The 71794-nt window shown below is 41.4% G+C and overlaps 4 protein-coding genes across 6 annotated transcripts; 2 read left to right on the forward strand and 2 right to left on the reverse strand.

Annotated features, from left to right (window-relative positions):
• Nucleotides 1-11755: 11755 nt before the first annotated feature.
• Nucleotides 11756-23650, forward strand: agbl5 (ATP/GTP binding protein-like 5). Of its 3 annotated transcripts, none has more exons than XM_026341544.1 (17): nt 11756-11885; nt 12896-13179; nt 13336-13507; nt 13634-13800; nt 13951-14128; nt 14285-14463; nt 15699-16230; nt 16415-16584; nt 16846-16981; nt 17272-17489; nt 17587-17789; nt 18393-18569; nt 21246-21376; nt 21503-21555; nt 21785-21978; nt 22159-22292; nt 22413-23650. In XM_026341544.1, exons 2-17 carry the CDS (start codon nt 12965-12967, stop codon nt 22488-22490), a joined length of 2937 nt encoding a protein of 978 aa, XP_026197329.1. In that variant the 5' UTR covers nt 11756-11885; nt 12896-12964; the 3' UTR covers nt 22491-23650. The 3 variants fall into 3 exon arrangements, with proteins under 3 accessions (XP_026197329.1, XP_026197330.1, XP_026197327.1); XM_026341542.1 differs by having other exon boundaries at nt 11760-11885; nt 17584-17789; nt 22413-23648; XM_026341545.1 differs by lacking the exon at nt 18393-18569 and having other exon boundaries at nt 11759-11885; nt 17584-17789; nt 22413-23649.
• Nucleotides 23651-24237: 587 nt separating this feature from the next.
• On the reverse strand, nt 24238-26051 carry ost4 (oligosaccharyltransferase complex subunit 4 (non-catalytic)). The gene is made up of 3 exons (XM_026340823.1): nt 26047-26051; nt 25136-25273; nt 24238-24366 (listed from the first exon to the last, which is right to left on the reverse strand). Exon 2 carries the CDS (start codon nt 25270-25272, stop codon nt 25159-25161), a length of 114 nt encoding a protein of 37 aa, XP_026196608.1. The 5' UTR covers nt 25273; nt 26047-26051; the 3' UTR covers nt 24238-24366; nt 25136-25158.
• A 352-nt stretch (nt 26052-26403) lies between these two features.
• Nucleotides 26404-35536, forward strand: selenoi (selenoprotein I). Its single transcript, XM_026341539.1, has 10 exons — nt 26404-26619; nt 28965-29033; nt 29581-29689; nt 30340-30414; nt 31164-31426; nt 32155-32263; nt 32345-32393; nt 32479-32659; nt 32759-32938; nt 33156-35536. Exons 1-10 carry the CDS (start codon nt 26563-26565, stop codon nt 33261-33263), a joined length of 1200 nt encoding a protein of 399 aa, XP_026197324.1. The 5' UTR covers nt 26404-26562; the 3' UTR covers nt 33264-35536.
• A 6505-nt stretch (nt 35537-42041) lies between these two features.
• Nucleotides 42042-50722, reverse strand: LOC113149021 (hormonally up-regulated neu tumor-associated kinase). Its single transcript, XM_026340832.1, has 11 exons — nt 50097-50722; nt 48581-48703; nt 48240-48409; nt 46567-46622; nt 46297-46435; nt 46029-46156; nt 44551-44686; nt 44060-44237; nt 43837-43920; nt 43278-43572; nt 42042-43183 (listed from the first exon to the last, which is right to left on the reverse strand). The coding sequence occupies exons 1-11, from the start codon at nt 50355-50357 to the stop codon at nt 42414-42416; spliced, it is 2340 nt and encodes a 779-aa protein (XP_026196617.1). The 5' UTR covers nt 50358-50722; the 3' UTR covers nt 42042-42413.
• Between the last annotated feature and the right edge of the window lie 21072 nt (nt 50723-71794).

Raw genomic sequence — 71794 nt, forward strand, 5'->3', positions numbered from 1 at the left:
GCCCATGAAAGGTAGATGGGTAATTGACTGTGCAGTCGGAGTCACTGGTGTGTCAATGACTCACACGGCTAGTGAGCCTTGGGGTAACTCTCACAGTACAACGTATTATGGTCCCAGAACTTAAGTGTAAAAGATAGGAGTTATAGCCGTGTTCATGATATCTGTCAGATTCCCATATGTCTTGACCTCTCAAGCAGTGAAGCCCGAATTGTGGTTTAATGCACTTGACACATTTGAGGGCCCCCGTGAAACAGACATTCATCACACAGTGATCAGACACAGTCTGCTGAAGTTACTGGACATGTGGTCCATGTGAATCAGAGACAGAGGCACTGAAATACTGTGCTGTCATGTCCAAATAGTGAGGTCTAAAGTCCCAGTTTTAAAGCTATATATGCAGACCTAACTGGTGATAGCAGCTCCTATAACCTAAGCTCTGACCCAAACACCAATGCTGTATTTGTGCTCTCTGCAGTTCAACGTTGTATATACTGATATATTTTGGCCACCACAGGCAGAGGAATAAGATGTAAACACCACACAGGCACGTTATCAACCTATTAATATGATATGTTTAATGCAAACAGTTGACTTATTTCCACATTCAGCAGACATGGAACAGTATTAGCATTCAGATGGAGTCAGCTGAAGATGTTCGTGGTAACCTGACAACACTCAGTAGAGCAGAGGAGGACTGCAGAGTTGGGTGATTGTTCTCTGTGGGTTCATCAGCACAAACGACCTCTTTCACATTACAAATAGTAATTTGAACCACTGTTAATATGAAAATATTGATTAGTGACTCTTCAAATGGAGCGAGCCCACTAGCAGAGTAGAGTTAAAGGGGAAACGCACTGAAAAATACTGTTTACACTGTTGTTTCAATATAATCTAGTTAAGTTTTGATTGGTAAATATAATCAGGGCTCTTCTTAAGATGAAGCAAGAGAATCAAAATTAAAGCCTTGCTGATGATGATCCTGGAGATGCTCTATAGGCAGTGAATAACTGAACAAACTGCAAGGCCAATGTGTGGTCCCCATGGTGATTTCACTGAGATATGTAGACATTTCATGATTCATAGCTATAAGGCCTACGGTCAAATACAACTTATTTGTGTGTAAAATTTCAAAAGTTTCGAGTCTTGAGACATTAGAGTCTCTAGCGCCAAAACCTGTTACCACAAACCCCAGGCCTCAGTGTCCTTCTGTTGAACCTCTGGAGTCGGTGCTGCCAGCCTTTCCAGCTGTAGAGACAACTGCAAAAACTTCATTTGCAACTTCATTTGAAGCCTTTAATTAGGTACCACAAGCACTACAGGAAAGTGTGACCAGTGAGCACCAGACAGATGGCACCAGGGAAACAGCAATACGTTCTCCACATGACCGAAGTGAGGCATGTCACATCTGTGTCTGCCGCACACAGTTCAAATTAATAAACTGAAAACATGACTTTTTTAACACAAAGTAGGGACGGCAACGAGTTCTTGTCTATCAATCCGATGAACTGTGTCTCAAGCAGGCTTTACTTGGACTGTCTCAAGTGACTCTCATTGTGGCCTCAGCGTGTCTGATTTTTAAAGAAGTGCAGGTTAAGGATGTGCATGTGACCTGCATTTCAAGAAGGGAGAGAGTGTAAGCGAGGTGAACCTGAAGGCCCAGGGTCACACACTGAAAAGTTCAACGCATTGCAAAGCCAGAAGACATCAAACCAGTGCAGAATCTCATTTTTTTTGTCTTTTCAGTGCTCCTTCATTTCCATTTTGGCCATTGTTAGTAATACCAATTGATGCATCATGCAGGATTTTCTGCATACAAAGGTTGTCCACAGATAGAAGTATGGCTGTTTAATGGGACACAAATAAGAAACATGCCAAATTAAGATGCATGTTGGCACTTTCAATTAGCATTTGATCATTGTGCCTGAACAGAGCCACTAGCACTGTAACTACATTTGTGTTCATTCTGAGTTGTTTCCAGGTCTTCAGGTATTTAATGAAGGAACACTTACTTTTGAAAACAGCTGTCTGTAGCCTACTGCTTATTTTGCAAAACCAGCTCACACGGTTTGTGCTTCCTTAAAAATTAGTCAATATGGTAATAAGAAAACTGCCACTAAATGTAATTTGAACTTTGCATATCTTTATTTGTATTGAAGAGGATGATCTCAAACATGACAATTGATGAAAGAAAGGTTTAAAGAGAACATTTGACTGGGAGATGTAAATGAATAAATAGTGAGAAGAGAAAGTTAGATTTTTTTCCCCATGAGTCCGTAAATTAGGACACAAATGTAGTCTGGAGTTTGTTACGACTGTGCCATCCTGCTATTTGTGTTGCTTAATGACTTTCTAATTTCTCATCAGTGGGTAGCTAGCCTCCACAGCAGGCAGACAGGGAGCAGTGGCAGGGTGCCATCCAAGAACAGGTGCTCTTCCATGTTGTGCTTATGGTGTCCGTAGGCCTCAATTACTTTCTTTAGGTGGCTCTTAAATTGGGAGCATTTGAGTGGGTTTAGTATTTCGCTTTTAGCTTAACTTTTTCTACTTACACACTTGAATGCTTTACTTTAATACCGGCTCATTTGCAGCTGCTGCTAACTGACCAGGCTTGTTTTTAACATGTTCCATATAACGGAGTGAGCTGTTTGCAGAGAGCAAGAGAGAGCAGGAAAGGAATAGGCTACTTTTATCTGACAATGAATTTCATACTTTGACACTTGACTTTGAACCAGTATCAGACCTGATCTTCATTCTACTGGGAGGCATTATATATATTTGTTGCTTTCACAAGGTACAATTACTTTGCTGGGCTTGTGATTAAAAATGGTAATCTGAGCTAGTTACAGGTGACAACATCACCTCATGTTGGTGGGTGTTTTACTGTACGAGCTGCGAAAGAGTATAGCTCTGAATTTTAAGTAGGTTGTTATTATTACATGGTGGTGTTAAGTTTAAATGGGGAAAAAAAAAATCTACATGTGTGTTTGTGTTTTGTGCCAGGATTTCTCACCACGTAATTGGACATAACTAGTCACAAGTGACAGTGATTGACACTTGTCAGACAAAACGAAGTGAGTTTGTCCTTTAGAAGAAGACAGTTAAGGTATTATAATTAGTACGTATTGTGTCAATTGTAATGTAAATCTGGACATGAGGCCAAAGTGTTACCTTAAAAAGTATTTTGTAACGTTTAAAAGATATTTCTTAATGCAGTAGTGAATGAATGCACTATAGTATCTTATGTAATATGTATAGAATGTGGTTTTCTGGCTTTTTCTAATTGTACTGTGCTGTAGATAATTAGGAGTATTTTTAAAGCTTTATTTACAAAGGGGGTGATAGTTAGTTTTTTTTCCCATTAGGTGACGACACCCCCCACCATCTCTGCTCCAATCAGTCCCTGACCAGCTCAAATATTGCAACACATTAACAGAACACTCAAAATGCTTACATTTAAATTTGCTCACAAAACATGACGATGGCTTGTAACTTTGCACATTTTCAAACTTTATGTTTCAGAAGAATAGATAATAAGCATGAGAAAGCAAGTAAAAAAATACAAACAGGTTAATGGAACAGCATGTAACACAAACCTACTGGTCCCTTTACAAAGTTATAAAGGATTAACATTTGACACTTTCAGGCTTGTACTTATTACTGCATTACTGTTAGTTTATTTACTTATACAAGTAAATAAACATTTATATGCCCCATATGAGATCTTCATTGTTTGTATTAACTTTCAGAATTTTCTTAATGCTTTTCTTCAGGAATCAAAAGTAATTTACAGCATCCCAATTAGATTTTCAGGAAAGTCACATGCAGACAAAAAATCCTGACAGTTGGAAGTTTTTTTTTTTTGTTTTTTTTGTTATGGATGGTGCCTACAAGAAAGAACTGACACAGAAACCCATCCCAGTAACCACGCTGGTCAGATCACTCAGAGCAACATAACAGTACACATCTCCAAGGCCTCCTCTGATCTCACCCGGGAAGGAGACAACACTTTCAAATCAATACCCTGTCATCCTACAATGTGGCATCTTCCCCTTTGAAGGTACTGTAGCATTGTTGCAGTTGCTCAGATGTGAAACTCTAGCTTTTATCATCCGGTTTTGGGCAAGTAGGAGAGGAGTGGGAGATGAAGGAAGTGATTTCTTTTTAACTTGGACCCACCAAAGTGGAAAGAAACAGCGTGTTGACAGGTGTGTGAAAGGAGCACTGCTGGGTCAACTGGGGAACTTCAGAGACCAGTTTAAAAGGCTTCATAAAGTCTCTCAGAAGGGAAGAAGTAATGGACTTGCAGGCAGCACAACAGCTATCAACACTTATGTACAAATCAGAAGCTAGTTTCTGTGGATGCCTGCACATGCTTTTACCATTGATTACTGTTCATTCAGATTCAGCCACATACTGTAAAATTTACTAGCGTGCACTGGTGCGAGTCTTCACCAAATAGTCTTAAGACAGAAGCCAGAGAGATTTGTTCCTTGTCCTGAATTACCAGCCAGCTGGAAACTACACGTCCCATTCCACAGCAGGAGGATCACTCCTCCCATTAGCTTTGGCACAGTGCCGACTACGAATCTGAGATCCATGGTCGTCAGGAGGCCCAGTTGGGACGAGACCCTCTGTCACTCATGGCGACACATGTCATAAACTCATTGTCTTGCCATCAATCCGGGGACCTAACCACCTCCACAGCAGATGGAGACCCAGCAGGAAAACAAGGGGCCATGCCCGGAGCCCCTGCCCCACACAGAGAGCATGCAGGGGGAGTAAGAGGGGCCACAACTTGAAGAGAACCCCATATTCTACACCAGACCTCCTGTGAATACACCTCTGGATGAAGTCCTAATGTTATCTATGATTAATAGAGACAAATGTACAGGTGAGCATGGGATTACTGCTGTGTAATAAAGTAAGTTTCCATTTGATGCAGACATGTAGTCCACGCCACAACAATGTAAAAGTTTCACATCACAGACAGTCTCTCCTTCATGTCAGTAACTACTTTGCATCACACCTGCAACTATCAGTAAATATGTAACAGTCAAAGACTCCAGTGATCATAAACATCTCTCTAAAATTTTGGAGTGGAATTAGTGATCAGCATGGTCTACAAGGGATAAAGATGTCTTGCCTCGCCTGAATGGGGATATGTAATAATATTCATACAGAGACCACCTACTGGGGTCGCAGGAAAAACTGTTCCTTAGCAACAACATACACGCTTGTACAAGCTACATCTTGGGAAATTTTGACTGGATTGGGATGCAAACAACAGAAAAGCTTTAACTAGGCCATGTAATGAGTCTGCTCCCTATGGCTGAGTATCTGGGTGTGTCATCCCCCCACCCCCCCACCCCCCACCCAACATACTGCAGATGAACAAAACACAATGAATTTCAGCAAAGTGTTACCTTACCTCAAAGCTTGCATGCTAAGCATGCTCAACTTTTTTGTTTAAATACATGTAGTTAAAATTTAAGTTATTATTACTTTTAATTCTTCAAAGGTCACCAATTGGTCAGCCCTACTATCTAATTCCTGTTCTCCCTCCAGCACTCAGAAACCAGTTCACATTTTCAGCTGATGAGAAAGCTCTAATAGCTCAGGTGCATTAAAGAAGTCTTAGGCCCATTTAATGTAATTGATTGCTAAGTCTTGATCATGACTGTGTGCGGCAAACCTTACGTTTGGTAGAGAAAAAACTAATCACATAGTCAATTCAAAACTCAATTCAAAACCAAACTGTCTTTAAGGAAAGTGTAACAGAATGCTACACTTTCCTGCAATGGTGCAGTGTATTATGCAAAACTATAGTACAGACACTTTGATGTATGAGGTCCGTCTTGGAGCCAGTGCTATAGTCTGTGCATTAAATGTTGCTAGATTACGCAGATCTTAAGCATATTTCTTACCCCCCCCACACACACACACACACACACACACACACACCCTACACCCAAAAAAGCCTAAAAACAAATGCTGTTCATAAATGAGTAATGTTTGTTTCTCCCTGTCATTAATTACGCTTACTCAAAGACAGCAGATGACTTGAAAGCCTCTCTCTACAAGGAGCTCACAGAAGTCAACTGACAAAACATTATCTCCTCGGTACAGATTTCAGGAAAATTACCACAATAAAATAAATAAATAGACTGTATACACATGTTTTTAAGCACAATGTGATCGATCATCCTCACCAATGCATCATAAGATTATTAATCACCACCTCACTGCTGTTATCTCGTCACCAAATCAACATGTTATAATAAAAATTGTAAGAATGTTCTTTCTTTAAAGATCCAGCTATCCATACAGACAAAATAAAGATGCTCCTTTTACTCTAATCCACATCAGGGTCTAGTCAGGCGACTAGTCTTTGAATAGTGTGTCTGTAGTGTCTACCCTTTGCCACGGTAGAGAGAAAAGGCCAGCAGAAAGGCTTCATTGCCCTCTTGTGGTGAAAAATTATTCAAATAATTTCACTGTATCATTCCCCCCTTGAAATAAGTCTCCTGTCTTTATCTGTGTGAGGATGTCTGTCTTAATGGATGGAACAGGGTAAGAAAGAGCAAGTGTGTGAAGATAGAGGGAATTTAGGAGAGGTTGCTATGATCTGTGCTGCACGGGATAAGTTGAAGTTTGGTGAGTTTTACAGTAGTAGCAGGCCAGTGCAGAGGCAGGTCAGACAGCTGAACATTGGACTGATCCTGACGGTGAAGGAAGACGCCATGAGATATAGCCACAACATATATTTAGAATTTGTAATAGTAGTTAGTAACACAAAGTACTGGTTCTCAATATGACTGTGTTTAACTGTAACAACACAGAAAGGCAGCAGCATAATATTTATACAATCTATTGATTGAATCTATTGAATATTTCTCAAGTGGATTGGAGAATTATTCTTATCCACTTACTTGATCATAATTAAATATGAAGCTACAGCCAACAGCTGGTTTGCTTTGCTTAGCTTAGCATGAGACTGACAACAGGAGAAAAAGCTAGTCAGACTCTGTCCAAAAAATATTTTTTAAAAACATACAAAAAGTATAAAAATGTTACACTGGTGGGTTGTGGGGTTATGTGATGGAGATTTTCTTGGCTGGAACAGTAACCTCCTGGAGCCTTGTTGTCATTGTGAAGATGCCAGGCTTCCTGCGGAGACTCCAGGCCAAAATAGCTCAGTACATAACCCACATATTATGTGTGATTATGTGCTTTTTTGTACAGATTAAACAAATTAGATCTAATAAGATAGCTGCTTGCTGGTTGTTGCTTTAGATCACATAAAGAAGTGAGTAGTATCAATGTTCTCATCTCACTCTGGGCAAGAAAGCAAATATTTCCCAAAACAGCGAACTAGTCCTTTAAAATGACAACGCTAATTTAAGACATTTTGACATAGGACAATAGTAGATTTTGTTACCAGCAAAGCATGTAATGATTTGGCAAACCTCATCAGCTTTCAACTTCTTGGCTGGTATCTCAGATGGAGGCCAGCCGTTTCTCTTTGTGCCTGGTCGGCCAGCTCTGACAGGTGGTGTGTGACAAGGTGGTACTGTGGCAGAGATTTGGCGGCTCACTGCAGGCTTCAGTTTTGGACTGAAAACGCTTCTGCATTCACCAAAGCCTCTCTCTAAGGTTTTCCCTCTTCCCATATGTAGCAGATATGGTCATCCCCTCTTCATATATCTTACAGCTCTGGCTCTGTCTGTAGACTACAATAGAAAAGAAATGAAATAGGAGTTATGATTTGAATAAAAAATTACACAAAACATAGTAGAATCAGTGAAGGAAACAAGGTAAGAGGTCAGTTCTATTTTTTGTTATGGCCTTTCTGCGTCCAGGAAAAAGCTGCACATTAACATGGGCCAGAAAAACGTGCACATTTCTCTGCAGAATTCCCACCAGGAGTGTGATTTTAAACTGCACCAGGCTGACCCTGATAGACTGATCGAAAGCAGAAAGCACTACAGTAGCTGAAAATAAAATATTAATTTGTTGTTCCTTCCAGTCTTACTTAAACTCGGCCTCTCGTTTACTCTGTTCTGTGTGCTCACCATTTCAGATGCCGTTTTTCTGTAGCTTGCTTGCAGCACAATTGAAACAGAACAATATAACAACAGACATCACGGCATTGTACAGACTGGGCTCTCTACATGAATAATAGTTTCATACCAACAAAGACAAGTGGGAAAACATTTTTATGGCAGGTAAAGATACTTTACATTACATCACCATTTGGATGGACACTTGTATTTTCATCATATCTAAAGTACAAAACCGGCATTAGTATAAAATTGAAACAGGTCTGTTATGTATTTAATGCAAAAAGTTAACAATTATAAAAAAATGAGGTGCCCAAAACTGGCCACTGTGTTGATCACATTTTCACAAGCTGATAACTGTATCATTAGGTCATATTAAGCACACCTAATGTACTGATCTTCAAATTGCCAAATAACTAATAATGAATTTCAGTCAAAATCTGTCAGAATAAAAAAAAGACAGATAAGAACAACAGAGAGCACTCGATAAGAGAGTTCAGATGCAACAATGAAGTAAAAGTTATTTAAAACATACAAGAGTCTATGAAACAGTAAAGATCAAAACAGCAGGTTTATGAAACAGCATATTTGAAATTTTGAAATTTCATTACAATTGCCATAAATCTAAGCCAAAACAAGCATATGATCTACTTTGAATAGCAGCATTTGAACAGAGAAATATGAGCGCCAGTCACAGATGATCCGCTTATTAAACAATCTGAACAGGCTTCAGGCTACATTTTCAATTAATAATGTTGTGGACACACATTATACAACTGCCATTCAAAAATTCATGTCAGGTGGAAAACAGCCAATTTAAAACCAGAAGGCCATTCCATTATGCAACACATAATAAAGCTGACTTAAGTAGCTTAATTATTTAAGAAAATGATTTCAAAATATAAATAAACGTAAAGTCACACAATGTAAAACACATTTAACTTTCTTTGTCTTTGTATTTATTTCAACATTTAGTTTAGTTTAAAACCTATAGCGAAGAGTAAAGAAATTCAAGAAATTTCACAGGGTTTTATTTTATCCATTAAGAAAATAATGCAATTCAACAAAAGCAACTCTTCGCTCCTTTTTCACAAAAGAATCACAGCGCAGATATTAAGATATAAGAAGAAAATGTTACAGTTTTATCGAGAAAACTGAGCTAAACTGTACTAATTTAATCCACGATTACAGCACAGTAGCTGAATCTTAATTGTCAACACCTGACCTGAATGATTATGCTTAAACTGTGAGTATTTCATGGCTTAGTGACTTTGTACCCTAGTCAATCTCCTCTTTTATGATGGCTAAAGTGGATGGAGATGCGTTAAATTAGGTGTTTTGCCGCTTGTACAGTTGTTCACAACCTGTGTTAGAGGAAGCTTCAAGAATGCAGCAACCGTTTTCAAAGCCCTACATCAAACAATACAAAAGAGTATTCACTTTCAGAGAACTGCTGTTTCCTAACTAGTTAGACAAAACTTACATTAACTTAAGTTGCTTTCCACAATAACAACACGTAGACCTGGAGAAAATGGTCACTGCAGGAAGTGCCTAGTGTTTATGTAGTCTTAAATCTTTGGTCAAACATCATCTAAAATTGGGGAAAGTATAGAGAAACAAGTCAAGTGTACTTGTATGTATGTTTTAGAAGGATTAAACAAACAAAATGTCTATTGAAACACAGAACATTTAAACTCATGTTATGTTAGATTTATTGAGAATAAGAAAATGGGACATGTTTTGAGTGTAATGACACATGTTAAACACAGGCCTGAGGATCAGTCCTGCAATAAAAAGTAAAATAAGGGGGGACAAATTGATACACTGATACAAAAAACACAAATTGACACACTGTCAATTGAGACTCCTGACGCAGCATTTATCTATGTCCTTCGACACTTTGATGTCAAGAAGATGCAGATTTTCAGGAATGCACTTCGATGCCATTTCTCTAGACCAGGATGTATCCAATCCTGGTCCACAAAGGCCAAATAGTCCTGCTTATTTTCCTACTATCCTTTCTTCAACCCACTGCTGATTACATGAGTTAAGTGTGTTCAGCCAATCAGATGCTGTAAGTGCAGGGATGGGTGGTTGAAAAAACAAGCAGAATCCCTTGTGGACATGGGTTGACAGATCACCTTAATTCCATTAAATCACTTTAGATGACAGGGACGAATACTTCTTTGATGGCCTCGGGACAGCAGCACTCCTTCTGGAGTGACTCCAAACTCCGAAAACTCTGCAAAAAAAACATAAAGGACATTTCCAAATATGGATTTATGTCTCCAAAGTAAAGCTATGATCCTTTCACATATTGTCTACCACTTACCTACCACAATATTACCACTAGTGATAGTCGCTGGTCTCAGCTGCTCTAAACAACAGAGGCAGTCAAATGATTATGCACGGCAAAATTTGAAACATGCAAACACAAAGAAAATTACAATCTAACTTTTCCCATCTTACCCACTTTTAGCTCATTGTTATGGTTTTAAAAGCACGCCACAGTACTGTTTTGGTTACCATCGCTCTCGTCAGTGTTGATTTTGGCCACAGCAGGCAGCTGTTTTCAAAAAGTCTCTGTGTAATACCTGTACGTGCCCGATGCCAACTTGTGACTGGCTGGGATACACAGTGGAGCATTCAACGGCTTTCTTTCAGGACATGTGGCGAGAAAGACACAGCATAAACAGCATGACTTCAATATAGTGTCGGTGTTTCACTATTTCTGTTGGATAATATGTAACTATTGACAGATCAGTGTATTAGGATTGTGTGGCTTGTTTCTGTTGCCCCCAAGTGGCCAGAATTTCATCATTGCAGATTTAAGTGAGGTCTGTGGCCGTAGAGTTAATGGTATACAGCAAATACCTACTGTTTGGATTAATTAATGAATTACACTTATGTTATTTCTATTAATAGTGTATGCAACATATCCCAACATGTATTATTTTGTAAGCAACTCAATCTCCCCTGTTGTTTCTTTTAGCCAAAGAGAGGTTATTATTATCTTTAGGTTGCTGATTATCTGACAAACTGGAGCATATATGTTATACCAATCCAATATTAACTAAAGCATAGCCACAAGTATACCAGTATACCATAACCAGGTTAAACATGCAGTCCATTCCATCTGAGCAATTAACTTCCACTGACTTTATCTGAAAAAGATCCTGTTGAAATGTTGAAATGGTTATAAGATAATGAAGACCTTATGGACACTTCTAGCTTTGGTCTGTAGCAGAATCACAGATATCCAAATGTGTTACAGGTTTAGGTTTAGAAAAGACCTGAGGTGGTGATGGAAGGATTAGAGGCAGGGACCTTTGACCTTTGATCTTTGGGAAGTTTGTGAAGGAATGTTCTGTATATTGGTCTTGTCAGGCTTGTCTACCTTCTAAAGAATGCATAATGCTGTAGCTTAAACGATGGAGAAAGAGGAGTAGTAAACGTCTTGATTTCCAAATCAGAAATACTTTTTTTCACTGCAGGGCCACCATGCAGAAACCGTGTAACACTGGTTAACTGATTGGAGTAAGATTATGTGTATGAATGAATGAATGAATGTGAATGTGTGTGGGTGAATATAAGAATGCATGTTTTTTATAATATTTCACTAATTTAATACCACAATTCGTGCAAGATCAGAGTCCATCCTGTCATTTGATACTGCAGTAACAAGAAAGGACGAGGGACCAATCTCAAGCCAGCGTGCATTTTTACGTAGAAACCTGAATGCATCAGCAGCAGCAGCAGCAGCAGCAATGAACGGAGGCTTGAGGACGGTGAAAACGAAAATGGACATCGATCGAAAATAGCCTAGTAAGCCTAATAATTCGTCTTTTCGTGTGAATGCTCTGACACAGATCAAATGTAATGCAAACGTAGAGACCAAAAACACCGTATTCGCTAAAAAAAAAAAGACGTTGTCGTTTACAGCATCGACTGCTTGATCGGTAGCTAGCGTTAAGTTAGCATCCGTCGCTTAGAAACGTACGCTAGTGTTATTAGCTAGCTAGTTAGCTGTGTAAACTGACACAAACGTTATGACAGTGACCACCAAGCTAGGCTAGTATTAAATCCTGATTAGCATTTGCTCATTTAAATAGCTTTAAACGAAAGCATTTTGTGAATTGACTGTAACGTTACTCCACTCCCCCTTTCTGTGCTAGATTTTTCGGTCAGCTGTTGTTGTCATTGCTCGGCTGCTGAAATGAAACAGCAGCCATTATGTTTTCAGGGGTGCAGTCGTGTTTTAATAAATGATATATGCAACCGTTTATCTGCTGTAGAGATATGATGAGTATAGAAATCGAGCTAATGTTCGTATGTTACTGTAGAGATAAGTGTAACCTCTAGATTATGTAGTTTGGCTGTAGTTGTATTATCTTTAACGGCCTGAGGATGTCGCTGTTATCTGTTGACTTACATCTAAGACAGTATTTATAAGACACTTACATCTTGACGTGAAGAATATCGATCAAAGACAGGATCAGTTCAGTTTAGATTAAGCCTGACACGAGTGTGTAAGTGAGCCATTTTGAGTAAAGATCGATTTTAATTTTCCTGATTTCCTTTCCACATGAAGTGATACCACAATGCTGTTTTTACATTATGATTTGTCACAACTAGGGTGGAGTTGTTTTGAATTGAGGTCGTTATAAAGTCCTGCTCTGAAAGCGACTGACATAGAACCTGTTTAGAAATTGCAAGAACAAAGCTTCTGCCTATTTAAGACCAACACCCCCACCCCACCCCCCAACTCTATTTCATCTTTCTTATTTTTTGTCTCTTTGTCTAAATATAATTTCTTTTGGTCTGTTCTATAACAGGTTGTCTGTGTCAGACGTCTGACTGAAGCTTCGCAAAGAACCTAAGGGGAGAAATTTGAGTTGAGAATCATGGAGGCTCGCTTTGGCAACATTGTATTCAGCTCCAAGTTTGACTCAGGGAACTTGGCCCGTGTGGAGAAAGTGGAGAAAGGCAACACCAGCCCTTCCTCTGATACAGCGTCCAGCGGGAGTGCCCCCGTAGCGTCAAACCTCGCCCCTGACTATGAATTCAACGTGTGGACACAGCCAGACTGTGCTGGCACAGAGCATGAGAATGGGAATCGGTAACAAACCCCTTGCTTGTGTACCAAGTATTTTGTTATTCAGAAGACTGCAAAATATAGCACTTGCAGATAGATGTGTTTACTTTCTTTACACAACCTTAACACTGAGCTGCGTTATTTATAGGGTCCCAAATAATGTTTTTGTATGTTTTTTAGATCGTGGTTTTACTTCAGTGTGCGGGGTGCAGCACCTGGAAAAATACTGAAGATTAATGTGATGAATATGAACAACCAGAGGAAGCTCTACAGCCAGGGCATGGCTCCTCTTGTCCGCACTTTACCTGGTAAAAACCGGTGGGAAAGGATCCGGGACAGACCCACAACTGAAGTACGTACACACTCTGAATCTGTCAGGCAGAGGCTGGGGCAACAGGAGACAATGAATCCCTGTCAGCGTGTCTTCATTATCTTTCTATTAATATGTGTCTTCTTCCTTTCTTCTGTTGCTTTCCAGATTGTAGATAATCAATTCATTCTCTCATTCACTCACCGGCTGTTGGAGGTGCGAGGGGCAACCACCTACTTCTCCTTCTGCTACCCATTCTCCTACAGTGAGTGCCAGGAGATGCTACAGCAGTTGGATGAGGCCTACCCCAGTGCTGCTCAACTCAGCCCTAGCAGGTAGAGTGCAACACAAACCTGCTACCTCACGCACACATAAGAGATGCTGTTTGAACCTGCTGTGAGTAAAATGACAAATTCATTATTTTCCTGTTTATTGTGGCCATTTCTTTTCTACCAACTTTCTCTTCTCGACTGTTACTGTACCAGTGCACCAGGCAATGTGTATTACCATAGGGAGCTGCTGTGCCAATCTCTAGATGGTAACAGGGTGGACCTGCTCACTGTGACCAACTGCAGCGGGATGCAAGAGGAGAGGGAACCCCGTCTGCCTAAGCTGTTTCCCGATACCAACACTCCAAGACCGCACCGCTTCTCTGGCAAAAGGGTATGTACTATGCATTCAGTCATACATAAGCACAATCAGTCTTTTCTTTCATAATGGCTCTCAGTGCCAGCTCTCAAGGTAAAGGTTGATGTGGAATAACTTGTCCAAAGTGCTGAAGCTGATGCTTGGCCCCTGTGCTTCTTTGTGTGTTTGCAGGTGTTTTTCCTCAGCAGTCGGGTGCACCCTGGAGAAACCCCCTCATCGTTTGTGTTTAACGGTTTTCTAAACTTTATTCTTAGAAGTGATGACCCACGTGCTCACGCACTTCGTAACATGTTTGTGTTCAAACTCATTCCTATGCTCAACCCAGATGGAGTAGTCCGCGGACACTACAGGTCAGAATTTTACTTTAACATACAGAACATGCACTATCCTTATAACAACAATCTAAGCATCATTTGACTCATATGTATCATTTCTAATCCAGTATGTAATTTATAACTCTTTGACATGCAATTTGTGCTTAAGTGCTGGTCTTTTTCAAAACTACGAACATCAGGTTGTGGTCGTGTACTGTCATGCTGCTCTGATCCATCATTGTTGTTGCAAAGCTACACTCTCCTCCAAGAGCATTGGACCAGTGAGGCCAGTTTCTTTATTTTTGCTGTAGACTGAAAATATTTGGATTTCACATCCAAAGATGAATATGAGACAACAGATCAACATTTCAGCTTTTACCTCTTGATCTAATACACAACTTAGAAGATAGCACCTTTTGTTTGAATCCACCCATTTTTCATTTAAGCAAGTGTTTTGGCAGATATTCACATTGTCGCATATTCATCTGTTGATGTCAAACCCAAATGTTTTTTAGTCTACAGCAAAATAAAGGAACTGGTCTCACTGTTTCAATGCTTTGACATTGTAACCGTTACGTAGCAGCAAATCTCTTGTCTGATGCTACAGCTATCTGTATTCCCTAAAGTTTAATATCACTTTTGTTTGTTCATGTGTTGAAGAGCCATAAGAGAACACAGTTTTCTCTGTACAAAGGAATGTGTCTATATTTTACAACTATTCATTAGCTTTAGTGGGACTTTTTAGTATGAGCATGCATGGCTATGTGCAATAATATTTCCTTTCATTCTGCTGCTTTGCTGTCACAGCTATACTTTGGCTGTCTACATCCATCATATTCAAAAGCAGATTAGAAACCGGATGTGCATATTGGAAGCTGCATTTGTCAGGACAAATTGCTCCATTTCTTCAGTTCTCCTACTCTGATTATGGAAACTATTTCTCATATACATGACAAGTAAGAGGTGAACGTAGGGTTACAACAGAAAGCCAACCATAACCCATGTGTGTATGCGCATATAAACGCAGTGTGGAGGTTAAACTTGTATCACTGCCACTTCCTCTTTTGATCATCAAAAATCTGTGACGTTTACCTAAAAATAGGCTCTTAAAATAACCACTAACATAGAGTAAGTATGCCAGAATAGCTTAAATATAAATTAAACTTGATTGCAATGTGACATTAGTATCCAAGTGGTGCTTCTGCTGTGTATTGCCATCAGTGCTAAAGGCTGTTTTGTCAATAACAGGGTTTTCTGTTTCTGTTTTTCAGGACTGATTCCAGGGGAGTGAACCTGAACAGACAATACCTGAACCCCAGTCCTGAGCTGCACCCATCAATCTATGCAGCCAAAACACTGTTACTCTACCACCACACACACAACCGCTTGCACAACACACAGTCCAGCACTCACTGTAACAGCCCGACACACACACAGGCCGCGCCCCTCATCATCAAACCCACCAATCAGCACCAAGCACCTCCCCTCACTGCTCTTGAAGTGAGTTTGAACCAGCGCAACGCAGAGAAGGACGCAAACCCTGCACAGCCTGATGTTCCCATGGTGATGGAAGAAAACGTCTGGGTCACCACGGAGACGGGAAAGGGAAACCAAAACAGTTCTTCAAGTTCCTCAGAGACTGTAGCTTCTGTTACTGTAGAAGTAACAGCCCCACAAGAAGAAGAACAGGAATCCATTCCCCCCCAGGAGGGGGGTGTGGCGTATTATGTGGACCTGCATGGCCATGCCTCCAAACGTGGGTGCTTCATGTATGGAAATAGCCTTCCTGATGAGGGCCAGCAGGTAATAAATGGCCACATTTATTTAGCCTCCTTAAGTATTTTAGGAAAATTACATTTAACTATACTTGTTTAATTTCTAGTTTTGTGCACGTTAATTCCCCACATGGCAGCAAAGGCAGATGGGGTACTACGACGTTTGTTACCAGCGTCTTAGCTCTTGTACACTCTGTTTCCTCTGTCTGCAGGTAGAGAACATGCTGTATCCAAGGCTGATAGCTGTGAACTCTGCCCACTTTGATTTCCAGGGCTGTAACTTCTCAGAGAAAAACATGTACGCACGAGACAAAAGAGATGGCCAGTCTAAAGAAGGCAGCGGACGGGTGGCAATTTACAAGTCCATAGGGCTGCTTCACAGGTTGGATTTCAGTGGATACACGCACTTCAGCAGTTGATGTTCAGTGCATAGTCCATCTATTTTCACTAATGTTTTGATTCTTAGGGAGTCAAAAGTAAGAGATGAGTAATCACCTTACTGTTAATTATGCATCTTTAGTGCTTTTAGTGAAATTTAATTTAATTATAACACAGTCAACATGGGTTAAATCTATATAAATACTTCAGAAAACAACAGCTGTAGCAACAGTTAGTCATATTTCTGTTAACGGTTCCCTAATAGCTACACCTTGGAGTGCAACTACAACACTGGGAAAAGCATGAACACCATCCCACCTGCCTGCCATGACAGCGGACGAGCAACCCCTCCTCCACCTCCATCTTTCCCTCCAAAATATACTCCAGAAATATTTGAACAGGTAGGAAGACTGTTTTGTTTGTTTGTTTCTTTGTTTGTTTTTTTGCATCTTATTAAGACAGAGATTTAGTTCATCTTGTCAGGATTGCAGGTTGTGGGGGTGCATGAATGAACAGCGTGTTGCATTTGAAGGTACTGACTCCCATTAATTTTCAAGCTACTGTTTGCTGCTTGATTTTTTTTTTTTTCTGCCTTGTGGTTTTAATGTTTTTCATATTTGGATGCCGTGTCTCTTAACCAAATGTACTCGAGATAAGGTAGTTCTGAATAAACGGACTTCATATGCTTCAGGTGGGACGCGCTGTGGCTATCTCCGCCCTGGATATGGCAGAGTGTAACCCATGGCCACGACTGGTGCTGTCGGAGCACAGCTGCCTGATGAATCTCCGAGCCTGGATCCTCAAGCATGTCCGCAACACCAAAGGCCTGAACACGCACATAAACACACACCATCCACCAAAAACACACCACAATGGCAGCAAGGCATCACCGCCAAACAGTTTCAACAAGTGAGTTCACACACATCCCTTTTCAATCCAAAAAGTCAACAAGCTTTATACCCTTGGTCATGGGCTTCTATGTATTTCTTGAATTTCTGAGCAGCAGCTGTCTGTCTGGCTCAGCGTCGGAGAACACCCTCAGCCGCGTTCGCTGCAACAGCCACAGTAGCAGCAGCCAGACGCCCTCCCCGAAGATGCACAGCTCCCCAAGCTTTACTTTTGGTTGTCCCCCAGCCCGAGCTCACATGCAGCACAACAGCAATCACATCAGCGGACGTGGAGGCAACAAAACACTTGGCCCAGTCAGGGGTAAGCAGATCTCTCAGTCATCTGCTTGTGCTGCTGTTTTCTCTCAGCATCACATATTGTGTCTCGCTCAGTGTCATCCTCTCTGTTTGGCGTTTGGAGTTGTAAGGTAAGGCTAATGGGCAGATGCTGTCTGTTAGTGTCTGAGTGATTTAAAAAAAAAAAAATCTTTCAACTTGTGTTTAGCTTGATTTTTAGATTGGATTCATGTTCTGGATGCCTATCCTCCTTTAACATCTGCATGACCCTTGTATGACCCCTGCATGAGCTCAACGTGACCCACCCACAGCACCACCTGCTGCTGCCATTTTTGTCACTTCCACTGTTAGCCCTAGTCTGACTTAGGATGGATGCACACAAACCCTGTTCCAAGTCGCTGAGATCAAATTGATTATTTGGGAAAAAGATTCAGAACTAAAATGAAAAATGAAACCACACAAAAAAACCCACTTGGCTTACTAAGAGCATTTTAACATGTGGTATGTCTCAGTGTGTGGCTTACAAAGTGTAGGGCACTTTCAACACATAGACACTTGTGTTTGTGTGTGTACACAAGCCCCGCATGTCTCTGAGCAAGTGTGCGTGTGTGTGTCTCCCTCTCTGTAGACGCAAAGCCTCAGGAGAAGAGACGCCCCCCTCACCACCGCTCTATCCTACGGTCTCCCAGCAACAGCCACACACCCTCCCGCCCCCCACTCTCACCCCCTTCCTCGTCCTCCTCCTCGTCTTCCTCAGTGTGTGCAGCAGGCTCCTGTCCCCTCCCGGCCTCCGTCAGTATGACAGGTCTGTACTCCCTCCAGCCCCCCAGCCTCTCCACCTTCCTCCCCTCCCTGCAGGCTCTGCCCCGCCCTGGGCTTCTCTCCAAACTGAGCCCCCTGCTCCTTCAGAGCCTACCACCAGCCACCAACTCTCCAACTGGGCCCACCCAGGACTGAATCTATCTTTATCTGTGATTGTGGCTGTCTGTTTGTGTGTGTGTGTGTGTACGGGTGAGTGGACTAAGAAAGCGTGAGGTCTAAAAATTGCTTTGAATGTCAGACAAGTGATTATATCAAGAGACAGTGTACTGCCTACTGGTACTCGGTGAAGGTTGAAACAGTTGTACCTCACCATGTGTGTTTGTGTGATTAAGTGAAAAATCCTTGGTGCTAGCTCTTCTAACATTTCAAATATTATCATTCTTCACATATGTAACCACACATATCTATAATGTTAGCACCCTAGAATAAATTATACACGTGAGAGTACAAGTGTTCCTCAAAGCTCAATTATGACTGAAATGTGTGGAAAATGTTTTTCTTTTCATTACAACCATAAATCAAAGTAGCAGTTAGTGTGTGAATGTGTTTAGCAAAGAGAGACAGTTGCTTGGCTACATAATCTCCATTGTCCCCTAGGACTTATATTATATGGTAGATATTAGCAGTCCACATTACTATTAGATATATAATACTGATGGATTACATTGCATTGAATATGTCTCTTTTCAGTCTGTATAAGTGATCTAAGAAGAGCTACGATGTTACTGTGCTGATATCTAAGAAATAGCCGGGGATGTCCTTATGTAGATTTTCTTCTTTTTACATAATTACTGTTAAAGTTAATGAACTACAGTGTGATTTTTATTCTTACCACGTTGCACTTTTCTTAAATTATTTATTTGTATTTATTTCGAGTAATGACCTTTGACCTTTGCAGAATGGTACTAAACATAGTGTGGCTTCTGTTTCTGTAACATTTTTCAAAGCATCTTCTAATCTTTAGTTTCTTTTCTTGTTTAGCGTGCACATGTTTTAATGTTTAAAACGGTGCAAGTCAAAGACTGATGAAACCATCCCATGATAATCCTCTTTGGAGTTAGTTCAGAGTAGGACTGTGCATGATCTGTTGTTTCATTTTTGTGTATAAGTCAGTGACTTATTTCTGTGGTAGAAACCTGTATCATTCCAGTGTCAGATCTCAGTTCTGACATTATGACTTTCACAGAGTAGCCTACTGCCAGAAGCCTCATGTAGACCATCACTGGCTTAAATCCTCATTGGATGATGTAATAAGAATTGTTTCATGGAGCTGTTTGCCAGCAAGCAATATCATATAAAACTGTGTGTTCTAACTGTGTGACTAAGTCAGGGTTGGTGTTGAATGTCAAATTTTCTATAAGATTTCAATATTAGTTTTGTAAATAATGATTATTTTATTACATTTCATTGAACTGGTGAAGAAAACACTGATCATTTATTTATTCAAGTACATTCGTGTATTTCCTTGTGTACATTTAATTTGACAAGATTGTAGTAGGATGATTAGAGAAGTGAGAAATGATCTCGACATCTTGGTCTATACATAAGCTTCATACGTCAGTTGTGGAGTTGTAGTAATGCGTCCGTTATTCATTTCTCTGCTGTTATCCAGGTACTTGATGATGGTCAGTGTTTTTGGACCAGCTATTTTAGATTAATTAAAGATACGTTGGAGGTAGAATGTCTGTGATGTGAAGAGTCGCAGATAAAACTAGAACACTGACTGATTGGACCAAAATAGCTTTCAGAATATCTGGCCTTGCCTCGCTGTAGCTGTTGTCTATTCCAGTGCTGCGCAACATTGTAGTTACAGTGTGCCTTGCTCTGTTGTAAACAGTAGGTCTAGGAGTCCCTGCTCATCCTTGCAAGTTGCAAGGAGGATGGAGTAATAGGAAATGTATCAGTTACAGTATTTAGTGGCTTTATGAGTAAACACTGTACCATTTAACAGAGAAGAAAACTCCAACTAAAACTACAGAAGTGAACATACAGTATTATGGATTTGAGGCTATGGAGACATACAGGTCTCACTCTTTTAGTATCACAGTGATGGCGACTTTTATGTAGCCTGTTCCCTCTGCATTCAGCACAGTGGGAAGGATGTATGAGGAGCTTTCAGTTTAGATCAGAGCCCTAAAAAGCTGAAAGAGCGAACTGTAGTTCTAACCTGCTTTCTCACTGTGAACTCTGACGTCCTGGTTCCCAGTTGTTTGAATCCTAAAGCGTATATGTCTTCATTGAAAAAAAAAATGAAAAGTAAAAAAAAAAAAAAAAGCTTTAGGTGGAAACACACTATATGCATAGTCACGTTCTCACCAGGTCTCTCTTCTTTATACTCCTCCTTCAATGTGGTGCTAACCTTCTATACCAGACTACAGTTACGTGTTTGTCTGTGTGACATCTTTAAGAATATCACCGTCTTGAATGTGCTGCTGTCTTTTACCGCCTCTCTGTTTAACCTCTGGAATAAAAAATATTCCTTTGTGAAGCAACTACTGTGTGTGGGTCCTCTGCTCTCTATTGATTCTTCTGTATGGGGGTGTGTGTGATCTTTATCAGTTGGTGACAAGTAGGGTAAAAGGTGCTTGAAACAAACATCCACTGTTCCTGCTATGTCCTGTGTGCTCCTTGTATTCATGTCCCCTCATCTGATCAACAGGCCTCAGCTGTCCAGACTTTCAGGCTAGTGGAGCCAGTTCATCAGGTTGGTCCAGAATGCCTTTCCCCACGCGTTCTGGGCGTGTGGGGAGAGGCTGCCGAACTCTCACAATCACTCATCACCCGACAGAGGTTAGCTGACCTTGCTGGTTTATACACACACAAAGAGCAAATTCTCTTAATCTCTTTTATTACAACTTTATACACATTATACTGTTGGTTTATCAAATCTCACTGTGATGTTTCCATCTGTCTCAGACTTCTAAAGAGTCGGGACCTGAACACATCCTTTCATCCATCAAATTTAGCAAGTGAGTCCGATCTTGTAAATATCTTGAAGCAGTTTATCATTGAATTCAACATTGTTAAACTAAATGAGGGTTGGAATAAAATGCATGAGGAAAACACTGCACAGTACTGAAAACATTATGACTGCCGCCATGGAACAATGCTCTGTATATTATGGACATAAGCCTTATCACTGCTGTGATTTTACCACGAGTGGTGAAAATGTTACCCTCTTCATTGTCACTTGCCCAGGTGTGATCTGCAGCCTCACACAAGCCGCATCCCAATCCGGAGGGTGGGGTCAACTGATGCCCCTTCAACGCATGACAGTAAAACATCCTCTATTAGCAAGAATCCTTCCTCATCTGGGAAAAAAGAGGAGTCCACCACCATGAAGGTCTGGAAGCTGATCAGACCTGGCCTCCACCGACACCTGTCCCTGTCAGGCACGTACTGTGTGTATATAAATAAACACGTTATTGTGTATAGTATATAGCTATGTATCACTAACTGTAAACTAGAGCTGCCTGAGTTGTTCAGCTTCAATATTGGTTCGTCAAAAGGTACAGTGCATCCAGAAGGTATTCTGTACACAGTTAACATCGGCATACTGTTTCACCGTACAGGTGTATCAGGGAAAGAGGGTGCCATGCAGCTGGCCTCTCAGGCACTAATGAAGAAGAGCACAGACAGGAGCTTACACTACAAAGGAAATACTATCATAGAAACCGCCCCAGAGACGGATGAAACACTGCAACAGGTGGGAGCAGACATGCACACGTTGTGTCAATTAGCATTACCATAACATTGCAGTAAGACAGCTGCATGAGCATGAATTAATGAAATGACTATGCTAGTCTGCACCATGTTGTCTTCAAAGGTTGAGGAAGCTCCAGTGATGCCGCTGCCTGAACCTGTGAACATGTGTGAGACAGTGACCCTGTGTGGAGAAGCGTAGGAACTGCACAGCAGAGGCACATCTGTGTATGTCTGTATTTGCTTAATGTGAGTCACCGCAGGAGAATTATTTGGGGGCGTATTTATGTGCAATTCAACATTTTTAACATTATTTATTGTGACTTTCCAGTGTTTACGTGGTGTCTTCAGCCATGCTGTTCAACATAGTCATACCTAGGCCCAATATGCCCAATATAATCAATAAGCAGCTTTGCTTGAGCAGGCAAGAATTAAATGCCTTGCTCAGTGACACCACAACAGTGGCTGAAGTGGGGGGAAAGGCACATTTTCCCCATGCAAGGTTTTAAACAGATCAAGATCCATAGACTTTAAATATCTTTTAACATTTCAGCTTATTGTATTGTATTGTACCTCACATATATTTTTGTAATTTTAGTCCTTCTCTTCTATTGCTCCCTCTGCCAAAAAGATGTTTAATGCACTCTGACCATTACTGTTATGCACAGATAAATACAGTATGATTTCACAGTCAGCAGTATACAAACGGATGAGCACAACAGCACCTTTACAAATGTTTTATTTCCTTGGATTTAGAAATAAATGTGTGAGAGAAGTGTAATGTAATTCTTCCAAGTTGTTGTGCTGTGCTTTGTGATAATGCCCATAAAAGGTATCTAAACCCTGTTGGGCTTATAGTGGATATGTACCACAATGATAAACAGATCATAACTGTTAAATCTTACAGATCTTCGTAAGTGAAGATATAAAATACTAGATAAGATTTTAGTTTTCAGCTGCTTTATTTAACACACCCAAATTATTGCTGGTGTCATAGTTATTTTATAATAAATATATATTATAAAGTTATATGCAAGATCAGGACACTAGTGAGGAGAGGAAATCCCAAAAAAATGGATAACAAAGTTACTGAAAAGTACCAATGACAAGCCTCAGAATGCTTGTGAGGGAACTAAGGCTCGTGTGAAAATACTGTAATTTGCAGGATTCATTTTTTAAGCCAGTTACAACATCAGAAGTTAATTCACACCTAAAACACAGACTGACTGTAATTGTTAACTCTTAGAAATACTGTATGACTTTGGGATGAATATTTACATATCAAATGTTGTTTTAAAATTATATTAATCCTGTTTTATTTTACTTTTGTTTCAACTAATTTACTGTGATTCAATTTAATAAAACATGAAAAAGTCAAAGTGGGCAGATCCTTTTATAGGCACTATGTTCCTAGAATATAGTGACAATCCTTTAGAACTTTATGTTCAACACTACACCATTACTTAATATCTTGTCTTTTATTTTAAATGTGATAAGCATACACTAAAGCAGCGGTGGCTAACCCTGGTCTTTGAGGGCAGCAGCCCTGCTTGTTTTTCCAACCATCCCCACACTTACAGCTTCTCGCTGACTGAACACACCTGATCCTAGTAATCAGCAGTGGGTAGGGCAGATATAGTTGGAAAAACAAGCAGGACAGTGGCTCTTATAAAGTATATATTAAGTGTGAGATCAACTGGTTTTTACCAGTTAAACTGAAGATGCTTTAGCCACAACATTGTGGATGTAGGTCAGCATAGGAAAAATGTAATGCTGGCCGTGATTGTGATGTAGCTGCAGAGCAGTCAAAGTCCATGTTGAGCCCCTGTCTACTATGACAGATGCTATTAATATTGTGGCTGATCAGTGTACAGCTAATGTTTATACGATAGTGAAAATGCACATACATGCGCAATAGCTTAAGAGATTTAATGAAACATCAATGCAAATGGAATTCATGCAGTTTTATTAGAAAAAACATGACTGTGCAATCTTAATGACATAGAAATTCAACTCCTGGAAAGAACTGCAGATGGGGAATGTTGTTTCCAAGGTGGTGGCTTTGACTCCCATCTCACCTGTGGAGAAGAAATAAGTCTTTAAATTGGGTTCACAGACATGAAATCTTGGTTGTCAAACAACCGTTTGACATTTCTAAATTGTCTTCATTGGCTTTATTTGGGTGCACCAGCACAAGTGAGTCACCAGGATGCATTTTATTTGCGCTTAAAAAGAGGAATGAGTGAGATGAGGAGATCTGCAAATACAGTAACAGTGTTTATGCTGCAGCTTCTCCTACAGAGCGAATGGCAGGCAGGAGAAGAGAGAGAAAAGTGAGGTTAGGTTATAAAAATCTGTGGTTCCAACTCTTATAAAATACTTGATATATTTTAAATATTTTCATTTGATCATTAAACGCTCAGTCAAGTTCAGCATATTTTTTTTATTCATTTATGAATAATTGTGGTATTTAATCTAATGCAAAAAGAGAGAAAATAACTAACAACATATCAGCCTTATATAGCAACCATAGACCTTCCTGCTCCCTAAAGATCAGCGTTGTCCATTGAAAAAAACATTTTGATCGATCACTCGTTTCTTCACATTTTAACGATGGTTGATGTAGTGTTAACTGATCAGCGCTTCACAATGTGCCAAGATGACTTAAATCTACATTTGCTTCTTTAAGTCACTGGTATACCATACCTTTTAAATCATGGCGTTCAGTGATGAAGCATTGTGTTAAAACTCTGATTTGGTCAAACATATGGCTACATTGAAAGTGGTAGCTCCGAATAAACATTTCAAAGCAGTGAACCATCTTAGGCAAACACAGATCGGACTCACCTCTCCAACCATATTGGGTGCCTCTACTCCTGCTTCTTGGGGTTATTGACAGCGACGTAGTGATATAGAACAACCAGCAAGAACAAAGACACGCCAAGTATGTTGGCAAATATTGCCAGCTGCACGTCTGTCACCATTCTGAAAAGCATAAAGAGATTCAATGGACCAAGTGTAAGAAGACCATTCCTGGATAATGAGGCAATCGTCATTTTGGTAGATTGTAAACCATTTACAATAAATATACTGTTTACGTGCATCATATCTGTTAATTTTCCAAAGTGTAATACTGGTTTTCACATATGTGAATGCATATGAGCTTCCATTCATATTTATGTCATTCTGATGTGATATGGCAAAAAACGACAAATGTCAAAGGTTATACACGACAAACTAATCTTCACAATGATACAATGCATAAGGTCTCAGTTATACTCTTAAGGCTACCTATCTATGACATTGAACTTTTTCCCTGCACAGAAAATTGTAGAAGAGTCAACATTTTAAATATAAAAGAAAATAAATTGTGATATTGCATATCGATATGCAATAACGTTGGCCAAAAAACAGTATATTTCTCTATATGCTAAGCCATGACGTAAATTAGGTTTTTGGGTCTTTTATGCAGACAAAAGTCATTTTCTGACTACATAACGAGTCGCATATTGTACATAATACAGAAGGTGACGGAGTAACTATAACTACAATCAGTAATGATTATGTGATTTTAATTAAGCTGCCAAATCACTGTAAATGTGATGGGAGCAAAAACCTGTTTAACGTTAACCAATCTAGCTAACCTAGCTAGCTAGTTAACATTAAAGCAAGCTAACCACTTTAAGGAACGCTTCACATACGTATCTACATAATTACAAAATAAAACCTAATACTTAATAGCTTGCCTTTTTACTTACATTAACCTTTGAGTTGTGTTTTTACTCTGGGTTTGACAGATCCTTCAGCCGCTCAGCAGCACACAAGCTAACGTGTCCCTCCTTCCGGCTGGACAGGAAAGCCACGTCACGCTTAGGAGCGCCATAGAAATAGTTTTATTAGAGCCGACCTCGGAGGTCAATTAACAAAACTAAAACTTACATGCAGCACCTCCACAACAATGTTCCTAAATAACTGTCACGAATGACACCAGAACTGCTTATAATTATACCGCTGTGTGCCACTCAACACAGTTTAATTATTTTTTCTCGCTCTTTTGTTACAGTCATCCGCGCCAGAGGTGGCGGTAGTGAGCGCCAGTGAGCTGGCTGCTTCCTCCCCGTAGGAGTGGCCCAAAGGTTTCGACATCACCTCACCCGGCGTGAACGGCAGCGGCTAAATTAGATGTTACTTCAACTCGGCAGCTAGCGTTGGGCATTTGCATTCAAGAAGGAAAGCTATTTATTTATCTCATCACTGAGCTACACTGTACCACTATGGTTCTTTACGAATATGTCACTCAGGAGCAGCTTGCGGGCTTCGACAAATACAAGGTATTGTTAAACATTAGAATAGCATGCTAGCGGTTAGCGATTGAGCTGCCAGCGTATGTGTGTCTTCACAGCTAGTTGTCACGATCTGCAGGGTGCTTCCCTGGTTAGAGCTGGTGCGTGAATCTAGTGAGTGTCATCTGCTGTTGTACCGGATGAAGGGGAATTTTCACCTAGAAAATAAAAGCGTAGTCGTGTTCAATAATAGCATTTATTTTGTGTGCTTCGTTAGTTACAAACAACATAAGTGCTATATAAAGTGCAGTAAATAACAACAAAATCATTTAGTATTTTGAATAGATTGATGTAGTGCCTGAACACCTTTAAGGTGCACAACTGTAGGCAGTTTCTTATTTTGAAAGTATTGGCCGGAAAAGTGATTGTTTACCACCTCGTACTTGACATTGGCGCATATGTGCTAATAGCTAGCTAATAGCTCATTCTCTTCGTCAGTATTTGTATTCACCATTAACTAAGGCGTTGGTTGGTCTTTTCTCACATTTCAGAGACCTCCCCGTTTCAGTGGTTATATGATCATCTCTTTGTTCACTGCTATTACAGGAACAACAGAAGTGTTATAAGGCTAAGTAGCTGCTGTAATGGACAAGTAAGGGGAAAAACACTCAACTTGAACCAGTTCACGGGTGGGTGGGTGGGTGGAGGGAGCCTGACAAGTGAAGCCACTTTCAGAGAAATTTCTATCAGCATAAATTTGTGATGCAAAAATGTTTGCAATGGTACTAAGCCTTCCTGTATGTCATTCAAAGCTTTTAGTGTTCGCTTTATTCTCCTATAGATGTCCATACATGTGACAATACAGGGAGACTATGGAAGACAAGGAGTGGCAGTCATTTCAAGAATCTCCTAAGACAACTCAGTATTGATAAGAGGACATCATTTAACTTGGACACTTTACATGTATTTGTTTGTCAGTGTGAAATAACCCCTGAAGATTACAGACACACAACCTACAAACTGAAGACTTTCAACAAATGTTAAGACCTTGTGTACTTTTTAAACATAAGTTGTAAAATTACACGTTTTGCTATTTTCTAGTATTTTTACTGTCACATTCTTTACCATTAGAAGACTCTAAAGGCCATTCAGGCTTTCTCTGTAATACCTCCTTTTACTGAGACTTATGCAATGAATGACTCCTCCGAGCTTTTTACCAAGAGAGGCTTTTGTCCAATAACTGCTTTGTAAAGTGGCTCACTGGATCTCACACGTGTTGACTACTGTGCCTCCGGCGCTTCTTGCTGGATGAGAGTGGAGGATGACAAATGACAGTGAATGAAAGGATTGTGGCTGTTTGACAGAGTGGGTTTTCTTGAAAGGTGCACAAATGCAGACAACAAGCGTGGAAGTGAAAAGCACATGAGAGCTGAAATCGCTGCATTGATTGTGTCGCTGCGTTTTTCACGCTGTCATCCATCTTTAGTGACGTTCTTTGTCACACTTAGCACAAGACTGGCGTGACACCTCCTTTATAGTGTGAAAGTTACTGATGCGTCATTTGTGCTTTTCATCTGTACAGTCATGTTTGTACATGTACATGGCTGTGGATATATGGTAATGAATATACATATTGGTTATTTGATATTAAACAACATTTAGACTGATTGTATTTACATATAACATTTATATTGACCTAGTTGAAGTGATAGGTAACATAACGACAATCTCTCATAAGTTAAATTCAAATCTTAATAATACACCAGATAATTCATTGTGCTGGCTAAGTGCAAACATGACTACACATGTGTATTACTGCTGTGTGCTTGGTTTTTGGCTGTTATAATATTAACTGCTTCATCATATCTGCAGTAAACCCTTTTATAGTAGTTAATTTTAGAGAGGGGTTACAAATCAGTTATTAACTATTTTGTACTCACTTGAAATTGCATATTTAGCTCCTTTTCCAAGTGAACTAGGAGTGGCAATGAAAATGAAACCTTAAAAATAGGAGTCTATTACAAATGACAGTCATACCAAAGGATTGACATAAGAGAGGCAGAACTTGCTCTTTCATTTGAAATGCTTGCTTAGCAAAACACACTAAACACAGTGAAATACCCCCCTAAATAGTATGAACTCTAATTAGGCTGCATTAAGCTGCAGCACTCACACATGTTCGTCACACCTGGGTAAAGTTACAGAGACTAGAGTCAGGTTTGTTTTGATCTGCATGATGACAAGCTAAGTTATCCAGTAAGCATGTTACCTGTGAGGCAATATGATGGTCGTTTACAAATCCTGGTATACTTCCAGTTAGAAGAAATGAATCAAATTTAAAACCAAGAATGATAATAACACCCTGACTGACTGAATTATGTGTCTCTTTCCAGTACAGTGCAGTGGACTCCAATCCCCTGTCTATCTATGTTATGCACCCTTTCTGGAACTTTGTGGTGAAGGTGAGGCTAGAGTTGAACGAGTGATTCAACTCTATGTGTCTGTTTGTTTGTTTGTCTGCGTGTGCTACATCATTAATGAGTTTTCCAGCTGCCTGCTGTGATACTGTAACGTTACAGCCTTACACGCTGCTGCCACCTTCCTCTTTCACCCCGTGTCAGAACAAATCAGTCTCTGATGCAATGGCGTTTTCTGGACTTTGGAGATACTGTGACGTCTGAATGCTGTCGCTATGGACCTGATAACATGCACAGACTGTGTGTCTCAAGATACACTGATCCATTTCCCTTGTAATCAGTAATGTTAAGACATTGACACAATTCTGTATTTATCTTCATCAAGCCTTATATATTTAGCCTTATTATTATATATTTTTACATTTCTACCAGATAGGAAATAAAAAAAGTCACACCATTGCCTTTGAATTCATCTGTGTCTGGCAGATATGTAATGAAATTGTGACATTAATTACAGTCTAATTGTCGAATAAGTGTTGTTATTGTTGTGAGAATTGTTGTTCACAGTTGTGTTTTTTTTCTTTGTCAACAGTTTCTACCAACATGGTTGGCGCCAAACCTCATTACTTTCACAGGTTTTATGTTCCTTGTGTTGAACTTTGCAATGTTGGCCTTCTACGACTTTGACTTCACTGCCTCTGGTAGGTGATCTGCTTAGTGCTCACTACTTAGTTCTCCCCTGGCTGTGCTTTTCCCGGCCTTGAAGGAGTGTTGTTCGCTTTATTTTGTCCTAAAACCTGCTAACAGCAAGTTGAAACTGGTCAATCTCTGTAGAAGACAGAGAGAGAACCAGAGGCATGTCAGCTTGTTTGTGAGAGGCAAAGTCCATAACCCAGTGTAACGTGACTCTCTGTGTTGGCACACAGTGATCAGTAACCCATGACATAGTACATACACATACACACTGAACTATCATTGTAAACAGCATCGCTAAAACATAAACAAAGACTGACACAAAACTTTATCATGTATCTTCCTCGCATTATTGCTTACTTTGTGCCCACACACACGTACTCACGAACACATGAAGCTTGCACACGTACAGATATGACTCTTACAGTAAACTTTTTAATCAATATGAAAGTGGGTCAAAGTGATCTGACATAAAAAATTGCTCTCAGGAGTCAGTTCCCACAAAAATAGCAAAACCAAAGTATACGCACATCAAGTATTCACCTAAAAACATTAACTTTTTTTATTTTTTTATTTCTGCATATTTGTTAGTTTTAGATTTGATGAGTTTTATTTGGACTGTGTGATATAATGCATATTTACATTGTTTGTGTCTCAGCTGCAAGACATGAACACGTGCCTAGTTGGGTCTGGGTTGCTGCAGGGATCTTCAACTTCTTGGCCTATACTCTCGGTGAGTCCTAACCCCTGTAGCCCCTGTGTGTTGTTTTTTTTTCCCTTCTCTGACTTTCTGAGAGGCCCAGGGGCACAGTTACTCTTAAAAACATAAGCACAAGCATAAAGCTATCAGACTGTGTTCAACATATGTTCAACGTTTTCCACTCCAGATCTTCATCAGCAGCATGTGTGCTCCGAGTTGTTGCTTCCATTTGTTGTTGCAGTTTTTAGCATTGCTTTCTAAATATTAAATGAAGTTTATAAGCTTATTGGAATAGTATAAGTGTCATATAGACATACTGTATGTCGTAAAGATGCCCTCATATATTCTACAGGCTGTTAGTCAATGAACCTAACTACAGTCAAATACATCCAGATTTATTTTACTGCCAAATTCCTCCTCTGTTGGTGTGTTTGTTCGTGTGAAGACGTACCCTGTGAACCAGACGGATGTCAGTTAAAAATCCTGCTGACCATTTTGTGAACCATTAAAATAAAACAACTTTTCATATGCTGTTTCATATGAGGATGTGTTTGCAGACTACTTCCATATGTGGATGAAATGAGTGTGGCCCAGATCAGAGGTTGTAACAATGAATTCAGTGGTGGGAAGTAAGAATGTTATTGTTTTCACAGACTTTGCACAGTTTTGTGAGTGTGGGCAGCTGCTATGGCTGAGCGCAAATGTGTAATGTATAAAAAAAAAAAGTTTAATAATAGTTGGTTCCTATATAAATATGCTATGTCTTTATTTCTGTTGTATAGATGGTGTTGATGGGAAACAGGCGCGGCGCACCAACTCCTCCACACCACTGGGGGAACTTTTTGACCACGGCCTGGACAGCTGGGCCTGCATCTTCTTTGTGGCCACTGTTTACTCCATATTTGGGCGTGGGGAGAGCGGAGTGGGCGTGGCCACACTGTATTACATCTTGTGGGTGGTGCTGTTCTCCTTCATCCTGTCCCACTGGGAGAAATACAACACTGGCATCTTGTTTCTGCCCTGGGGGTACGACATGAGTCAAGTGGTAAGGATGCAAGCTAACACTGTTTACAGTGTCAACAGTTTTACATTTACCATCAAACATTTAGGACTGGGCTCACCAACTAGTTTTCAATGGGGGCCATATTCAATGCAATCCAAAAAATTAAAAATCATCAACACGATGTTGATTGAACATGATCCAGTTTTCCCAAAACTAGATGATGGTAATCCAATTAAACAAATCCAAAAATAAATGTTTCTGTGTGGCAATCAGTTGTGAGTCTACAAGGCCATACTTTGAATAAATAATTTGAAGAAAGAAAGACGAGAAAATCTATGACGGTGTGATCTTGATCTTGAAAACACAGGTTTGTAGAATGGTGTCATCTCTCAAACAAAGGAGGTTTCTGGTGATCTTAGAACATGAGTTGTTGGTGCTCACTCGGCTGGAAAATATTGCAAAAGAATCTCCATAGAATTTGGACACCATTCATCTCTTGGGCTAGTTGTGTACAAATAGAGAACAATTAGCACCATTGTTACCCTCCCCAGTGGTAGTCAACCAACAAAGATCATTCCAAGAGCACGGTGTGTAATAATCTAGGAGGTCAGAAAGAAACCCCAGGGTAATGTCTAGGAGCTAAAGGCCCCTCTTGTGGTCGTGGCTATTATCAGTGTTTGAGTCCACAACTTGATAAACCATGTACATGGGAACTGAATTGTCACATACCGACATTCTAACAACTTGTCTTGGGTCTTTTCTCTTCTCAGACCATCTCTCTCGTTTACCTGGTCACTGCTGTGGTTGGTGTGGAAACCTGGTACCAGCCAGTCCTGTTCCACTTCCTGTATAGAGACCTTTTCACCTTTATGATCATAGGTGAGCTGTGATTGATCACACTGAATACATTCATTCACTTTGCCCAAACAGCTCTAGTAATTTGTGTTTATTGATTTTCAGCCTGTTCCTTCACTGTGACCTTGCCCATGAGCCTTTACAATGTCCTCAAGTAAGTACAGCTGTCATTAGCATTTTGTTATTTTGTACTATTTCAGTCAGAGCTCTGAACCTTTTTTCTGTCTGTGGTATTGCAGGGCTTATCGCAATGACACTCTGAAGCACAGCAGCCTGTATGAAGCTTTCCTGCCCTTCCTTTCTCCCGTCCTGCTCTTCATCTTGTCCACCGCTTGGGTGGTGTTCTCGCCGTCCAGCATCCTTGAGCTGCAACCCAGGATCTTCTACCTCATGGTGGGGACGGCATTTGCCAATGTCACGGTGAGTGTCTGCTGCATTTTCAAAACACTTTTAGTTTTTTTTTGCTGTTGAGAAACACACATTTCTGTACTTATGTTTTTGTCTGTACTTGTTTTGTAGTGTAAGCTGATTGTGTGTCAGATGAGTAACACACGGTGTCAAGCACTGAGTTGGCTGTTGCTGCCTATGTCGGTGGTGGTGCTGTTAGCACTCAGTGGGGTGGTCGCCAACGAGACGCTACTTCTATATTTGTGGACAGCCGCTGTCATACTAGCACACATACACTACGGTGTATCAGTGGTAAGATCACACACACTAAAACTTTACTTATTGGACTTTTTTATGCATTATATGCGTTTTTCTATTGGATTGTGGGCCTGCTCACAGTAGATGCGGTAAATATATATTTTTAATGAGCTTGATCCGTGATCTTTTGTTGTTTAAGTTGTAAATTACACACGCACATTTTGAATTTGAATTAGGTGCAAAGTAATGTTTTGTTCTTTACTATTGCTAGGTACAACAGCTTAGCAGCCACTTCAAGATTTGCACCTTTTCCTTGAAGAAGCCTAACAGTGACTGACAGGAGGAGGAACGAATCAGCTTGAAAGGAGCGGAGGTTTAGACTCCTCCCCTCCCACTGACACGTCACTCTCATCACTTTGGAAACTGCATCCCCTACCCTCCATTCATGAGGACACTGCAAGCAGACTGGACCGTGGCCCTCTTTTCCCACTGTCTGTAAACTCACATATACACAGAATAACACCCATTTGAACACACACACATTCCTTGCCAACCAACCAAACTGTGGACTCGGCGATGGGACGGTCCCAGGGGCTCCGGCTTCCGTTATTGGTGATTGGCTAACTTAGTTACTTAGTTAGCCAATGAGGTGCAATTGTTTCCTACGGAAATGTGCTTCAGTCATGAGGACAGGAGCCCAGACGAGCCATGCAAACACACACACACACGCATACACACACATTTTGCATTCATGCAACTAATTTATATGTTGTGGCAAGTATTTCACAACAAACACAGCCACACAGTTGCACTCACATAGTATTATGAATGTATACGCCTTGGGGGAAATGCCGTTTCAGTTTTATTCTAATAACAGGAATGCCTCAAGTAGTGTTGTTTCAAATTGACCAAACTTCTAAACTCTGGACACATGTGGCTCACACAGCCACAGCTGTGTCCACAGTTTAAAGGTTCAGTCACCTTTTTCTTTTTTCTTTCTTTTTTTTTTTTTTTTTTAATCATTGGACAATATTCAGTCGGAAATCTCTGTGATATATGTTAATAGTTGTATAAACACACTGTTTGTTTGTGTTAAGGGGTTTGGGGCATTTTATTTTCAAACTGAAGTAAATCTTAAAATTATGATTTCTCCTGTAAAACATTGTATAAATTTCCCTCTAATTAATTCCACATTGAGCTCTGTAATAACAGCAGTCATAAGAAAACAAAGTTGAACATTGACTTACCAGGGCAAGAATTGAAAACAGTAACCTCTGAACTCCGCTAACCTTCACCTTGACCCCTGTCTGACCACTGGCGTCCCAGCTCTCCCTACCCTCTGAAGTGTCGTGTCTTCATGCTGGTTCGTTCTCTTTTATTTATTTAATTTTTTTTAACATATGTTTATTTGCTATTTTTTTTATTACTCTGTTGCCATGGCAATGGTGTGTGGTTTAGATGCTCAGCGCTTGAATGAAGAGTGGTTCCAAAAACCGTCAACGGAACGGACTCACTCTGAAGGAACAAGCCATCGCACAGGACACCGCAAACGCCACAACACCGGCTGGCTCACACACAGATACTGTTATCACACCTTTTATACTTTCTGTAACATAACAGGTTGTTATTGTTTTGTTTTTTTTTTTAGTCTGTTAAACACTGTGATTTAACCTATGTTTCCATGGTGAAGATGGAGTAGTGGCTGCAGACTGGACTTGGCCTCTCATCAATTTTTTTTTTCAAACCTTTCCTCTTCTTCATTTTTTAGTACATCATTCTATTCCAGTGCAGTTGTAGTTTGATGACAATGTCAAGAGAATCAGGTCCGGACAGTGTGTGGAGTAGGGCTTTCAGACATTTAGCGCACAGCTGGAAAATGTCTTGAGTCAGATGTGTGCTCACATGGAAGCAAACAAACAAAGATTTCAGCCATGGCTTTTGTGTGACAGCACAGCAGAGATCACATTCTGACATTAACTGGACATTGTACTAGTGTAAAGTCCAGGTAAACTCAAGGTCCTCTGGTTTTCTGGTTCTCACATGCAGCTCACCTGGGTAATGTCTACATTTGTTTGGGGTTCCAGTGCATGTCTGGAAGCAGTTCAAGTGTGTGTGTTTGTTTGTGTGTAACCTGATGCTTCCAAATCCCTTTTAGCCTCAGTGGCCAGCTTTGTTTATTTCTAAGAACGTTGTCATGTTTCAGGTCTTTTGCAGCATACTGGTTGTCTCGAGTTGGATAGAATCTCAGCTCTGCTCAAGAATCAGTTCAGTCTTGGTTTGGTTGAAATGTAAATGAAGTGCACCATTAGTTTGTTTTCAAACTACAATTTTCAAATCCTAGTTCTCAGCCAAACCAAAATGTGCAGATTATGCTTGGGCCACACTGTTGGGTGTCAAAAACAGGTGTCCCTGTCAGCCATAAACCATCAGTCTAATGTCTGGATCTCACTGTTTATGAATGAAAGCTGTTAAAACAAACCAGAATATCAGTTGTTGGAAAAGCCTTGTACTTGACTTGTGAAGGGCAAGTTCAGTTGGGAGTTCTCTGACTTAACATGAAGTCTGCATGTAATGCTTCATATATTATTATTCAAAGGTACACAGGGAACATTAATTACACTGGGGCGCAAAACTAAAAATCTACCTTCAGTACCTCCAGTTTTGCTTCTGCATTTTTATCACTTGTCCAGGTCTTTTGTACATAAAATGTAAAAGAGCAACAGTGCACTTGTCTGAGGAACCGATTGCAGATCCAACTCGGCTGCCATAATACCCAGCCACATGGCCCATGCTGGTTTCCAGTACCTTCGCACTGCAACTTAGTTTAAGTTAAAGTATACAAGCAAACAGTTTAAATTTTATTTAATATGTTCCTAAATAGCCCAACATCTGTGAATTTGGAGATCGTACACTGTAGCGAGCAACATGAGAACCAATTGTAATTAAGTCATTTTATCTGGTGGGTACATGCATTGTCTGGGTATGTGCGGATCCGTGTGTACTGTTAATGTATGGGTGTATATCTGTGTAAATACATTTATTATTTCTTCATTTTAAGTTTTTTAAACAGCAAATATTGTTCTCTGCTAGGCTGATTTCTCCAAACATGGGGCAAGTACCGGGGGATGATACCAATCAGCAGTTTATTTATGCTCTCACTGACATCTCCAAACCCTCCAAAACAACAAAAGTGGAGGTAGCCGTTCTGAGATCTGACTGTTTTCTGAACAGTTCTCAACTCTGCTGCTCTTATGCTGATTGGATCGCACCCCAGGTCTTTTTCTCTGGGATGTTTTGGAGAGGGGACCAGCTCTGGGTCCAAACGCATCTACTCCAGGCTGCAAACACTAAAAACAATGATAAATGCAACATATCATATTAAAATCACCAGTCATCAGTCAGCTAGGTGAGGAAAAAGGGTGCCATTTAATGAAACAGAAGACGGGCTAAAATATGAGAACAAGCGTTTAAACAAACGTCTTTCATCCAACTGACGGGTGAATTTTTCACTTTCTAGGTAAAATCTTTCTTAATTCCCCCTGAATCAATGATCCAAGCTGTTGAAATTGTTGTTGTATAATGCTGCTCTGGCAAACACTCCAGAGCTTCAGTGTGGCTACTTGTAATGTTGTATTTAACCAGAGAAAGAAAGGCGTGTCCACAACAAATAAAAGTACATTTTCTTTAACTATGTCACTGTGTCACAGTCTAAAACGTGTTTGTGATGCTTAATCAAAGCCTGGGTAAAGCCGAGGTTCATTTCATATCCACTAGAGACCAGCAAAATGCTTTGCATCATAGGTTGTTGTGTTTGGGTCTGCAAAGCCACACACTAGTCCGAGTTCTCATGACTACCACAATATGACTTCACCACCTAAGTAAGGCACAAGCATCGCCTTCCAGAAGACACTTCTACCCACGTTCTCTAGCCCACTCTCAGTTGATCTCCCATTTAAAGGCAACTCCCAATAACTCAAAACGCTGCTTTTGAAATGAGTAGGTGGGAAGAAGGTTTAACTTCAAACTTAAAAATGAAGAAAATAAATAGAGAAAAACCCTGAAAACCTTCTGCCATACTCTCCTCTCTGTAAGTATTTTACCTTTCATAGTTACTTGTGCAGGTCTATACAGTACCTGCAGCCTTTTTTTACTGTCTCTACTAGTGAGTCTGTGGAGGTAGACATTGATTCAATGCTGCTGTTCTCAGTTAGAACAAAATATGAAAGCATGTGAGCAATTTACAGTATATTCAAATTTTATTTGATTTCCAAATTAATACATCTAGTGTAGGATCCATCCATCCATCGCCTTCTCATGGAATGTGATGAAAAATGCAGAGAAGGGGCAGTAGAAGAAAGCTGCATTAGCAGCACAACCTGCACAATATAAACCCTCCAGCAGAGGGGGGTGTAGATCAACAGATGGAGCAGCTGACGTGGTTTTATACTGAGTGTTTTCTGGTTAGTACATTGGAAGATTTGGGAGTAGAGAATAATAAAATACAGTTTTTAGTTCTTTTTTTTTTTTTTTCCCAAAATGAGTTTCACAGGTAACACAGCAGTTTGGTTTTTATAGTCTTCTTCACAGTGTGAATGTTTGTTGAACTTAACACCTCTGAATCACGAGGTTCTGCTCTCTGTTACAGACTTCATTAGTAATTGATCGTCTCCTAACCCACAAGTTTGTCTGGCAGAAAAGCCTAATGTGTGTGTGTGTGTGTGTGTGTGTGTGTTTCTTTTAATCACCTTCTCGCGCACAGCAGCTCCTAAAACCCCACGGGGAACACGCTGGAAAAGAGTTAGTGAAAACTGTCAAACATAGAAACCCACAGCTCTTAAATTGTCTTGAAGAGAAAGAGCCAGAGATCATCAAAGGGAGAAACTATACGGAGAGTTTGCCTTTAATAAACGTTGTATATCACACAGTGGGTATGTTTGAAAGTGGAGGCCTGCTGTGTATGTCTTGGATCGGCCCTCTGTAGTGAACGTGTAGGTGCTGAGTTCTGCCTGTCAAAACAGCTGGCAGCAGAACCTGATGGACGCTTATCTTGACGGGATCTTTTTCATCCAGAAATATGACTCTCGTCGAGCAATGATTCATCCAAACAATCTGCTGTAACCAAGCCAGAGGGCTGCTCGTCCGTTAAATGTGTGATCCACCTCTTTGTCTGGGGACGGCTTAATGCAGCAGGGTTCTGGACGCTTTATAAAGGTCGTGTGACTTAAGGTCACTGTCAAAACTTAATCCACTGTTTTCCCTGTTTTTAAAAAATGGAGATTTTAACGTGCCAAATAGTCAAACAAGTTTCACAGACACTGGAAAGTTTTTTTTTTTATTGTTCAAAGTGATCTTACATCCAAAATCTTTCAAACAGTGACCGTCTGCAGGTTTGAAATAATCCAAATATGGATTGCAACAACCACATTTAACAACAAAAACAAAAACAAAAAGAAGAATAAGAAGAAAAAGCAAATGTCTGCAGTCGATTTCTAAGCACGGTGAACTTCTCCACTGTTGAGCCATATGTTCAGTAGATCCCAGATAGTCATATTTTTTCCAAATAGACTCCCTCCCCTCACTAAGAAGCCGCAAACGGTTTCAGAACCTCCCTTTTCAGCAGGGATGGCGAGTTTATGACACTCAAAGCATAGGTTTGGCTATCTTTTAAGTAGTCAGTTCAAAAAGCTGGCACTGACCTTCCAGTGAGTTTGTGAAAGATTTATAAATTGCACTAGTTTATTAAATAGGTCACTAATGCTTTATGGATGAGTCAGTAAGATAGAATACGATGTTTGTGTTGCCAGGATAATCTTTGTATTCTCCTCCAGCGAGACTCTTATTTTTTATTTAAATAAATGTGTTATATCATAATAAATGACTTGAAAGTGGGAAACGAAGTAATTACTCATTTTATTAACTGGGGTTTAAAAAATGAGTACAGTACAAGCCAAAGCCGTGCCCACTCCTCAGGTGGAAAAGACACAGTTGTCAAATCTATTCAGTAATGAGCCACTAAAATAAAATGTATATATTGTAGTATAATGTTATATTATTATTATAATCATTATTCACATTTGAACTGAGTGCTTTGTAGAACTGGTTTAAATTACCAAGACAGACATCCCTGACTTTGTCACCTTTACTTTCTTTTTTACTGAGAACCTGCTGTGAAGACTGGGCTCTCCTGTGTTGGGGTTAAAGTGACACAGTGTCCCTCTGGTCAGGGCGTCTTTTAGTCGATTAGCTGGTGTTGATTGTGAACTGACAGTTAATCAGAGGTGGCATCAATTAAACAGTGTTGGGCTCAAGTTGCTGCCCTGCGTTACTGGACGTTTTGTGCGCCGATGACCCCCTGACTCATACACACACATATACACACACACATAGTCGGTGGCGAGCAGCCGCAGCCTAGTTAACCACCGCACCACCCTGGACCGCACCCCCTGTGAGGTAACACTCAATTATGGATGACCATCATTAGTAACCAGACCCGCCAGAACACAGGCTCGCCCAGACACACACACACACACACACACACTTAGATGGGCACAGAGATAATTCTCAGAGACACCCAAGACTATTGAAGTGCTAATGGAGTAACACCATCCATATATTTCATAACAACCTGTAATCCTTCGACCTACAGGTCACCACAGGTGCACATTTTCCATGTCAGCATCATAATTAGCTAATTTAAATCAACTTCAGATTTATTTTATTTAAAAATGAAACTTCTACCTTCCTACCCAGTGTATTTGGAAGATTTGATGATGAGCGCAGCTACCTGTTGCTCCTTGTGTGGCAGCTCTAAAGAGCAAACACAAAGGCCACATCTCTCGTCAGTCATTAACACGGGGATTAAGCTGCTATGCATCAAAATGATGCCACACGCAGCCATGCATCCACAATGTGTCGCACATTCATCGCCAGTGTAAGGTTTCAGCTTTCAAAGTGGAATCTGGGTATGTCAATTATGAGTGTTTCACATCTTCCTCTCTCTCCTCCTCTTCTTTTTTCCCCCATTCATGTTTCCCAGAGGAGGCTTCTTGTGAATGTCTAACTTATGACACGACACACAGAAGGCCTCACTGGCTCTCTGCTGTGTTCACTGACATGCAAACTATTATGAAGCAGGTCAGAACATTAACGGCATAAAATTCTATTAGTGTTAATTACAAACAGTTTTTTTTATAAATGTAGAGATTTCAAGAAAAGAAGAGAGAAAAGATGGAAATAACACAGAGAAGTGGAGCTAATAAGTAACTTTGTCAACTCCCGAAGCAATCATCAGACGAAGCATCTGCCATGTAGACAGGTCCAGACCTGTTTTGTGTCTTTAGTAATGCTAACAAACCCCTATGAACACACAGATGACCAACTCCCAGTGACTACAACTAATCGTCTCTATAGCATCTCTCTTAATGAGGCATGACAGGAGCTGAAACTTCGCTGCAGTTTAACCCACATTCAGCGGTTTTAGCAAAGGGGAATAGGAGAAATGGAACCAAGATCACGTGAACACGGGACATTTGTATAGTGCAGTCAAAGATCAAAGGTCAGAATACATCTCAGGAAAAGAGAAAGTCGGTCGAGAAGGGCGTTGAAGTAAACAGTGACACTCAATCTATAGAGTTCGTTAAGCTTGGCCCCGAGGCCCCGATGTACGATCAGGAGTGAGATTTCCAAGTACTGACACGTAAACCACGAGTTGACTTTCACTTTGCTCTGTTTTTGTGGTTGCTCTCATCGGATGAGAATGATCGAGCACGTGTCAGTGATGAGCAGCCGTGAACGCATCAAGCCGCGTTCTCATGTCGTTTTGCGTTTCAGACGTAACAGACGTTTGCGTGCATGTAAACGAAATGTTTAAGTAGCCATGGATCCATTCTTACGTGCCACATGCATTATTGATAGATTTTCCATATGTTGTTTGTCCACCACTTCAGCACGTGTCCCCTTCAGATCCAGTCCTAACAAGTTCTCAGTGAGCGGGACACATGCTTCTTCATCTTCATTAGACCTTCAAACATCTCCAGCATCTAAATCCAAATCTAAATTATTTCTGTGTATATTTGTGCTTATGTAGGAGGACCACAAAGAAATGACTTTTTTTGGCTTCTGGATTATAATTTTTAAGAAAAGTGTTAGATTTACTTAACTTGGCGAGTTGACCGTTACCCAGCTCTTCTTGTTTAGTGTATTACTATTGTGCAGCGTGACTGTCTGCTACAGTATCACAGCTTAGCGGTTCATATCACTGTTAAGTAGCCAGAGAGGTAACTGGAGTGGGGGACGTATCAACATCAGTGGGTTCAATCTGTCCTCATTGGGCACACGCACCTCAGCAACTCACGCACACACACACACACACACACACACACACACACACACACACACACACACACACACACACACACACACACACACACACACACACACACACACACACACAAACAGAGTATCAGGTAGCAGCTCCTGAATTATTTAGTGGTCACAAAGAGCGTCAAGAAGCAGCAACCAGATTCTTCCACATCTTTGCAGTGCACCTGAATATTAATGCTCCAGAGACTGTGACGTGCACAGACAGCGAGGAGCCAGAGGGAATATGAGCGAGAAGACGTTTTAATTGACAGATACAGATCATTTGCTCAATAACAAGTTGAAATGATCTTTACCTGAGACAAAATGATGTAACTGTGGGAGCAGTTATGTCTTCTTGTATGTTTCATCTGTTAACATATATCTTTCTTCATTATGTTTTATTTGGTTGTGGTGTTGGTTGAAGAACTTGATAAATGAGTGTAGATGAAATTCCACTGGTACATTTAGAGAGATGTTGATTATCATACTTTGATCACATGAATAAATACTGCAAATCACAGTCAAATGCTGTAGTAAACATGACAGTTTACAGGAAAGTCTTGAAACCCAGTTGCCATTAGCACTTAAAGACATTTAGTCACTTGGTAAAATTATTGCTGCAACAACTAAAGTAAATGCATGTATATCACTATTTTTACTGTAGTGTATTCTTGACTGAGCAACGACTTTAACAAAGGAACTTGCTACAAACCCACGTAACATGAAGTTAAGGTAGAAATGAGGCAGGTTTTTATTTTGACTTTCAATGTTAGTACAAAAATGTTACAGTAAACACAAACCGAATAGAACCATGAGTGTATGTGCGTCCATGCACTTCACATTGTGATGGGTGGAAATCAACATGATGAAATTCATGAAGAAAATGGATAACAGTAAATAATCTCAAAGGCCAACTGACTTTGGCACTTCAGCATATACGTGGAGTCTTGTAGGTGAACAATGAACGGAAGTTTTTTTGTTTTTGTAGCTGCCATTTGCACATTTCTCCAAGTGTAACACCACTGAGTCAGTACTCTGATAACTCCTGTAATTGCATGTGGTCATTTATAAGTCTTCTCTTCTACCTTTCACTTCTATCTTTGCTCATTTCTTTACAAGCCAGCACATCTGAATTGAACTCTGCCTCTTGTGCCCTGCCACCTGTATGTCAGTAGTCCATGCTTTGTAACTGGTTCTTCTTGTCACCTTTCCCCTGCAGGGCTGCAGGAAGCAGTGGCAGATTCAGGTCTGCCACCCTGCGCTGGAGAGAAGAGCGCAACTGAACTGAGTTCCTCTTAGCTCCATTCATCACTCCTCCTGTCGTCCCTCTCTCTGCTCCTCCTGCTACAGACAGTTCTCTTCTCTTGCCCCTCTCTTGCCTTAGGCTCTTGATGACCAAAGTATGTTGTCTCTGCATGGGAAAGGCAGGAGGTTTAGAGCCATTAACCAGGAGACCTGGGGGTCCAGGCCGAGTCAACCCAACCCACGTCATCTTCCTGCCTCGTCCCTCTTTCAGCCCCATGTTTCTCAAGCGTGGTAGGTGAGCAGAGGGTGACGTCTGGGTTGTCTCCACTATGCCCAAGTGGTCTCTGTCTGAAGACTGTGTGGTGTGTGTATCAACCTCCAGGAGCATCCTGGGAGAGATGCCATTCTTCTCTGATGAGTAAAACGTCTGCAGCTTCTCCAGTCGCTCGTTGATGCTCAGGTCCTGAGAATGGTCGTCATGGTGGCGGCTGTCGTGCAAAGAGTCTGACCCACGTTCTGCTGTCCCGTCCGACTGCGTCGTCCTGAGCGGGTGTGTGTGTCGGATCGGTCTCGATGTGCCGCTGTCTCTGGTTGGCTCAGCGGGTAGGGGGACTTGGCAGGGAGCAGAGTCACAGAGTTGAGATGCAGAGCTTTTAGGTGGAGAAAGATGGACAAGTTCCCTGTCTCCAAACACTGACAGTGGGACACACAAACATACAGATACAGTATATCATACCGTACTGTAGATGTGCACCGCTTTGTTTTTATAGGTTCAATAAATTCTTACCATCAGGAAAGACCACTTCTCTCTCCAGGGTGATGGCGATATCCTCATCAATGCCTCCATCCTCTGCCAACAGAGGGGCAGGGGAGTCTGCGGGAAGGTGAGGGGGTAACGGAGGTGAGGCTGAGTGAGGAAGCTGGGGTAGTGATGGAGAGGGCGGGCGGTTCCCATCGTCCTCTCTGTGGTCCTTTCTGTACAGGTCCCCAGTCCTCTTCCTGTTGCTCTCATATTCAGCTGTCTCTTGAGCCCTCAGAGACCTGCTAGTCTGCTTACAGCTCTTTTCATTGGTCGGTTCATTCTAAACACAAACCGTGATTAGTTAATAATTAGAACAATTTGAATATTTTTAACTGGGGTAATAAAACCCTCACATAATATCACCTCAAATAGCAGGTTGTCAGACTTATTGTTGCACTAGAGACTCACCGTCAACATGAGCCCATGGCTAATAATAAACTACAGCACCCGGCTGTTTTAGGAAATTACTTAATGAAATAAAACATTATCTATTAGAGTATGTTTGTTATTGTGTTTATTATGTTATAGACAGCGTCAGTATTACCTGTTGCTGAGTCTTTGGTTCGCCGTTGTTCCTCTCTCTCCATGTACTCTTGATCGGAAGACTCCAGTCAATGGTGTCCAGCTTCTGTCAAATCAGTCATTTAGAACTGTTACACTGACCTGTTTTTATTGTACATTACTGGAATCAGAAAAAGAATGAACTTGTATTTCAGTATGTTGTGTATGTGCATGCATGTATGTATGTATGCAAATGAGGTGTGAACCTTGGCGGCCTTGGCTCCTTTCTGGCTGCTGTTGAGCTTGTTGAGCAGCAGGTGATAGTAGGCCATGACAGCAGAGGGTCGGTTGGTGGTGAGCGTGTGTATGATTTCTGAGGGGGAGTAGCCCAGTGTCTCTGTCATGTGTGCCAGCACAGATGAGTTGAGATCCTCTGGACACAACCTGTAAAAACAAGAAAGGAGGGGGATGGAGAAACATTGACAAAGATAACGTGTGAGAAGTGGAGCCAAGTGATACAAGTGTTTCAGTCACACTTTAATATGCAAAGTCGTTACCCTTCTCACACAAAAATGCTCATTCTTCTAGAATAGTTGCTGTGTTTTCCTCTCTGGTTGTTTTGCCTTCAGAGTATTTGTGTCTCACAGTATAAAATATTTCGTGTAATATATAAATATTTGTATGTATCATGCTATTTTCAAGAATATGATGAACCAGACAGCTGTCACCTTAAGGTGTGTTTGTAGGTACACAGTACCTGTTTTTATATGAAAGTGTGTGTAGTGGTTTCTTGGCATATCCTTCATTGATCCACCTCTCCTCCATTGCAGTTCTAACACTGGGTCTCTTAGCTGGGTCTGGCTCCAGGAGCGATAACACATATGACACTGCACCTGCAACAGCACAGATATATATACTGTAATTTTCTTGAAGGGAGTGAATGTTTCTCTTCTTCTCATTAAAAGGTTGTTAGCATTTACAATATGTCGGGTTGGATTTTCTGTGTGTGTGTTTGATGCACACCTAAGGTAGTACTGATCCTGCATGGCCAAGCAGACCAGACAAAAGGACCCGGTGTTACACAACTACCCTAAGCTGCCAGACTGGTGTCACTCATTGTGACCCTACTGACGACAGCATTGAGAGAGACAGGACTTCCTATCCGAGGACCAATTAAGTCTGTCTGGGTTGATAGTTTGACTCCTGATGGGGATTCCTGATAAGCTCCTCAGTCAGATGAACAGATAACCCTCAAACAGCATCACTGACGTGTAAGATAAGACCGCTTCATTCAACTTGATGCTGCCAGGCGCCTTGCGCTTAACGGAAAAGTCAAAGCAACTTTTCTTGCTTTGTAAAGTGATAATTGCATATGGAACAGTGAACATAAGAATTATAGAGAACACTATTACCGTACACTTTGTAAACCAATTGCTCTGAGATTGTGGATGTGTTGCTCAGACAACACGCTTAACACGGCTTCGTAGGATTACATACTCAGCTAACTTGGTTATCCACGTATGAGGAACAGGGCCATGCACAGTGTTAGATAAGAGTTTCAAAAGCTGGTGAAAAACAACTCCACGCTGAAGCAGAAACAAGTCTGACTTTGAATGTAGATGTCTCAGTTGCCCGCCTGTGGCAGTGATACAGCCACTAATCTGACCTTGTCACAGTTTCAGAGCCGTGCTGGTTTTCCCCACAGTAACAGGAGCTATGTTTGTTTGTGGTGACATGGCGCCATGACAGAGTGTAATAGAGTGACTATGTGTGAGAGAGAGACCAAAATGAAGCAGAGAAACAAACACACTAAGGCCACAGTGGACTTGGTAGAGAACAAGTGGAAGAGGTAAAAAAAATAAATAAGTGAAACGTGCTTTTCTTCAATTCTGTGTCAAGATAGGTCTGTGGTCTGTGGAAAGATGCCTGAATCCCAATTTGCACCGAGTTATTTCTAGCGTTTGAACAAAGGTTCCACTAGGAGCTGAGACTTACTCAGGATATCACATCCAAGTCAGATTTTATCTGTGCATAGCTCTGAGTACCCGCGTGCTGATCTAAAACTCAGGAAAACGTTTCCAGATGGAAATTCAATCATTATAGGAACCTGTTCCATTTTGAATGTTTCAATATAAAGTTTAGGATCTATCTCAGTGCATTTTTTTAAATTATGGTCAGCACAAAAACCAGCGACTGACATTTACATCTGATTCAAACACTCAAACATGCAGCTACCTTTGCTGATGTCACTGGGGATGCTACTGATCTCTCCGTTGACCATCTTCTGGTGAAGCTGTTTGATGTTGAAAGGCTCCACGGTGAAGGGCAAAGTTCCTGTCAGCATGGCAAACATGCTTACTCCTCTGTACACACACACACACACACACACACACACACTCTAATTAGTCCCAAAAAGCAAATAGACACACAGAAAAAAAATAAAGTTATGATGGAACAGGCCAGACAGCCTCCTCAACAGACACACTGAGACTTCATCACTTACACAGACCAGACATCCACTTTGGGACCATACTTCCTGTGAGCGAGCAACTCAGGGGCTGCGTAGGCAGGACTACCACACTGGGTGTTGAGAAGCTCCAGGGACAAAGATTCAGGCTTCAAAGTGTTACTCAGGCCAAAGTCTGTGTAAAACATTTTTTTTAGTGTCTCACTGCACATTTACAGATTCACTCATTTCTTTAATAACCTGGTATGTTTGCAGTCCCACACTGTCAGTCAGACATCACAGGAGAAAGAGGGATCGTTAACGTACCCACAATCTTAATGTTGTTATGTTTGTCCAGGAGGAAGTTTTCGATCTTTAAATCTCTGCAGAAGAAAAGACAAAGAGATGTTAGGCGAGAAAAGAAGAAGTGGACCACTACTACTACTACTGTCACCTGGAAAAGTTGCCTCATTCCTCCGAAAGCACAGCAGCCTCACCACCAACCATGGCTCTCGCTCTAAAACTACCGAGCTAAATGAAAATCTGTGGTTACACAAGAGAGAGATCCCCTATAAACTGAAGCCTGGGAATCAGCTATGTTCCTTTCATCTGCCTTCATCTAACCAACAGACACTCCAGATCCCCAAAAATCCAGAGAACACCACTCACATAACTCAGGAAAAGTTCAAAGACAGATGCAGGAAGAGAGCGCGAAGAGAGTGAGAGCAGACATTGTCATAAAGGGGGAAAATGTATGCGGTGAACCTAGTGAATGTGGGTGGCAGGATCTGTGTTTAAGTGTAAATTTTCCATTTATTTCCAGTTTAATCATCTCTGTGTGGGACTGTGGCGGAGAGTGGATGTGTGAGCGTGTGGGTGTGTGTGTGTGTGTGTGTTCGCTTGTGAGAGAAAGAGGTGCTGTTGAAGGGTCGAGAGCGACATCGTTGAGGGACTTCATTAGAGAGGAAGTCCATGATGTTGTGATGATGTGTGAATCATGGCGCCGGCGCAGGATGATGAGGTCATTGTCTGGTAATCACATTCCCACCTTCAGAGGAGCCAAGGTCTTAAACCAAATCCCAGAGTTGTGCATGTTGTGTGTGGTTGCGCCCTGCGTGTGTATTAGTGTGTGTATTGGCTCTACAACACCTACAAATAATAAAATGCCACTAAAATAACAGTCCCGACTCCCACACTGCACTGTGCCACATATTGCCTCTCCTATGCGGTGTTTCTTCCTCTGTAGGCTGTTAATGCCCTGCAAACTACCCTGTGTGTGTCTGCGCGTATGGGCCACAGGTGTGTTTGTGTGCACGTTATTTGAATCTACAAGATGTGATTCCCAACATTCGCCATGCTGGGAGCAGCTACTGCTGCTGTTTGGCCAAATCTCTAATCGGGCTCAGCTGAAAAAAGCCAAACTTTCTACATTACAAGCTCCTTTTTGGCCTGAGCACTACTAAAAACTCCTTCAGCAAGCATTGTTTCACACGCAAAAAGGACTTGTACGTGCCAAGATTAAAAACTGTGCTGACATTTTTAAACAGCATTTCAGTGACGGTGACCAGTTTCATATTTATATAGTCATTTAAAAATTTCCTCTTTTACATCATGTAGAAAACTTTCCTTTGAATGTTACTTGGTGTGCAATATGGATTTTCCTCAAATACGTCCAAGTAACAAGCTACAAATGATTAAGTGCACATTTACTCCTGGCACCACGGTGGCGGGGCTACCAACAGCTAGAAGGTCCGCGGTTTGACTCCGGCCAGACTGTTCTCCTCTTGCTTGTGTGGCTTTTCTCCACGTAGTCTGGTTTCCTCCCACAGTCCAAAGACATGCATTTAGGTTAACTAGTGACTCTCACCCCAACTGGTCAAGGCAGATGGCCGCCCACCCTGCCTGTGACCCCAAAGTCAGTATTTTGGAAAGATTATTCAAATCTGTCACGTCAGATATTCACATTATATGTCAGAAACTGTGTGCATGCGCAGTCTCACCTGTGTACAATGCCGTGTTTATGCAGGTGCTCCACTGCAGAGAGGATCTGCCGGGTGTAGCGCCGCACTTCCCTCTCCTCCAGCCTCTTCCTCTCACAGATCCTGTCCATCAGGTCTCCTCCAGCACAGAGCTCCATGGCCATGTAGTAACTGTTTTCTGTCTCCAGAGTCTGAAACACAAGATCATGTGTGCAGTACGTTAACCGTGTACGTGAACACAATACCAGCAGTTTTAGCAGTACTTTTACAGCAGATGATGTAATATGTGCCGCAGATCGTTTGTACATTATGTGAGTGAGTGTTTACTTGTGTGTTTTTTTGTTTGTTTGTTTGTTTGTTACCTCCAACAGGATGACAATATGAGGATGCCGAACCATCTGATGAATTCGAGGTTCTCTCTTCATGTTCTTCAGCACGTATGAGTCCTGCCGTGCTTTCTTTTTGTCAATCACTTTTATGGCTACCTAAACACACACACAAATGTTTCTTTGAATCACTCATGAGGACTTTGACTTTTATTAACTTCCATTGACTTCCATTCTATTTCCTGCAGACTTACCCAGGCCTAAACCTAACCTTGCCCTAATCTAACCTTAAATTAAATGATTTACCTGGTGCACAGTGAAGGTGCTGTTCCCACAATGTGAGTGTGAAAACAGGTTTGAGCTGTAGTGGTGATAAACATTTACTCAAATAAACACATGACAGATTTGTGTCTTGCATTTGGAAATTCATCCTAAATTTTCTGGAAATGGGATTTGCAGATGGTCAAACTACATCACTCTATACTATACCCTTGATTTTAATATTTTACTGATAAGGAACTGGAACTAGAATTAGGAAAAAAAGAAAAAGAGCAAAGTCAATAAACCCTTTCTGGATAATGGAAAAAAAGATTTTCTCAGAAAATGAAGTCAACTTTTGTTATGCTTACTGCTTCCAGTGCTGAGAACTTTAAGTTTGACGGATAACTTTGGCAACTAATGTTCTCTTATCAATTTCCTGTCCAGATGTGATGATGGAAAGCATTCACAAGTACTTGGCCAACAGAAAAACTACGATTCCTGAAGATGATCTCTGCTCACAATGATTCAGCTTTGTCTCAGATAACTAATCAGAACAACACTTGGAGGTGACGACAGTAAATAGTTTGTAGAATCTGGAGGGTTCAGTTTATTAACACTGTTTTTAAGAAGGTGTATAATAACTGTGTGTACATTATGTCTTTGTTTTCATATTTGCTTCATCTCCACAAGTCTTGTACCTGCAGCGGGTAACAGGAGTTAAGTGGAGCAAACACCCCCCCAGAGACAAGCTTGGTCATTGCCTTGGCAACCAGCTCGTGTACACATGAGCTGGGGTCAGGGACCCAGTGACCGATGAAAGACAGTTTTACACTCACACACAATTAAATGTGTTGTGTACACCATCCAAATGTCCAGCTATACAGTCCCAGTTTAGAGCCACATACCAAAAACACAAAATCTAAATATTAGCATCTTTTTTTTTTTACTGACTCCTGAAATCTCATTTTAAGCATTTGACATTTTTACTGTTCAGACACGTCCACTGCAGACATTAAATATGATTACAATACTGTTTCTTTCCCATTATGGTAATAAAATAGGTGAACTGTACATAGACATCACTAAGAGCTCGTACACATAACAGAAATAATGACAGGCCAGTGCCTTCTTGAAATTTAAGTGGCAATAATTATTGGGTACTTAGAAAAGTTGTAACCATGTAATCATAATCTTGTTCGGTGATGTCTCCCTGGCCAGTGAGACATCACTGCAGCCTGAATCACTTCATGTCTCCTCACTCTAATTCCAAAAACAGGGAGGAAGCACTGACCTTTTCCCCCGTGCCAATGTGTAGCCCCTCCATCACTTTGGCAAAGGAGCCCTTGTTGATCATTTTTCCCACCAGGTACGATCCCACCCGCTTGGAGTGGGGAAAACCCCGCAGCAGCTCCCTGGGGACCTTCAGAGAGGGAAAAGGGAGCCGCTCGCGACCCAACACCGAGGCTTCCCACTGAGACAACCCACATTCTCCTTCACCCTCTCCCTCAGCCACCATGTCCCCCAGAGCAGGTTTCACTGCTGCGACTGGCATCGCAGACAGGGCCCACACCCCATGTGGTCGCCTTTCACACGCACATCAGATTCAAAAACAGGACAGTCCACATGGAACACACGTTCCAACGCACACGAGCACGCATAAACATACACGCACAATGGTTTGGTTGACTTCAAAGAGGAGAATGTGGCTAAAAACAGCGGTGGGACCAAAATCCCTTCCTCAGGAGCAGGTGCGGTGTCCTCAGTGACAGATCTCTGTTATCCTTCCACTCCAAGGTATATCCTTCACTCCAGTCTGTTAGATGACTCTGCTTTTCTTCTTGGGTTGTTTTATATCTTTTATAAAGTACAAGTGCCTCAAAGGTGTCTCTCTTTCAACCCAACTGTGCTGCACTCAGTGCTGGCTTCTGCCTCTTTCTCTCACTCTGTCTCTCTCTGCCAGTTAGTGGATGATTAACTGTTGTGTTCTCAGGTCAGCTCCAGTGATGAGGATGACATTCTACACCGTAATTACCCCCCCCCCACACACACACACCCCCCATTGCACACACCAAGGTGCACACACACACGCAGTTACACAGTAACTCTTTTACTTTACTTGCTTGACTTCTCTTTGAAATAGAGCGTCACGTTTCTGTCTATTTTAGCTACAAACCAACACAATCAGGTAAGTTGCTGTGAGCTACAGTATATGTCTATAAGAGCAAAGAGAACCTCTAATAGTGACTTATTAGGATGTTGCATTTTGTTTCTTTCAATGAGGCCACACTCGTTTATATTCTGGAGCTCTGCTGCGATAGCTTTGGACAACATACAGTTCTATTTTTTTTATTTTTATTATTTATCCACAACCTCTTTTTACCCTCTGCCTGAAATGGTTGATTTTAGCTCTTGTCTTTTTAAGGCCCCCCTAAAACACCAAATCCACTTTATTCTGAGTGGCAAGTTTGCAGAAGCTGCACGAGCAGAATGGTGGAAAAATGCAAATATGTAGATTATAGACATAGAGAGCCAAAATAGAGCTCAGTTTCTGGATTGATGACTGTCCATTAATTGGACTTTTGGGAACATTGGTAGAAAAAAGCATGTTCATTTGTGAGCTTCTGTGTGCCACTAAGAAAATAAGTGTATTGGCCCAAAAGTTAAAATCATTCCTTCAAATGTGTCATGACTCCAAACTTTGGCTCCATACCGGGAAATCAGTCAATTCTTTTCTTTCTGTTTTTTTTGGACTTGATTTGTGAATTTACATGTACGCACTCAAACTGGAGTAGGAGAATTTGAAGCAGCATCGACTCTGATTTAACTTTGGCGACATGTGCCGTGGTGATCAGTGGAAGGCAGCATTGAGGTTTTGCTCTGACGAGTGATGGCCGGCGTGCGCGTCTGCTCTTCTACCACTGTGTGTCTTAATAAGCATATATGCGTGTGTGCGCACGCCAGGGTCAGATTGCAGTGTGTTGCTGCTCGATTCATCCTCACTCAGCTGATGAAAGGCGGGATAGAGCTTTATATCCGACATGTAACCCAATGCACTCACGCACTCTCAAACACACACGCACAACCTTACACAACCTTAAACTGAGCGACTGGAGTTGCCAAGTGCAGTGTCTAGAGTTACCTTAATTTCTTTTTAAGCATGTTGATACTGCATAATTTGATTTGGCATTCACAGCAAATGCACAGTTGCAGCAGCCATGACAGTCTACTTCCCTCTTTTAATAGGCTCAGGCACCATTAAACATGGTGTAATCACAATTAAAACACTATTAAACTACTCTTCTCCCTTTATATGACCATACCAAGATGCAGTCAGCAAACCTGACCAACTCAGCTCCATACCTTTTTTAGTCTTAATGAAAAATGTCACATAAACATAGAACACACCCATCTGTACACTGGTGTGAACAGTTTTTCCAGAATATTCTGAAATGAACCACAGAACACAGGAGCAGTCTACTATTAGTGGTTTCACATCAGTAGAATCCAAAATGCTGTGAAAACACCAACCAAAACCCTTTAAGAAAATCATTAATTTTCCACCACAAGTCAAATTTCACATCTTAATCTCTCCTCATTTTCCTCACGTGTGAATGTGTGCTCGAACACCAGGAGCCCTACACTTCATAAACGGGTCTCAAGGCCCTGGCATTCGTGTGGGAGGAGGTGTTAACACACCCTTCCTAATGCTAGGCAAGGGTGTCAAGCTGTGTACTGGACGGATACAGAGGGGGAAAAGACATGAAGAAAAGGACAGAGTGAGATTAGCTGTGTGCTGTGGTCAAGAAAGGGACGGACGAGGGGACAGGAAGTGAGCGAAAAACGAACAACTACAGAGAAGGGGCAAGATGAGTGAGAAGGAGAGAAACCAACCTTCACAACTGCAAAACAAATGTGAATTAATAAGACCTCAAGAGGCTTTTATATAGCCTCGGCACTGCCATGCTTAAATGTTTTGCAGAGGGTTTTCAGTGTGTGTGTGTGTGTGCGTTAATGTGTGTGTTTCCATGGTTCAGAAAAGGTCATTCTCACTGCCAGAGACCACAGTCTATTTGTGTACGTGCGTGTGCTTTCATGCACGCATTTGTGAGCTCTTTCTGTAGGCGCTGCGATATGGATGTGTTTTTGAGATTGTGCCTCTGCATCTACACACATGCATACATATCCCTCATCTACATGTCTCACTGTGTAATTATGCTTGAATACATGGTCGTGTGTGTGTGTATGTGTGTGTGTGTTGCGTTGGTGCACAGGAATGCTGGCTTGCCTGTAGGACTTGGCGAGCTTCTCGGCGGTCACATTAAATGAGAAGAGAAACCCCCTTCTGCTTCCTGCCAGTAATAAATGGATCCCCAGCAACCATTAAGGCATATTTTAACACCAAATAACTCCCCCAAACCACACTAGAACAGACACATTTCGACCCCCACCCTCTCACCATCTCTCACTCTCCCTGTCTCCTGCTGTTTTTCTTGTATTTCTCCTTTACTCTGTTGCTTTCATACAAAAAAAAAAAAAAAAAAAAAGAGCAAGAAGCTAAATGTTAAAATAAGATCTTCTGGTGCCACAGCATGATGTTCTTTACAGTCGTCGTTTGTAGCCTGTTAGAGTGCTTAATGAGAGTTATAACTCTTGACAGTCTTAGTCAATGCGCTGCTTCTCTAAAATGAGCTTTTTCCTTTTCCTTACAAAACGTTTTCGAAACACATTTGTTCTGTGTTTGGTTACTTACTAAATGAAAAATGTCGTAGCTTCAAGCTGACGACCTGTTTCCATTAAAACCCAACATCCCTGTCATCAAATTGTTACAGGCAGCAATGATGAGCAATGGATATTCAGGTTAATTGCTGCATTAATATGAAATGATTTTCATGCTAAATTCTTTGGCAAATCATTTTCCTTGGAGGTTTGCAGCTTTCTGTCTCCTGTACCTGTGGCTCAGTATCAGTCTCTCTGGCACAGGAAAACTTGTGTACTGCAATACACACATTTTTTAGTATTTACATGATCATTTGTGTAGTTTTATGTCATTTAGGCATTTAAAAGTTTATTGGACTCCAATTAACATTGTGATTTGGTGAGTGAAGACAATAAACTGTTGCATTCAAGTCACAGAACGTTCTCTTCTGACATAACAACACCGTTCCCAGAAACTAGACAGGAAAGTGGTTTTGTACTTGAATGCAAAGAAGAGGCCCATGCATACACTTTGAGACTGTCAGGAACAAAAGCAGACGGGACTGACTGAAGAAACTGATCTAATAACATTAATTGATTTTTATATTTTGCTAGATCAGATCAGACATTAGATGAAGCAATGCAACGTCAAACTATACCATGAAATGTATCACACTGAGCTGGTTTTTAACCTGTAGCCTTGCAATATACAGTATGTGCAAGCCGGAGCAAACTGGAGCCTATCACTGAAACAAGAAATTCAAGTCTTATAACCTAGTGTAATATAATACACTATGATATTGTTCAACCCAGACACACATTAGCATGACGTGTAGGTCTTGTTGGTGCTCATCATGGTTAGGGTTTCCAGAGCTGCTGTCCCTGACTGCCCTCCAGTGGATGTATCAGTCGGATGCAAGGACACCACCATGAGTGGCACTAACTTCTCCACATACTGTATAGTATATAATATATATATTAAAAGAAGCAGCAAAATGAACTCTGAGGCAACTGATTTAGAAAAGGCATCAATTCCAGATCATGAAGTTTTTTTTTCTTTGAAACTTGCATCTAACTTCGAAAAATAAAGAAATAATTTTAGTGCGAGCTTTAGAAATAATGAACTCATGCGCTTACACTCAATAATAATACGATGCTCTTCAAACTGCTTTACAAGGCATCTCTCTCCCCACCTGCATAGATATCCCACAACAGAGCAAAACAAGCGGAGTGAAACAAGTGTCTAACATGTTAACACTTCTTTTGTTGTTGTGTCAAGAGGCGTTGTTGTCTGAGGGAATTTGAGGAAATAATTAACCAAAGAAAACAATGCAGCTTGAGGGAGAGTGACTCTATTGCAAAGGAACTCAATGTAATGTAATAAATAGCACAGATTTGTGTTGTGTAACAGCATGAGAGGATGCATGGAAGGGCACGGAGAAAAACAGACAATGACAAAAAGGTCACAGCAGTGCTCAGCTCATGTGCTTTAACTTAGCTGATTTTCAAAAATATTGCTGCAGAATTTTTTTTTTTTCCACCAATTTATTATGTGATCACTGGCTCCTTCCTTATTCTCGCTCACGCAGTTTTCCCATTAGCAAGAAGGGCAGCTAGCTGTCAAACTCTGATGACTTCATCTGTGGCCGCAGGCTCCTTGACACATCAGCATCCGTCAGTGACACCCGCCATCACTTCTGCATGTCATAATCAGTCAGCGGAGGATGCTTAGCGTGTCGTCAGTCAGAGTCTGCATGTCCTGTGGTATAAACATCTCATGCGCTGTGGTCTCGGCATCAGTGACGCTGATTAGAAATGGTTCTCTGTGGATTCTAAACAGGCAAACAACGCACTGCGCTCTCTCAGTCGAGAACCTTCTACAATGAATACTGTGACTATACACCAAACCACTGCTGACCACAGACACATTTCAATGAGATCAGGTTGCTTCAGAGCTGAATTTAACCAGAAATGGTGCTGACTTACCTCTCTAAACAGTTAGGAGAAGTGTGTTTTGTGAAGAGTGCATGTGCCAAGAAAAACTGAAATGAAGAAAGGGCAAAAAAGATATAATATTTAATATTTAATAACCCTACAGCAGTAGCATGCTTTTATTTAAGTCCTGAATTATGAAGTCTGCACAAGCCAGTGTGCAGAAATTCAAGCTAAACCTGTCTGCAGCGTCATTTTCCAGCATTTCAATTACAAAAGTTTAAACCATTTACATATTTTTTGACTGTACAGTGTAATTTGCATCAGTCGTGGCACTGAAGCTGAACACTGTCATGATAAATTGTCCATCTTATTTAACTACATCAGTGTTGAGTTTTTGTTTTGCTGACTGTAAAGTCACTTTGTGCTGCCTTAAAGCTCACTGTGCACACGTTGTTGTAAATCAGGCACTACTACACACACACACACACACAATACATATCTATAAAAATGTCTTTCCCAGAGACTAAGTCCATCACACGCTGCTAATCCCAGAGAACCCTGACCAAGCCTGAAATGGGAGTTTAAGTCGCAGGTGGTTTAGAGGTTTTTCTACTGTCAACAAAGCACTGATGGAAGAGAAAGAACAAGAGAAATAAGGAGAGAGGTTGGAGAAAAATACAGAAAGAATAGGATGAAATAGTCCACTCCTTTGAGCTGAAAGGGTGAAAAGCGAGTGCTGTAACAGCAAAAAGTGCACTCCAACTGTCACTAATGTGGCCCGTGTGTGTGTGTGTGTGTGTGTGTGTGTGTGTGTGTGTGTGCTTGAGCACAAGTGTGCAGATGTGCGCCCTAGTGGGGTTTCGCACACGTGTGTCACTGACGTGTGCATGCAGATGTGCGTTTGTGTGTATTGCGTGTGTGCGTTGGCCGCCCGCTGTGCCGCTCCCAAATTGAAATGTGAAAGAAACGTGTTGGAAGGTGATGACAAGAGTGAAGTGAACCAGTCGTTTCCTGAAGGCTCAGGCCAGATGTGTCGCACACAGAGCCTCAGAAATCTGCTGCACATTTCTGTTTAATAACCAGGATATTTAACCAGGGGAGGCGGGAAGACAGGGGGCAGGAACTGAGGGTGTGTGTGTGTGTGTATGTTTTCTTGTCCATGTGTGCTAACGTTAGTGCACAATTGCATGTGTGCTATATGTTTATGTTTGCTAAGGAAATGTGTGTGTGTGTGTGTGTGTGTTCTGTGCTTCTATGAGTTGTGTGCTTTGCTGCTTTATTGCAGTTTTTCAGACAGAAAAACTGCAGAAAGTGAAGGAAGGAGGAGGAGTGAGACGACAGACAGAAAGAAGCCTGACAGACTGATGGCCACACCTCCAATCAGCACTCTGGACACACAAACACGCACACACACTGGGCCTGTTCCATACTGTACTCAGCTACTGACCACAATGCCCGCCACTTCCTCTAGGAGCAAGCCCTGGCGCCTAGAATAACAAAGAAAATATTCAGCTCCATGCTGTCTGATGTCTTAATATTTCCAACCCTTCTGTTCTCATATATGCATGATTCATGGATTATAACTTAGAAATACAATCAGATCCCTATCCAATGATATTTCTGCCAGTTAAATAAAGTCTTTTGAGAAGTAACTGCAAGACGAAATAATGCAGCAGTGTAGCTCCTGCTAAGGCCAGTACGCTATGGCTCTACAGTAAGCAAAGTAAATATACTGTTGGGCCAAGGAGATGGAAACATACCCACATGATCGGTTCCTGCGGTTATTGTCTTATATTCATTCACTCCATCCTTAAAAACTGCACACATAAACAGGCTTAGGCTGCATGAAGTTCAGGCTTAGACTGATTAAAAATGAATAATCCTATATATCAGTGCAAGGTGTTTGCAGGGTAACGGTGAGACAGCCGGACCAGGTCCACTTAGAGAACAGATGAATGTGTTTAAAGGCTTATCAGATCAGAAAAACACTGCACAACACTTTTTACTACTAAGACACAAAATTTTACAACTCAGTAAAATATGGTGTTTGCAAACTAATCGACCAGGAATGTATAGTTGTATGTGTTTGAAACAACACGGCTCCTTGCCAGATGAAGTTGCGTTGCTGGAGCCCAAAGCGCTGATTGGCGCTCATGCCAATCGAACGTGCACGTGAATTCCCAGGATACCAAGATGATGGCCTACATCAGTAGCTAGTCTCTCAAGTCTCAGTCCACAGCCCCAACACCAAGTTGACTCTGGCAGCCGCGTACGGGCCTCGCATTTGGCCTTTCACTGCCAGAGCACAGCCGCATGTGCTGACACCTAGGACCACAACAGGACCGGAGCAACTTGAAGCTGTGCTATCAACATGTCCTATTTTCTGACAAGGGCATCAGCTCCACAATCCACTGCACCAGAACAGCGTGAATGGCCTCATTGTGTGCGCTGGTAGAAGAAGAGGTGCAGTTTATTTGGGCAGGAGGAAGCTGCTATTTACGCTAAAGGTGTTGGACCAGCACACATGTAATTGCTTTGGCTCATGCGCGTCTCTGTTAGGGTGTAATGAGAGAATGCTTAGCTGTGTAAGCCTATGTGTGTGTGTGTGTGTGAACATAATCGCCCATGATATACAACATTATGGCTGTTTCTTAACAGCAGTGTTTTAAGAACAGCTATTAATGCAGCTTGTAAAATATTCCCAAACACCACGCCAAACACCCACTTTAGCATCACCTCCCTCTCTCTCTCTCTCTCTCTCTCTCTCTCTCACTAGCTCTCTCCACCTCGCTCTTCCCCTCACCTCATTTGTGGGAGAATTTATTTAATTCTCTGAATATTCCCAGCTGAGTGACCAGGCTTCCGTTTTTTTTTTTTTTCCTCCCTCATTCTTCTTCTCTATTCCCCCTCTCTGGCTTTGTTTTTTTTTTTTTTTTCATCTCTTCTCTTAAACAAACCTGTATAATGTTGTCAGAACTGCTTGAGAATGAAGTGCTAAGTGTTGTTTTTTATGGGGAGGAAACAGACTGGAACAGCGGGTGTGTGTTTTCTGATGCCTACTAGACGCACACACATATACAGGCATACATACACACACACACACACACACACACACACACACACACACACACACAGGGCCTGAAAACTACGGAGTGAACATGTTATGAATTACAACCTGTTCACTGATGAGATAGCCCTGAAGCTTTTGCTGAGTAGATCATTAGCGTTTGTGAGTGTGTTACATTTTGCGGTGTTTGCGTTTGTGCGTATTTTTGGGGTTGACAGTGTCATTAAGGCACCTTGGTGAAAATCTGTTCTCAATTGCTGTGGTGATTTCTGCTGTTTTAATTTGGACAGTAAAGGAGCTGCCAGCTCTACTCGCCATGATGCCGTGACCACTTAGCAATGTTAACTCTATTCCCATGTACGCATAAACCCTGTGCACGCCGCACACACTTACACACTTACACACACACACTTTGTTTTATGTATTGTGTCTATAAAAGCTTAGCTCATAATTTGTTTTCCAAAAATCGCGATGTGTCATGAGTGAGGAGTCTTTGTTTAAAGGGTGTGAATAATGTGCAGAAAATTACTGAAAGTCTCTTTCAAAGCATTGTAAAGCAAAACCCGATGGCCTGAACACTCTCTGCTTCTCCAGCTGGACATTTTACCCTGCACTTAAACACAAGACAGAACGTATACTGTTGAGACAACAAAATAACACAACAGCAGCACAGTTGAACCCACAGAAATGTGAAGCTAACTAACGAAAACATTTTTTTAAATAACCAATAATCTTATTTAATTTATAGAAAATAATAAAATGTAAATCTATAGGTGACATCAATAGAACACATTCCCATAATTCACAAAGATTATACATTAATACAAAAGTTAAGAGACAGGGTACAAAAAGTTATTATTTTCAAATCTTCACAGGTTTTAGTTAGACTGGAGAGTTGATAGGAAGCTTCTTGCCAGGTTCTGAAATTGAGAGTCAGTAAGAGTGAATAATCCAGAGTCAACTCACTGACTGTTTTAAAAGTGATGAGTGAAATCTTAAAATCAATTCTTAAGTCAGCTGAAAGCCAAGGCACAGAGGCTAAACATGGCTTATGTGACTTCACCTCATGATTATGGCAGGTTCATTAAAGGAAAGGCTCCTACTTCAAAAAAAAAAACAATAGTCAAGATAAAAAGACAACTTTTAATTTCTGGTACTAACCATTAGAATCAGTATCAGTATTAAATTCTGACATGTTTCCAACCTGTTAGTTAGTTCATCGGAATACTGTTATTTTCTGTTTTTAATTCATGTTGTTTTACTGCATCCTCTGCACACATGTACTGTATTTTGATCATTTGAGTCATGTGTTCAAATAAACTCTATTCTTTGAGGTCATGAATTCGATCAGTGCTGCTCTCTCCAACTCCCTCGCCCTCGCTCCCTCCTTGCTTCCAGGTCCTCTGCTGTCCCAGCTGACAGCTGGCTTCGAGCACCTCTGACTCTGCCTGAGGATGAGATAAGCTAAAACACGATTGGATGGAACTAAAACAATTCCTGAAGGGAATATGTGCGGTTACACGAGAAGAGGAAATACAATACCACAAAGCAAATATGCTGAATACAATTGTAACAGTCTAAAGCAGCTTTATTGTCATCAGTAAACTAAATGGATGGCACTGAGTTCCTTCACCTCACTAAACAGGAAATAGAATCATGGCTGATTATTCAAACTGCTCCCAGCTTCAAATCCCATCTTACGTGTATGTACCATCTTTGTTTGGGCTTGTGAACCTATTTCTGTGTGTCTGTGTGAATATGATTAGGTACGTGGCCGTTAAAAAAAGCTAATAAAGTCTGTTCTCTTTCATTAGTGTGTGTTAAAATGGCCTGGCAAAAACAGCTTGTGTGTGTTTAGGTGTTGGTGGGCTTGACTGTGTCTGTGTTAAATAGGGAACATTTTGTGGGCTTGTGTGTGTTCGTGTGTATGCGTGCATTCATTAAGCATGTGTTACGTTGTTAATAGCACACCTCGTTGGCCAGGCAAAATGACGCTGTTAAACTGATGCACAACTGCGCTGGTGTATTCTGAATTAACAAAGACGGCCCTATGTTTGTGAGCGTCAGGCTGCTGTGTGTGTTGGTGTGTGTCTCTGGGGATTGCTTCACCTCCTCACACGTGCAACTCTTAGACAAACCAGGCTACAGTGACCATGGAAACACTTGGATGAGCTTCAAATAAAGTTGCCGTGCAGGTTAATTTGATGAACGTCAGCTTGAAGCAAATCTGCTCGCAAAGAGTGAAGACAAATGTTTGGCCTGTTGATGGCAACACGCAGTTCAAATGATGACACATTAGCACCTTATGAGTTAGCAAACGATCACCATTTTACACATCCAGTAGACAGGGACCAATAGGTAAGTCTAATCTATTCAGTTTTCAGTTCTGTTGTTGGTTCCACCAACTCTAGAGGCAAATACCTGGCTCTTTAACACAGTGAAAGTGGGTTAGCAGCGGGTTAACAAGATCTTTTTGGTGAGAACAGCTGCTGCTGCGTCTGGAAACTATGCTTATGAGAGCGGTGAGAGTGAACCAAAACATTAAAGCTGTGGTTGTAAAACCAAAACAATTAGCTGACAGACACTAAAATGCATTGCAGAAATAAGGTGAACAGCACAGTCGGATGATTATCCTCTATCAGCGGCCACTTTCACATTACACCTAATTATCTGATCCAATCATAGTTGAGTATGCGCAGCTTTAACTGAGTCTAACATGTATTAAACATGGAGCATGTAGTAGCAGGTACCTGAAAGGTGGGGCTAAGTTTATATATCCTGCCTATCACCACGGGCACAGATGATGATGTGTTCACGCAGCTGGATTCTCAGATGTGGCTGTTTTAGCAGGTCCTAACTCCACACCTCGCAACGGGATACGCTTTATTACAACACATGCACACATACATGTGCACACAGAGCACGGCTCCCCGATCATGCCTGGCAACGGTGTAGCTTCTCACAGCTCGGTTCTGGAAAAACATCTAACCTGGATCCCTATCACGTGCTTCAATCTGAAGGGTAGGGGAGGGTAAAAGAGTCTAGATTACTTTGAGTTACCCAACTGTGTGCTCTTAAACACCTCATTGTGTAGGCTAATTAAGAAGTTCAAGAGAAGAGAAAAGCATATTTTTATTTCTAATAAGACCTAAACAAAGAAAACACAACAACAGAACAAACACACAGTCATAAATATAAATAATGACAATAACAGACTTTATAGCGATCTTTTTTAGATGCATTAAGATGTTTGTTAACCAAAAATAAAAGCTGCAATCGTGAGTCAAACTTTTACCGCCCGTTAACGAAGACAGATGGAGTTTGTCTTTAATTTAGTGCAACGTTTACGTCTGCCTTTAATGAGTCGTGCACCATGTGCACCAGTGACATAGCTTCGGTCTTTCCCGTGGTGCCTGCCTATCTGCCTTCCAGTGCTAATGTGCTAATCTGCTGTTTAGTCCAACCAGATGGGTTTCTCACTCTGCACTGGGGGATGATGGGGGGGAGAGGAGAGATGGGGGAGGAAAGGAAGTCACCTGCAGAGATATCCCCTCATTAAAAATCCCTCTGCCTAAATTACACAGCCCACACTGAGCCCCTCCCTTGCTGGTCTCTCCCTCCTCCAATCCCCTTTTCCATGTTAACTGGGAAAACTTTTATTACATCGACAGGCTCAGACTCTCATGAATTCAATCTCCCTTCTACACTCTTTGTGCATCTCCTTACTTCTTTTCAATTATTCATTTAAATCTGTCGAGAGCCTAACGACTGACAATAGAGTCGTCATACTTTGGCATCCACATCACAGGGCTGTTGGCATGTGTGCTGATTTCACATAAAACTTGCACATTCTTTGCCGTATGAGAATAATATGAGAGCTGGAGATGAAAGCATGCTAGATCTGAGAGCAAGATTGATATATATGTATGTGTAGAAACACAATATATAAAAGAAACAGATGAAAAAGCACATATGAAGCCCAATCAGGGAGACCACACATACGCTTGTCCATTTTTTACACGTGCACACATGCACATGCTAACCGCTCTGAAGTCGATGCCCTCTGAACGTCTATCAAGTTTAGACCATCACGCATGGGCGCATTCAACAAGCAAAGGGAGTGTAAGGCTGAGGGCAAGAGGAAAGAAGGATGGAGGAGAGCAGGAGGAAATATAAAAGCGGTTATGAAAACCTTCCTTGGAGGGCAAAAAAGAAAGAGCAGGTTATCTTTTCTTTCTTATCCTTTATTCCTGTCCATGTTTAGCTGGACGAGGAAGGCGTCAAAAGTGCTGTGATCATATCGTGTCAGAAGGAGACAGAGGGAGAAAAGAACTGCTGAAAAACTCCATATCAGGTTTGAACTCAAGGAGAAACGTGACCAAGGTTAACAGTGGCCATCTCTCACGCACACACACACACACACGCACAGGCCTCATCTTTCATCACAATGATCTCTTTTCCTGGACTGTCTACACACTCAAAACCAAAACCGCGGGACTAAAAATGGGTCCTTGTCATAGTCTATTAGGAGTAAATTTGCTGTGTCCACAGAGTTGTTTCTCTCTTTCCCGTTTCAGCCCCTTTCGCTGTGTTATTATTGCTCACTGGATTCGGTCCTCTCACCGCCCAACAGTGAGGAGCAGCAGTCAGCTCCTGCGTTCAGATTCATGGCAGTCTGATCAAAACATAACATGAGACTAACATCAGCAGTATGTTAGTCTGTCAGCATTTGTACAGGTACATTTCTCATCCAGCTCCTGCTTCTTTGCATCCTGCTACTAACCCCTAGATGCTTTATTAACCCCCTTAGGGAAATGCTTGCTCAGCAGCATTTAAGGTGCCAGTGGTTCAAGGTTCAGTGCGTTGCCCAGGGACACTTTGACATGTGGCCAGGAATCGGGAGTGGAACCATCAAACCTACGGTTAACTATGGTTCTCATGATAGTTTCAGTTCAATAGGAGTTGAAGTGTATCCACACAGATGAAAACATCCTGACTGCAAAGTTTGGGGCTTGAGTGCACCCATATAAAAAATATGTTTCATGCTGCTCGGCCAAGGCTGATGAAAGCATATTAAAACTCAGCAGAAAAGAAGCACGACCCATTTAAGGTTGTAAACTACAGTTCAGGATCCAAGCTGTAAATCTCAGGTCTGACTACAGCACCAGCTTCAAAAGAACTATGCCTTACATCAACACAAAAAGGACGTATCAGTGCTGTGTATCTGTGACAGTGACACAGGAACTCCTCTGCAGTTTTTACACGACTCCTCAACAGTCATCTTGATTTATGAAAAATTTCTATTATCTGTTTCCTTCTGTCCGCACAGCGTGAAATACAGGCAACACGTTGTTAAGAGACAGAAGATAAGTGCATAAAGCTGACCTTAGAGAAAGAGAGGGAGACAGAGAAACATATGGAGGTAGAAGTGAACATGCATGAAAAGACAGAGAGAATAAAGACTAAGGATAAAATATGAGTAGGGTGTTAAGGATCACGTTTGTCACTTTTATTCCAGATACTATGACACTATGGGGAAGCAAACTGTCACATACACTAGTAACTGTTCCTATGATCCCCAACAATACAGTGGTGGTTTTTAATAAATCCACCATCCTTATTTACACAGCCACAGAGTCAAGGGACATGGACACAGATATTCCCTGACAGTAATGCCTGCTGCTAATGTGTGTATGTTTAACCAAAGGACTTTTTTCTTGGCTCACTGGTGCTAGGAATGTCTGAAAATGGGATTTCACAGCACCACGCAGTCAGCACAGATTTAGAATAAAGAATATCTGATTCTTTAATACTGTGGCTTCATGTGATGATGATGTGTGTGTGTGTGTGTGTGTGCACAGGCTCCGGTTGACTTTTTCTACCACACATGACAGACTATCAACCATCCACCTTTCTTAAGAGCCATCCGTTATGCTCTAGAATGATATGGTGCAATATAGTTTATTGTGATATACTGTACAGTGAGAAATGGTAAATAATGTAGTACATTTACTTCAATACTGCACTAACACAGTTTTGAGGTATTTGTACTTTATGGTACAAATTTTGTTTGTTTTACTCAGTTACATATATCAAACAGCTTTAATTAGTTACTTCAGGCAGATGCAGATTCTTAATAATACGCATTATAAATGGTGAAGGGTATTTTTGACCATCTATCAGTTCATCTTTGAAGCATATATTTTGCTAACTGCTGTCGGAGAGTAGGACAAGTTGCATACACAACACCCCAATTGTGAAATCATTATAAGTAACAGTTCCTTGTTTACACATCCTGCAGATACAGCATGTAAAAACATTCATGTTTATTTAAAATGAAAATGTTTTTCATTTATTCATATTCATTTGTTCCATTGTTCAAATAAAAAAGTTCTGTGCTGCTACTGTGTAGATGAAGCTTTTTACTAATCAATGCACATATGACATCTGTACAGGGGGTAACGATGATCACCAACACAACTAGCCACACATTTACCATACGGGAAAAAAAGTCTCTGCAAACAAACTTGATGTGGTGGCATGATTTAGGCAGGTGTGGTCAGTGCCGTCCAGCTGCAGCCGCCTCTGTGGGGTGTGAGCAACATCCTCACTGCCTCATTAACAAATCATAAACTTCCCACATGAACATATCTGGTGTGTGAGTGAGACAGCGTTCAGCTGGTCACTTCACATGAGAGATGAAAGAGTGGTGGGCACGGGCAGCTGAGGGTGAGTATAGTTATAGAGGCACACTAACAATTCAGCTGAGTCAAAATTCGTTTTTCTGGACTCATTAGAGGATTCGACTGAAGAAGTGCCAGAGCCTCAGCTGGCGCGGGTTAGATCAGGATCGACAACTGTTAATATTCTAAAATGTATTAACAATAAATGGATGGATGATGGATGCACAGATGCACTAATAAATAGCTGAATGATGAAGGTGTGAATTGATAAATAGATGGGGAAAGCACCAACATGAAGCTCAGTGTTTTACTCAGCTTTTACTAGCTAATAATAATAATATTCCACTCTATAAACATCAGTCCAAACCATATTCCCAGTAAATTCTTCAGCTTTAATATTAGTTTTCTGTCTCTGTATGAGAACCGTTTCTTTCCTTCTCCATCCACAATCTGTTAGAAGCAGTCAACATCTTTGGACTTTATTTGGAGCCACAATGACACGTGGCAGTTTTGTGGGGATGAAAAATATCCCCCAGCCCTTAATATATGGTGAAACCCTGTCGTTGAGAATTGAAGAACTGTAAAAAAAAAAACAAAAAAGGAAAGAAAAAAGAAAGAACAGAGAAAGAAAATCGCATATGCACACACTTACGTGTGCGTGTGTGAGGAGGCTATAATATGTTTGTAGAGAGCAGGATGCCAGGCAGTGCCCGTTAAAGGCTCTAATGTGGCAGTGGTTTCATGGTGGTTGGCACAGATGAGCAGGAAGAGGGCAAAGAGAGCGATTTGAAAAAAATAGGGAGTGATGAGGGAAGAGGAATGGGGGGAGAGGGGGGGTTAAAATGGAGGGAAAGAGCAAGCTGAAGAGAGAGGGCTATAGTTACAGGAGCACACCACAGGCATCAAACAGTGGTGGATGTACTGAGTGGATTCTCCTTCTTTCTCTTGCTCTTTCTCTCTGTCCACACTTCATTCAGTCTCCATCCCTCTCTCTCTCTCTCTCTGGGTGGACGGCCCATTCACAGTGTGGTCCCTGGGTGACCAGAGTGGACTCTGTCCTCTCCTGCTCCACTTTCATCCCCTCTTTTCTTTTTTCTTTTTCTTTACTTTTCTGGGGAGGGGGGGTGAATCAAAACAGTGGTACTTCCCCTAAACTCATCTTTTATTAATCAGACCTCAGCGGTGTGTCAGGGGGAAGAGTGACGCACACGCGTTTGTGAATTTAAACTGTGTCGAGGGAACACACACACACACACACACACACACACAAAGAGCACGGCCATGCAACTGACTGCTGACAAATGCCTTAGGGTGTTTCATATTTCCTCCGCTGCAAAACAGGCCATCTCAAAAAAAACACACACACACACACACACACCACACTGCTGGGTTTGTGTCTGAGTATGTGTCAAAGAGGGAGACAGAGAAATAGAGAAAAAGAAATTAGTGAGACAGATGACTTGACTGCACCACACGACCTCCTTCCCTCTGCCATTCATAAAGCCTCTCTCTCACTCTCCCTCCACTTTTTCCTATCTCCCAAACACACACACACACACACACACACACACACACACACAGAAACACAGCAGCTCACAGGCGGAGAGGAGCGGATATTCTGGGTGGTGTTATTCCAGGTGTGGAGTCGTCGAGGTCTCCATGCTGTGACCCTGTTATCCTGGGAAGAGGGAACGTATTAGAGGCATGCCGGGAGAGGAAGAGACTCTATATCAAAAACACATTTTCCCCTGAAGCTGTATCACTGCAGCTATATGACTGCAAACACACACGTGCACGGACATTCGTGCACATCTATCTTATAGAGAGACGCGTTTGCGCGTTAATTGTGAATCAGTGCGCATGAAGCTTTGTGGATGAACTTTTCAAGTCAAGAAGCTTTATTTATTTTATTACTTTCTACGAATAACAACAAATAAGCCTAAATGACAGCATCTGGCACTGGAGAGAAATCACCGAAAAGCTTTTTTTGTCACAGGGTGGTAACATTTTTGCATATACGTGCGCGCTTTAACGCAGACATTCCTCATATACAGTAATAAAACAGCGTCCAGTGCAGCCAGGGTGGAGAGGCAGGCTTACCGGACGCCTCAGCCGCCAATTCTCCAATTTAATGACTTGGTTCTTTGATTAAAAAACGCCTAAATGGTTCCAGTTGAGCCAGAGAAAGAGAAAAGAAATAAAACTCCAACATCTGAGAGATGAAAATAACCGTTGTTCTCCAGTTTTAAGAGGCACGTGTGCCGGGGTTGGCCTGAGACGTCAGTTACGAGCTGCAGATGTTTGTATGGTTTTTTTATGATTGTTGTTATTTTCAAATTGTAGTGTTTCCGTGATGAGCTTTGGACTCGTTAGGAGAAAGTGTGGGTGTGCGTGTGTGTGTGTGTGTGTGTGTGTTTGCATGTATGACCATGCAAAGAAACAATTCTGGAGCATGTTGAGTTTAATTAACCATAGTTCTAATCTGCATCCTTTTAGCAGTTCGTTATGAAGCCTAATCACAGGAAACTATAGTGAGGTTACTACACACAGTGATACACTAACCATATATGCACAATCACACACACACGCACGCATATGAATTCAAGAATTCCCTGGCAGTGAACAATATGGTGCAATCAAAACCTCTGGCGTACACAACCCTGCCTTCTAATGACCTCATGCGCACACACACACACACACACACACACACATACTGCCCAGATTCGTTGTGTCTTCATTTTCGCCTCTTCTCCAATAGGTGGAGAAAGCCGTAAAAGCAGCACCTGCTCGCTTGTCCCGTCACCACCACCACCACCCCCTCTCCCAGTGTCGGCCTCCCGCTCTTCCTCCGTCTTTGAAGACAGATAAAAGCAGTGAGGTCATGAGACGAGCTGTTTTGTTGCCGCGTAACAGCACAGAAAAACATTACACTTGCGTTTTTTGCGCATTTCCATCCCGTGCGTCTTAAAGATGATTGGACAGGTAGGGGGTTTGGCACCTTGCTCGAGGCCAGAGGCTTGAGAGAAACCTGCCAAGCTCAAGCTCCTCGATGCAGCAGCAGCCGTGTACAAATCATCCAGGTGTAGACCACGACATGAGGAAATAAACAGGTTGTTTTGGCAGCATCGCAGATTGAGAACAGAATGTCTCCTGGACACACTGCGGCCGTTTTACAGTGTGTTCAGTGCGCCAGCGCATGATCCGTTTCACTTCCGCAAATTATGACTCAGCTTTATAATTAATAGAGCTGAGATCAGCATGAGAAAGATGCAAAAGTGTGTCTCCTGCTGACTCGGGTAAATGTGAGTGGAGCCAGTCCTGCAGAGCGTTTCACCTCTGTTGTCCTGATTTAAGTTCAGAGGCGGTTACTTCTAGTGCTTCTAGTAATAAAGTGTTTTACATATGATCAGGAAGGACTTCTTGGATCTTTAAACTCTTTCTTTTACCGGGGTGACAGTGGTGTGCCAATGATTTTCAACCAGCACATCCCAAAATAGTGGAGTCTTATTCTCTCATGCATTTCACTGAGTCAGCGATGCCGCTCACAGTCTGAGGCAAAAAAGGAAAGAACTACTTAAAACCAGCGTGACACTTGGATGTTCAGTGTGCCAGTGTTTCTAGACACCAAGTCGTAGTGTTGGCTGAAGTAATCCGTGCTTTCCTTCAGTTAAATACAAACACTTGAGCTGGTGTCAGTGCTGCACGTTACTAAACAGACAAACTTACTTTGCTCTCACCAAAGCTGAATTCTCACTCATTTCCAATGTATCCTTTCATGTGCCAATAAAAAAAAAAAAAAACAGACTCTCTCTCACACACACACATGCACACACACTGCGTTGCTAACAGCACATCACATTGTGCAGGCCTTTCCACTGCCCCCTTGCTCATTCCTTACCACCTCCTGTCTCCTACAAGTTAATAATGTTAATAATGCTGTTAAATATAAGACTAAGAACTTCTGTGCTTCTTCCCTGTATTTTTTAATAATACATATAACATATGACCTGCATGTGGACGTGTTCCAGTTTGCATTTGACCATTGTTGCAGTTTTGACGTGCATTCTCTCTCTGGAAACAGTGAACAAATCATCCTAAATGTTTTTCGGTTTGATCTCATCAAAATAATGATGTGATAAGCTGTGAAGAGACACGCACGAACAGGAGGATGTTTCCAACAGCAGTCCAGCAGAAGCAGCAGCTTCGAGCTGGAGCTCAGAGTTGCACTCAGCTCGTGTGTCTGCCTGTGTCTGTGAGACGAGCTGCTGCAGCCAGAGCAGGAGTTCAACTTTAAAAAACATCCGAAGGCGCACAGAGGCCTGAATAAACTGCGTCAAGACCAGAACGGGCTCGTAAAAAGATTCAATAAATGTCAGAGATCCATCAGTTTCTATCAAGCGCGTCTGTAAATACCACATTTCCAATGGAAGGTTAACTTTATGAAAGACAGCAGGGGTCACTTCACTTGGAAGAAGAGCGACTCTCGGCCGGCGTTAGAGGGGAAACGCTCGCAGGGGCCCCGATCATTTGCTTTGCAAGTGTTGGCACAGTGCAGCATGGAGTTCAAGTTATGACTTTCCCCGTGGAGCCATTCAGGGGATCTGGCAGTTCTTGTATGGGACACAGCCTCCCAGGATGGACCACAGGGTTGACAGGGGACCCCTGAACCCGGAAGGTGGGAGATGGCTGAAGCTGGGTGCGTGCGTCTGCTGTTTGACACTGCGCACACAGGTCAGCTGTGGCGGACTAATAGGACACTCTGTCCTCAAAGATCAAAACGTCACCTTACAGCAGGGCAGTGGAAAGCTTTGCAACACACTATATAACCATGGTACTGCATGCAGGTCTCTCTCTCTCACACACACACACACACACACCTTCCCTGTTGCTCATGCCACTTCCGCCATAAAACGACTGGCAGTGATCCACATGCCCATTAGCACGCGCTAAATAACTGTTAACAATGTATTACCCAGACTCCCCTGCTCCTCCGCCTCCACTCCGCACCGCGTCCCTTCTAAGCTCACAGGTAATTATGTCAAAGGTTTTTAATACACAGACTACTCAGCGCGCAGTGGGTTATGCCTCCAGAGTGACGACGTGTATTTGAACTGTTTTAACTGAGCTGCCCTCTGATTGGATGGATAATATCCTAAAGAGTAAAAAAAAAAATCATTATAAACGCGCACCTGCACGTTAGGGAGTGATCGCCACTTAAAATAGTGTCGTCATAGCTCAAGCAAAATAGAAATAAAAATTATTCTATATAATATTGGAGTTGTTTTTCATTTCAATTTCGTTAATTGCCAATTGTTAGTGTTCAATCCAGCACGCGTCGCTGGCTGAAGACCACGTCCAAATAAATCAGAGCAGCAGGCCGAGCATGTGCTGGCTGTGATTTACACCACCACTGTTTAACCAAAGTGCCTCTTGGTCTTAAATGAACCACACACGGATCCGTGCAGCAGGTTAATGCGTAAGTTAAATCCCGTGTTCAAAGTAGTTTAATTAGTTTCTCCATGCCAGCTCAGATGCGGGGTGCAGGACGGTCAACCTCACTCAGCCTGAAGGATTTAAATCGCAAAGTGTAAGAAATAAAGATGCATCCTACTCAACAGCAGTCTACACAGCTGCCACTGTGGATTCACACATGTCGGACAGCACAGAAAGTTCTGCGACAGAGAGCTCCCCACTGTTTGTACAGAGGAGGACTGCGACCCACTGTCACAGAGAAAGGAAAATCACTCCAAATGTAGAATCCCATTATTATCCTATTGCGTCAACGCGCTTTAAGGTCATCCTAACCACAAGCATATAGGAGATCATTTGTTTCCAGGGCCTCGAATATGACATCTGGAGTCTGACACTTTATTTTCTTTATAAATGGGCCTAAAGTCTCCCGAAGAATAATGCTGCGCTGTCAAACGCTTTTATTTTTATTTTTCATTCTAAGAATAAACGCGTAAAGTGGCTGTTGTAACATTTTGACAGAGTAAATAATAGTTCACCAACGGCAGATGGCATAGTGGTCGTTAAGATGCTCGGACAAGTGCACCTGTTAACGAAAAGATACAGAATTAAAATCGAAAAGAATTATTTCACAAAAAAAAAAAAAAAACATTTTTATAAACCTGCATGTATCTGTAAAGCTGCAGAACGAAAATAAGAAGTTCAAATTATTACAAATTACAGCTAATTAAGTTTGCAGTGAAAACTGGTATAATAATTTTATACCAAATTTATAACCAAATTAATTAGTATAAATATTTTAATATTAATATTAACATCATTACTATTAATCATATATATTATATTAAATATTACATAGAACATTTAGCTTCATTCGATACATTAATTGCCTATTTTGAAAATCAACGATATTAAATTCAGATATTTGAGTTTTTGGTTTATGCAGAAGTTGATGGTAAAACAAAACTAGAAATTAAATAACCATAATAATGAGGCCAGCCTAACTCTGTCTTTTCATTATTTGGATTTTCGTCCTCCTCCACTGGTTTAATTCCTTTGGGGGTAAGACTCATGGTGAATAGAAACTATCTGAAAGAGAGCGCAGCCAACAGTTTGGGACTCCCTCGGAAAGTGAAACCC

This window comes from Anabas testudineus, chromosome 24 (assembly GCF_900324465.2).
Source record: "Anabas testudineus chromosome 24, fAnaTes1.2, whole genome shotgun sequence".
NCBI classification, from domain to species: Eukaryota; Metazoa; Chordata; class Actinopteri; order Anabantiformes; family Anabantidae; genus Anabas; species Anabas testudineus.

Excerpts from the sequence above, each read along its gene's own strand:
- ost4 (XM_026340823.1), bottom strand. The coding sequence starts at position 25,272 with ATGGTGACAGACGTGCAGCTGGCAATATTTGCCAACATACTTGGCGTG.
- agbl5 (XM_026341542.1), top strand. The coding sequence starts at position 12,965 with ATGGAGGCTCGCTTTGGCAACATTGTATTCAGCTCCAAGTTTGACTCA. Across the intron at positions 14,129-14,284 it reads ACCGCTTCTCTGGCAAAAGG|GTGTTTTTCCTCAGCAGTCG; the intron begins GTATGTACTATG and ends GTGTGTTTGCAG. Across the intron at positions 21,556-21,784 it reads TCATCCATCAAATTTAGCAA|GTGTGATCTGCAGCCTCACA; the intron begins GTGAGTCCGATC and ends TCACTTGCCCAG.
- LOC113149021 (XM_026340832.1), bottom strand. The coding sequence starts at position 50,357 with ATGCCAGTCGCAGCAGTGAAACCTGCTCTGGGGGACATGGTGGCTGAG. Across the intron at positions 46,157-46,296 it reads AAAGTGGATGTCTGGTCTGT|AGGAGTAAGCATGTTTGCCA; the intron begins GTAAGTGATGAA and ends GTGTGTGTACAG. Across the intron at positions 43,921-44,059 it reads AAGGAGCCAAGGCCGCCAAG|AAGCTGGACACCATTGACTG; the intron begins GTTCACACCTCA and ends CTGATTTGACAG.